Genomic DNA, 72089 nt, shown 5'->3' with positions numbered 1-72089 from the left:
ACATTTTATGAATTTTTCATAATTTTTCATATTAGCTCTTATACATTTGCTGACTATACTTTAGCCTTTTACTCTCTATTTTCAATTTATACACTACAAAAGAAAAAAAAAACAAAAAACACCCCACACCTTATTTATTTCTCAGAAAGACAAAACATCTGAAAAAATATTTAGTTTTAGCAAAAAGCGTAACTGTTTTTTTAAAAATATTGCAGTGTTACTTTCCACTCCATTTTCCACTCCACTCCAACCGCCTGAAATACAGGTGAAGCACTAGAAAGAACAAAAGGCAGTGTCTGAAATAATCCATCCATTAAAAAGAGAAGAATGTATCTTGCTTTGCTACTGAGAGCTGCAACAGCTTGTGGAGATCACTGGTATATGCATTTCAGCACTTGAAAAGAGAGAGAGAACAGGTTCTGAAATCAATGCTGTTCTGCCTCCCATGTGAAGAGTCTGTAGCTCTGCTTCTTGACCCCGTGTCCAAAAAAGAGTGTAGTCCATCCACAAGGGTGTCATGAAAAATTGAAATCACCTCATTGTTGTAGCAATGTTAACCACTACAAGATGACCCACATTTTCCAAGCAGATTAAAGTATTAAACAAGAACAAAGAACTTAGCATGTTTCCTCTGTTGTCTGAACAAAAACTGAAAGACTACAGGAGCAGCTTGCAGAAATCTAAAAATTTCAATTGTTCCTGGGGTGAGAGGTGAATTTCCTCATGCTGCAAAGAGAGATGCCCTGCAGGGATCATTTCTACATTCTGACAGGAGATTTGACACCAGGATGGAACTGGCCCATGTCACAATCCATTGATGAGAGTCTGGCAGTGCTTCTGACAGGAAAAGCTTTGCTGCCATAATTCAGACAGGCCATCAACAGACATTTCTTCTGGAGTAACCCACTGTGCTGAATTATTAAAGGTCTCTGTCATGCATAGGCTGAGACCTGCTACTTGTAGGTACAGCAAGGAACCTCATCCCCCAGCAGCTCTTATATGCTGACACCTAATCCCACAGAAAGTTACAAAAATCGCTCTGAGCACCCAACTTCTACCAATTTTGTGCATGTGAAATTTATCATGTTATCACTCATCATATATCCTGTAGAGAATTCCTTAATTTAGATTAGAAAAACCTGAGACATTCTGACAAACTGTTATCAACTGAAGAGAACGTGACCATTTTCAGCATTTTCTAGCCCAAAAAAGTACAATAGTACCTACAGAGTTCCTGAATTAATGCTTGAGGACACTAGTTTTGTATTTTATTATGTATATAGCAAAGTGTGGTAGCTTCATCATGATCCCAAAGACATCTTACATAAAGAAAGAACTCTGCCTTCAAGGAGTCTCAGTAAGTCTACATTAGAATGCTGGAGCTTTTAATCCTGTCCTTATTATAGAATCTAAAAATGAACTTTTAGTATATAGAGGTAGTACTTTAAATATTTGGGGACCTCTTTAATGGTCTATTTTAGTAGCCCCCAGAGCAACCTGACACTTGCATTCTCTTAACCACTGTATCTCTCTATATAATTAGTAAATGTAACTGTTTAAAATACATCTGTGTCCCACATGCTGCCCCTAGATTTTTGATGCTGTGGGAAGAAGAGGTACACAAAAGGACTCTCTAATTTCAGTAATTATTTCCACTTGAACTCTAATACTGGTAGTCATGTGTTGGTATCATTGAAACCTTTTCTTGTCCTGTAATGCATTTTCTACCAGCACAATTTGGATATGTAATCACTCGGGTAAATGGGGATACACACAAATGAAAATGCTCAGAAGAGCTGCAGGAAGAATGTAATTAATTTTCTGTAATATTGTACATAGAGTATTAGGGAATAATGCAAAATTAACTAAAACAATGCAGCATTATTTGTCTTAACTATATCCTTCTCTGTGACATACATTTATGGGTACTACTGCATTAGGTGTAGACCAAATCCTTTGTAGTAGATATTATTCCAGTTACAACACTGGTACAATAATCCATACTGCTATAGTCCAAAATCAAATAAAATGTAATATTTTATGGTAAATAAAGTAGATAATAAAAGTAGATAATAAATCTATTTTCCCCAATCATCAATATTGAATACATGTTATCTAAAACTGTGTCTCTAATAAGGGCCTCCACAGGGTATTTCACAGTAAGGGGTAAAAGAAACAAAACCCATGTAGTAGACAGAACATAATTATGAAAAATCTTCCCTTGCAGATTTCTTTTCTGACACTCACTGAATTACACTCCAAATTCTAAGAATTTTTGGTTCATTTCAAATGAAGATTTTTGTCTAGAGCTTTGGATTCTTTCCCAATATTTTCATTCTTATTTATCATGTATAAATGTTATTGAAGTCAATAGGATTTTATCTGTTTTATATGTTTTAAGATCAGTTTCTAAACTTAGAGTTTAGAATAAAGTAATTTCAACAAGAAATTTAAGGAAAAATTGTGCTTAAATCAGCCAGACTTTAACATTGTAACTCTACTGGAGACTGCACATCTCAGAATACTCATTTGTTTCTTGGACTAAATGTTAAATTAATTTAATGTATTTCTCCAGTCTTCTGGTAATGCAATTTTGCACATTCATCTTTACTTCAAGGCCTTTAATTAAAGGTTGTAGGTAGTAATCCTATGGTCACATTTTCTTTGCTCTGCAGTCTGGTATCTTCCCCCGATAGAATCCTCTTCCAGAATTAGTGAAGATATATTTGCTTTTTAGAAATTAGAGGACTTGAAATGGCTTGTGGAAGCTGCCAAGAAAGAAATGTAATCTCAGTATGGTATTCCTTGAATATCTGCAAAGAATCCTTTGCATGTGTCAGGCAGATTTTTAGCTACTGCATCTAAAAAACACAGGTATAGGACATGGACTCAAATGCTACTTACCCAGCATAACACTGATTAAGCCACTGAGCTATTAAACCACACTGTAACTTCTCCAGCTTCTTAAGATCTATATATAAGCCTTCTTTAGGACTGAGATATATATAAAATGGTTTTAGTAGTGTTCACTGAGGTCATTTTGGCTTTCCTGTTCTACACAAAATGTGGCTCCCCACAGGTAAATAAACTACTTGAGTTTTTCATGTAATTCACACCTGCCAATACCCAATTTGTAAATTGCAGATGGATGCAATTAAAGTGTAAAATTAATAAATAAAACTGGTTCTGCAACTACTTATAAAAGCATGAAAAATCTACTTGATACATCAAGTCACAGACAATACAACTAAATTATAAAGTTATGTATACAAAAATGCAGAACCCTGTATAAATATGTATGTATAATCACAAATTAAAACCATATAGAGAGACTAGAAATATCCTTTGGGGATGGAAAAATATTACATTGTTGCAGAAGAGCATCTTGCCAGCACACTTAGGTTATACACTTGCTATTTTTTATGTGTTATATTTCATAAAATAAACTCCAGCAGATAGCTAATATTCTGAATCCATTCACCATCTCTCTTCTTAGTAATTGTAATTGTTTAAAATACATTTGTGTCCCACATGCTGGGACTATCAGAGTGCTACTGCAGTGGCAGTGAAATAAAATCATGGCTATTGTTACTGCCTCAAGTCAGTACAAAGATGTTGTTTGTCTTGGGTGCTGTTGGAGCACAGCAAAGCCAGCCCAAGATGAGGCAGCCACCACTCCATTCCATCCAGGCTCTTCCTGATTCACCTCCTCCTCCTCACTGGAGCTGGTACAGTTGTTTCTGTCACTGCTGCAGGGAAACAATCTGGGAGCAAAGTGCAAACTCACAAACAAACAAACCAACCAACCAACCAACCAGGCAGCAATACCAGTTCACAGTATTCACACTACTCCTTTCACAGCCTTTTTTTGTTGTTGTTGTTGTTGTTCCAGTGTGATTGATACAGCTTAGAAAAATTATTAAATCAGACCATCTGTGTGATGCTGTTTGCTCTGGAGGTGTTCCTACAACCTCATGCTGGCAAGAGGGATGAACTCAAACCAGGGTTACAAGAAATAACAGGGATGTCAGCTGTCTCAACTACTATTGCAGCTGAGAAGAGAACAGGGGGTACTGAACCCTATGAGTAAAAATGAAGGAAAAAGGCATGTGTAACTGATGAAATTCATTTATTCCAGCACCAGGCTGCCTCATTCCCAAATATGCTGGCTCCTACTGTGCATTTCCAAGTCAAAATAACCTGCTAATTGAGAAACAAAAATCAGACAGGAAAAAGATGGAAGATGATGTCAGGTATATCAAGCCACAGTCCATCAGGAGAATTTAAATGCAATGTCTTTGGAATTAGTATTATCTGACAAGGAGCTAGTGATCTGTCTGGGCTGGTGTGTGAGTCTGGAACACTGAGCTTGCTGCACTTGCCATAAACTTCATCCACATAAGGGCTTGATAAAAACTCCTTTAAATAAAGCACTGCAGCCACCTAGCCTTGAAAATATGCAAGTGTTCAGGAACACTTTGATCACAGACTGGAATTAAGCAAAACCTTCAGTGTAGATCCTTCTGTAGATACTTCAGAAGCCAGTAAAAGATGGATCAGTTGAAACCAGTAACAGAGAAATAATCTGAATTATGTAACAGAACAACCAAAAAAATCACTGAAAGGTGAAAGTGATCCATCAGTAAATCCATCTCTCTTGAGTTCATCTTTACAAAGTGCAGGACAGTCATTTTTACTTGGCTCATAATCAATTCTTGCTAATGCTGTGTTCTCTGGTTCTGCCTAACACTGATGAGATAAGGAACAAAAGGATCAATGCTTTCTTTGTGTTTACTGGTAAACCAGTAATCAGGACAGAGGACTCAATTCCCTGAATCCTAATGATACATGAATTTGCTCAAGTATCCATTTAGACTGACATCAATTATGAACAAACAACAACAGAAAGACAAGAATAGGAAAACAGTTTCAGAGGTAGAAAATGTGGAGAGCATCAAACACAAACCTGTGCTGCTGTATGAGGGCATTCCTCACTTCCCTCTGTGGTCAACTGCTGTGCCATTCCCACACCTCAAATCACAAAGCAAACCTCACCTGCCTCCTCTCCAAAATTCTCCAGCTGGGCACCTTTTACCAAAAAAGACTCTTATTTCACTGAGATTACCTGCCCATCTGGACTCATATTCTGATTCCTGATCTTCTGTGTAATAAAGACAGCAAAGAAACTTTAGTAGTACCACACAGTAACACAAGTTAGCAACAGACATTCCTTTTCTCCCTTCTCTAAAGGGAATTTTCAATAGGTCAATTAGACTTTTGATGCTAGTTAAATACAAAAGTTAATTTTTAATTTTTCACTCAGCTACAGAACTAGCTGAGAAAAAAAAATACACACAACATATAATTAAAACTGAGATGGAAAACAAAAAAGATTAAATGAACAAATGTACTTCTTACTTCCCAGGTACCCAGTAGCTTCAGAAATTTCTCTCTTAAAAGGTATGGAAGGATTACAAGGAGATCTAGTGTGGAAGCCTACAGCATGCATAGATCATGAGAGTTACAGTATTTTTCTCTGATGTGTTTGGTGCTGTCCAGTGTTGAGAACAGGCTGCTATTAGAACCTGTTGAGAACAGGTGTGTATGAATCCAGCTGGATAGTCTCTGTTCTTCTCATGGGCTATTTTGTTATTTTTGAATTCCCTGGAAAAATTCAGACTCCTCGTTCAAGAAAAATGCATCCCATTTGAAACTCTATCTAAGCTGAGTACACATACATTCATTTTTTAATCATCTCACTTGCAGATGTTCTATATGGAAAAAAAATCCATCCTCTTGATTACTGACATTTAATATCAACATGGTCAAATTGGTAAAATACTAAATTGGTAAAATATCAAATTGTATTAAAAATATTGTTTTCAATTTCAGTTATTCTGCTTGCTGCAGTCTAAGAAAGATTCTTCAGAATAAAAACCTTGGACTTTTGATACATCTTTATACATGAAAAGAACAGCCTTGTGCCACCCTCAGTTGTAGGAAGTGACAGGCAGAGCATGACATCACTTTTATTTTTAACTGACTGCTTTCTGGTGAATTTGTTTTGCTGTCAGTACATATTGCAGCAGTGTTAATCACATTCAGGCTTTACGAAGACAGAAGCCCTGTGCTGAGTTTGATTCCACAAGCTGGGAGTTCTCAGCTTTTGAAGGAGAAACTTTATTTCAAATTTGCCACAATAGCTGATCTGCACTGCAGATGGATCAGAAGAATTTGTAAGAATACAAATCTAAAGTACCTATGAAAGGTCTACAACCACCAAATGCATCCATGTGGATTTCTCCATTATAGCCACACCACACAGACTCACCACTTACAAAAGCATCAAATCCCGGACTCAGGAACACAGGTTTAGGCAACAAGTAATTGACTATAGATATTGAATTAAACTTACCTATAGATATTTAATTAAACTTATCACCAGTCTGACTTCAGCACATTTTAACAGCTTCCTATTATCACTGTATCACTGGTCTCCTTAATTCACTCACATGCGATGTCTAAAATAAGACAGGGTCAGTAAGCTTATTACCAGAGAACAAAAACATGTTTCTATTCTCCTACAGACTGTGAGAGTCTGTAAAATAAACACGTGGAGAAACTGCATCTTCCTGATTCCCAAAGAGAGCAGAAATCCAGCACACACCATGTTTATGCTGCCTTGTCTCCACTGCCTTTCAAAATCCATTTGGCTTCTCTCTAAGGAAAACACAGCCATTCATTAATCCAGCCTTAAAGCACACTGTAGCCTTGACAACTATCATATCATAATTATTATTACTAAATTATGCCACTAGTAGGAGACCAAGTTCTGAAACCCCAGGTTCCCAGGTTTAAACAAAAAAACATACAAACAAAAAAAAAAAAAAAACAAAAAAAAAAAAAAAAACCCACAAAAAACAAAAGGCACAAGAAGTCTGGTCTTTTCTCTGTCCTTCATTAACACTCCCACTCCAGGTGACTTTATTACTTGATTCAGGTAACTAGTACCATGAACTAGCTACTGGCCCAGAAGGCACTAAGACTCTGCAAACAGCACACACAATTTAAAGCCATAAGGGAATTACTTATTGGCTAATTCACACAGCAGCTGGAATGAACGAGTTCATTAATCTCTGTTGGCCAGACACCTTATCAGTCGTGGCTGAATAAAGTCAGGCTTTAATGCTTTTTGCATCAGGCCAGTAGCTCTTACTTCTTCTGCCTTCCTTTCTCCGAGGATTCTGTATCTTTTCACACTTGAATCTATAAACTGCTGACTTCATCCCAACAATTTTGATTCTGTTGACAAATTTACCTTTCATGGCTTATGGCCTTCTCAATATTTTCTCACAAGTAGTTTTCACGATTTTTGCGAAGTCAGAAGAAAGGTTATTTGGCTGAGCTGAAAAGAGGGTCTGTGCCCTGAATGCATTATGTAGCCTACAAATTCTCAGCAGTACTAGGGAATTGCCCCTCGCCGCTTATTTTTCGACCCGCCGATAAATAAGCGGCCCCAGTCGCGACATGACGTGTCCGGGGGCTCAGCAGGCGCCGGCCGCCACGGCTGAGAAGGAAACTCCGGGGCAGCCCGCGGCTCTGGGAGCATTCCGGGAGGCACCTCCCGGCCCGGGGCTCCCCTCACGGACGCCTCTAGAAAAGCCACGGCAGCACCGTCCGAGGCAGCGCCAAGGGCAAGGAGAGAGCGCCGCCGGGGCGCCGCGAAGCGCAAAGCGAACCGCGCTGTCTGTGTTATCGCTCACTCGTTTATTTGTTCTTTTATTTGTTTGTTTGTTTGCCCGCGGTGCTCGGTTCATTTCCTTCCGGTGCATCTCCGGCACGGCACACCGCCCCTCCCCGGCGTGCCCCGTGCGCAGGCGCGGCCGGCGGCGGCGATGGGCGGGCGGGTGACCCGCGTGTTCCGGAATTTCAATGTGGAGAACCGAGCCAGCCGCGAGATCAGCAAGGAGAAGCCCACGCCCGCGCCGCGGCACCGCACGGCCCGGCTGGACGCCATGGCCGGTGAGTGAGCGCCGGCCTCGCCCGCCCGCCAGCTCCCGGTGCGGGACCGGTGACATTGAGAGCGGCGCGGGGCATGCCGGGAGCCGCGGCGGCAGTGGCGGTGGGGCGGCTGTGGGGGGGTTGTGGGGCGGCTGTGGGGGACCGGGGCGGTCGCAGCGGGCAGCGGCGTGAGGGAGGCTGGTGCAGCTGGCCTACTGGGCTGGGAGATGGGGGCGGCTGCCGGGACGGCTGCGGGGGGCGGGGCGGTCGGTGGAGGTGGCTGGTGGGGACAGGACCTGGGGACAGTTGATGGCGCGGGTGGTTCCGGGGACAGCTGCTGGAGGCGGTGGTGTCGGTGGTGGCAGGGATGGTGGCACGGAGCGGTGGCTGAGCAGCACCGAGCGTGTGGGCACTGTGTCCCGCCGTGCTGTGACGGGTGACAGGCCCAGCCCCAGTTGTGAAACCGTATCGCTGAGATCCGGGCTGTGGGAGAGGAATGACACCTTTCCCAGAGGGCAGGTGTATTTGCGGGAGCCGTGCCGCTGGGGAAGAACTAAAGGAAACGATTTGAGTCAGATCAATCTTTTCTTTCTTTTTTTTTTCTCCCTTCCCTTCTTCTTCTCACTGCCTTTAGATAGCCCAGAGATAAAAGAAGAAGTTTTCAGAAAGGACGATAGGTTCCTCACCTTGCTCAAAGACGTTTATGTCGAGTCCAGAGACCCACCGGTGCGGGTGAGTGCAGCTTTGTGGTCTTCAAACTCAGCACAAAGCCTGTGTCAAGAAAAATGCTCTTTGTGCATAAAAGTTACCTTTTTCAGTAGATCAAAGTGGTGTTTTTATTACTCTTCTATACATCAATAACACTGAGTGTGTCTGACCCCAGGTTTTGAATGTGTGACAAATCGTAATTATGCAAGTTCGAAATGCTGACACAGTCTTCCTTTTTAACATTGCGTTGTTCTTATATTGTTTTTCACCTAAATTCCTATTTCTGCTTCCTATGAGGCAGGATACCTCTTGAGGCTTTTGCAAAGATAAAGTAGTTTGCCAGAGGTCATTTGTGGAGTTGTTGGAAAAGACTGGGGCTGCTGGGGGAGCAGGGATGTGGTAGAGGACAAATATGATTACTCTTCAACTCCATTAAATGTTATACAATGCAGAGACTGTTTTTATCCAGCTCATGGAAGTGCCTTAGGTTTTTTCTACATAATCTTGTGGGTTGTGTGGTCATCATTTCCTTATTGCCACTGGCTGCAATCTTTTACTTGACAGGCTAAGCATATTCCTTTGTAAAATGCAGACTGGGGTTCAGTGTCCTCTTTTCTATCATATTGTGCTGTGGCTTGTGTGTTTTACCTGTTTCATTATAGGACCACTTTATTCCAGCTGCTTTATTCAGCAATAAAAATTTTATAGTCAGCTAGCAAAATCCCTAAGTCTCTCTAATTTGCCATTTATATGGTATTCAAGTCTAAAAATATTTAAAATTCAAATAGATTTCTGTAGTTTCTACCTGAAATTTTCAAGAAATCTCTATCCTTAATTTCCACCACAGAGGTTAGGACTCTAATCTTGAAGTGCTGAAGGCCTAAATTCAGTATCTTTGAATATTCATGTATAAAGCTGTCAAGAGAGATTTGAGAAAAAGCCAAAGTGGAACAGATCTTTGCTTGATTCCATGCCTACTCTGAGTTTGCTGCCACAGACTTGCCCTTGTGTCTGCTTGCAGCTGTTAGAGCACAATTGAAGTGTAATCACAGAGACTTGTGGGCAAAGCAATAGAGAAGCTTTCTCCCATTCCTGATGTTGTCCTGATGACTTTGTGCATTGTGTACATGATGTGCACACACCTCTCTGTATGTTTGGGGTGTCTGCCTGTGGTAAGTGGAAAAGCACCAGCTTGGGAGCCCTCAAGTGGCAGAGTCCCAGAGACAGATGATCTAATTAAGAGTTGAAAAATCATTCATTATCCAAGCACAGTTTTAGCAAACAGCAGAAGACATGGAGGACAGGCCAGACATTCCTTGTAGCTGAGAAACAGACACACAGGTGCTGTAGGATCGACATCAGTTTTCTCAGCATCTGAGTCAATACTGAGTGTCTGTGTAATAATCAGTGGTTCTGGGCTCTGATTACTATATAACCACTTCTAAATTTAAGATAAGATTAATTGTGTCTTTTTTTTTTTTTTTCAGTGTGATTCACTGATTAAATGTTAAAAAAAGGAAATATGAGGAAGTGAAAGCTATTTTGGAAATTACTTGGAAATATGAAGGGACTCTAGAGAAGAGGCTTTGTTGCAGTAATCATGGCAATTAAACTCCATATGATGCTGCAAAATAGCAGGAAAGCTTGTTCTCTAGACAGAGCAAAAGAAGGGATTTATTTTAGTAGGAAAACCAAAATTTGAAAACAAAAGGAAGGGGAGAGAGACTACATGAAAAAGTTTTCCAGTGGTATCAGAAGGATACCAATTTGTTGTATGATTTTTTGTTTCTTCCAATGAATCAGTGCCAAATATTAGGTTATCTGGATTTACATTTGCCTACCACAATCTGTAGTTTGCCTTGTGTGAAGGGCTGCCAAGCCAGTACAACACTTAAGAGTGCAGTGAATGGGAGCTTTTCAGCATTTGGCTGGGAGCTGATACTCTGTGTAGAATAGCTGTGGAAGAAGCTAGGCTTGCTAAGCTTTTTTTAAAAAAATGGGGAAAGCTAACAGGAAAAGCTAAACAGAAAAAATATTTAGGAAAGCAGCTTAGCTGCTATGGTATACATAGTAAACAGAACTGCTGTTGAGCTCTTTTTGTTTTCCTTCCCTCAATTAGGTAAAAGATGGAGGTGGTGAACATCTTCCAAGTAAACAGGAGGAAAAGAGACTTACAAAATTAGGCCACCTGGAAGGTCTAGATGTTAAAAAAGTTCCCAAAGGCAAAATATCCATTGTGGAGGCTCTGACACTTCTTAATAATCATAAACTTCAACCTCAAGTATGGACTGCAGAGAAAATAGCAGCAGAATACAGTCTGGAACTGAAGGAGGTCAACTCTCTTCTGGAATTCTTCATTCCTTTCGCTGTGCAGGAATTTCCTAAAGAAACCAAAAAAGCTATAACAAGCCATAAACCAAAACAGTTAACATAAAAATATTTGCCAAAACCATTTTGTGATCTCACTCGTGTCTTCATTTTACTCTCAAGTATATTCCATGTCTGAAAATTCAGTTGATAAGGTGTCATCCAGCAAGGCTACTTCCTTATGCCAGTGAATGTATTCAAGCAATTCCATTCTCCATTGGATGGCTTCATTGAAATGCAGCAACTACAGTTTGTAAACCAGAATATGACTAATTCATGGAATGACAGCATGTCACACAGTTCTGACTACCCCATTCAAATGTTATGAACTCAGTTAAAGCATTTTACTGTAAGAATTTTACTTTAAGAGATTGCCTTTCTCAGCAGAGACTTCTTGGCCTGCAGCTAAAGAGGTGCTCTGTGGGCGTTGGCTCTGTAATTTCATGTTGCACTGCTTTTTCAAGGAATTGCTGTCAAGGTGTGTGTATATAACAAACAGCTGTGTTTCTTTTGTGTAAGAATGGAATGGTATTTATACTTTGTAAAGAAGGTTAACCACAAGGAAAATTCAACTGTGTCAAACATAAAATAAAAAGAAAGTGAATAGCAAGAAGGCCTCTTTCTGGTGCTGGAACAGCAGTGGTTCATATATAACTCCTCTTATACTCTTTTCTCATTTAGCTTAAGTACCTGCACCTCTCCAGGTGCTGTTTGTCAGGGAATTTGTAGTGACAATCTTCTGGCATAAGTCTCTTGCAGCAGCCCATGGCATCTGCTGTATGAGGAACAATGCTTCATATTAATAGGTAGCAAGGACATAAAACTGGATCTACTAAAGGGACCCACTGGTAGGTCTTCTGTGAATGTTTGCCCTTCCTGTTACAACAGTCCTTTTTCCCTGTGGAAGCCTTGTCTGATCCAAGTGTGGGCTAGATCAGGTGATGTTTACTCACAGCATGCATCTATACAGATGCCACGAGGGTAACACACGCTGAGGCAGTGGTGGGTTTAAACCCCAATGCTGTGACTAGTCATGTCTGTAGGTAAGACGTTTTGCAGTGATGGTTAATCCTGTAGCAAAATGCGGTCTGATAAACTGGGGAGATGGGGCAGCAGATAATCAGAATTGATATTTAAAAATGCATTGTGGTTGCCTTCCTTTAAAAAACAAACCCAGAATCATTAATTTTATGCCTGTCACCAAAGAAGGTGAATTTAAAGGGTGTAAGTCTGTGCCAGGCTTACAATGTAACTTTCAAGAACCTTTCTGCCAAGTCTTTGATTTGGAATCTGGTAAACGTCTTAGCAAGAAGATGATCAACTTTGTTATTTCACAGCAAGATTCCTTCACCTTCTTTGAGTTGGAACTCGGTATCTCCAGTACAGTTTGCCACAGTGTATTTAAAGGTTATGTTTGATTCATTTCTGAAGTACATAACGCTGTACAATAGTGGGAGATGTCACTATGTGCATTGTATAAAAATTCAAAATTGTTAGTCTTAGGATGTGTGGCTTGTCATTTGTCCTCTAATACAATGGGATACAGAGCTGCACTCTGAAGGTAATACACCTGAGTTATGTACCACATTAAGATTGCTTTGCACAAAATACTGTTTTATAAAATGTTATAACAGAAATACTTAATTGTTTGAGTACTGTTCATCCTAATGTAATATTTAAGGTAACATTCAGAAAACAGCTGTGGAATGCATTTGGTACAGATACTGTTGATATTGAAGATGCTGCAATTTCCTGTAAAATGAATTTTATTATGGATTGAAGTTGATTAAAAACACACTACAACCAGCACCAGACACCAGTTTAACCATGCCCTTTGACTACCTTGATATGTATTTTGGCATCTTTTGTCTGCCTTCATGAAAGTCTTGTGATGTGGCCGCACCATGACAGTGCTCTGTTTCACTTCATGGTACACTACTGTGTTGCTTATGCCCTCCAGGAGCAGGCTTGTGCTTTGGGATGTTTGCTGTCATCCCTTTCAGTGCCCCAGCCTACCTTCAGGACAAAATCCTATCCACAACTGTGATGATTGCAAAGCTGTTCCCTGTTTTGTGGAGCCAGGATCTCTTCCTCAGAATATATTATCCACAGTGGGAAAGCAGATGTCCCACAGCAGAGTTGGTGTAGGGATCCCAGCTCCCTGCATGCAGGTGAACTTGTGGCCCAGAAGGCCCCAGGAAAATTGGATGCAATGCAATTTGTCAGCAAGGATTCTTCTGCTGGTCACCTGCCCCACCTGCTGGGCAGTGTCAAACCAGTATTACAAGGGTATTGCCAATGGTACAGGATCATGTAAAAATTTGTACCATTATCTATCCAAATCATCTGAGGTCTGAATGTTTAACTTTCACTGTATCTTACAACATGGAGCATGTCAGTTCCCCAAAGCTCACAGGAACCTGGAGCATGGATCTTTCCTTAACTCTGCTGAGAAAGCCTGTCCCTGATCAAGCTCTCCAACACTACTATCTTGTACAATTCTGACCACAGCATGTGTGTGTGCCTACAGTGTTCCAGTATGTGTTTGAAGGTAATGCTGTCTTTTAGGCTTGATGTATGGAACAACTATTCTCACTGTTGCATCTTTTCTAGAAGTACTTACATCCTTTCTTCCAGTTTCAAGGGACATTTTACTCATCAGTTATCTTGCCTGGTTACTAGTTTCTAATTGGAAGAACAATGGTATTTTCTTTACACTTGAACCATGGTTGTGTCTGTGTCCCTTTATGTCTCTATCCCTTTCCTGTTTGGCTGTCAGCTTAAGAAATTCTTCATGCAACTGTTTTGAAGAGGTAATTATGGGGAATTTGTGGGAACCTGCAGTTCTGTTTTCAGGTACTTCTATGTGAAGAATTTTTCATGTCTCATTGCCATGCATATGGTGAAATTTAGCTCAGGTGGTTTTGTCCACCATGCAGAAACATTACATTTGGTAGGGAACAGCCTGTCTCACTCAGACTGCTTTGTTATTATGGAATTAATGCAATGTGTTGCAAGTACTTTGTGATCCTGCAAGGGATTTGTTTCATTTCTAGTGTGGCACATGGTTGACAAACTTCTTACATGTGACATTATTCTACCAGAGTTTCAAACATCACAGAATAAACCCCAGACCACTTTGAGCACCAATGCAGAGTGAATACACAGGAGCAGGCTGAGCCTCATTTGATAATGAGGGTTACATTCCTGGTGAGTCATAAAATTGACTGTCTTCAAGGGAGTTCCAGCAGGTATACTGGAATTCCTGGCTTGAATTTTTTTAAAGAAAATTTCTTTAGGGGTAGTCAAATACCTAATTTACCTGGGTTTTTTTGGACATACTCCTCTTTCTCTAGTCTTGTTCTATCATTAAGTCTATTCCCAGCCTTCTGCAGCCAGTCTTTGCTGCTATGAAAACTTCATGCAGTTGCATTCTTTCTCTGTTCTAGATCACATGCAAATGTTGGTTGTATTGCCCTTTCAGTAACAACTGTTTTATTTCTGCAGAGCTCTCTTGCCTTCTGAGAGTAGCACATCTGCTGAGATAAAGATGAAAAGACTGAGCACATTTTGCGCTGCAGAACTTATGAACAGGACAGGTTTTCAAAAGGAATTTAGCTTTGACATCTTCAAAAGCTACTCTTTAGGGATATGTGAACCTAGTAAGTAATTTGTCTCACCATATATGTATTGTAGCTTGTTTTTGCAGAGTGATGGCAAGATAGCAAGGTTGGAGCTGTGAGGCAGGAGTGAGTTTTAACTGTGCTCCCCATGCAGTTTAGTAAGAGGGACCTTCTGTACAAAATATGAATTTTCTGTAGCCTCCCAGCACAGGAAACTTGTCTTTTAAGCTGCCTTTTTTGCTCAAGGAGAGAAGAAAAGTATATGTGTGACATGTGTATTAAACTTACAAAATGGAAGGTCTTATTTCTGTATTGGAAAAACAAATCAAAGCTCAAGTGCAGCTCAAGTACAGCACATACAACAGGATCAAAATGCAAAAGTTAAAAAAGGGTGGCTGTCTCACTTTGTTACATGTAAGCATCATGCTTGCATGTTTGAGATTGCATGAAGCTTCACATTTCACAGCTCTTTCTGAAGCCCCTTTATACAGGAGTTTCCTGGCTCTTAATCAGGTGGTGCCACTGTTGAACTGACAGGGCAGGCATGACCAGAGCAGGGGAGCTTTAGGTGCAAACAGATTTTGGTACTTGAGACTGTAGCAAGTTGAACCCCAACTGAGGTGGTACTTGCAAGCAAAACACCCTGTTGGTGCTTGTTATTAAATCTCTTTCCAGCAATCTACAAGTCTGATGAATTGTGTTAACCTTTCACAATTTAGGTACTGCTGTGTTGTTACCAGAGCTAAGTTTTTTCTCCTGAAAAAAGCCACAAATCCCATGGATTAAATTCTCTTAGAAAGTAAACATTGGTTTTCTTGGTCTGAAACAGAGACTCAGATGTACACAGCAGCAGTGGTAAGTAACAGCAGCACATCTCCTGTATCGTGCTGGAGGGAGAAGAACACTGTGCTGCTCTTGTGCCTCTGCAAGGTGGAGTGGGGTTTGATATGCCTGCCACCAGGAAAAGAATTTAAAAAATAAGTCTGCCAAGGTGGTTCTTTTGTGACTTGTGCAAAATCTCCTTTCAGTGTGGGTTACTTAACTGCAGAAGCTGTTTTTAGGTGAGGTGTTTTGGCCTCCTGAGAGGAGTAGTGCTGCATTGCCCTGGAGGGAAGCAAGTGGGGCCAGACAGACCACACAGGTATCTCCTATCAGGATTTCTCACATGGGAATAGAAAATGCATGAGCGGCATGAGGCCACTGTTTTTAGTAAGCTGAGGGAAATGATGGTGTGGTTGCATCAATCTCTACTTTTTCAAAAGTCATTCAGTGGCACCCTTGTCTGGAAGCTGGGATCACACAGGGACTGAGGAATCCCACTGCTGAGTGGGATGAGCTGCATGTGGTGCTGGTGAAAGCTGGAATCAGTCCTGCCAGGGCTGCTGGAACTGGAAGCCTGAGTGTAAAGTCACAGCTGGAAGCTCTACTTACACAGAGCTTGGGGTCTGGAGATAGGACAACAGACAGCACGGGTAACTTGGGTTCACTGCGAGTGCAGAGCTGGTTATAATTGCCTGTTTTGGCAGAGTGAAAAGAGAAAAGTGGAGTCTCTTTGAGACATTTTCTCTGACCAAAAGTGTGCCCTTTTGTTAACTGCACAGGGCTTTGCTCCAAAAAAAATCAATACAGTTCATGTTCAGCAATGTGTGGAGTGTGAAATAGAGGCAGAGTAATGAAGCAGGGGCAGAGCACAGTATGCCTGGACAGTCAGATCCTTGTTCAGCTGCCATATGTACAGGAGTTGTGCACTGCATGTCACCCTTCACTGCCCTCTGTCCCAGCCTCTGGGGTTCACAGCACGACACTGTGGCCTAAAGGATGGCTAGGTGTCCCCTGGTAAAGTGGGGTTGTGGATTTCCATGTCTCTTAAGGCCAAGCAGAAATGGAATGTTAGACAGAGCCTATCTTAGCAGTCTCCATGCCCCCTAAAAGCTGGAACCTGTGTGTCTCAGTTGCATAATTCCTCCACACCATGAATTTCCTTCATGAAAACCAAGCATAGCAGGGCTCAAGTCCCTCTTGGTGGGGCTCAGGTGGGGCAGTGGTAGGGGCTACAGCCTGGTGGGCAGGGGAAGGGGCTCACTGCTGCTCAGGGAGGGAAGCCTTCTTTGTTCCTTACCACCCCACCCCTTTCCTAGTGCTACAGCCCACTACAGCCCACCTCCTCTCTTTTTGCTAGCTCAGGCAATTGTCAGGCCACTTGATGAACCACTTTAATTCACTAACATGGCAGAAAACAAAGCAAAAGAGATAATTTTATAACTGAGAAGAATAAAGTCTTCACCATTCTCAGCATCTTTGGCTGGAGCCACCATATATTCAGCTTACTTGTATTATTGGACATATCTACATGGAGAAACAAGTTATTAAAATTGGGTATGTTTTTCTTGCACAAAATTTAGGGACAAAAAGCTGAACATGCAGATGTACCAAAATGCTGCTACGAATGCATTGTTCCTAGGTTATTTTTAAATGCATTTTCCCTAGGTTATTTATTTGAAAAGTATACTGTTAAAAGCTTTTTTTCTTTTTAAATTTTAAAAGCATATTTAAGTGTGGTGGTATAAGATGACATTTATTTCTAAGAACAGTTCAAACTGAAGACAAAATATTTTGTTCAGACACCTGTTTTGTTCTTTTTACATGAGGCTTTTTTTTTTCTTTTTTTGTTCTTTTTACATGAGGCTTTTTTTTTTCCTTTGGTCAGTCTCCAAAATAAATGCTAAGACTTGTGTTAAACAAAGTTTGTCACATTCTGGTTATTACCATTCCTACCCTTACCTAGATCCAGTCCTCCTCATACCGCTCTACTTTGCTGACAAGTGAAGATGTAGGTTTCTAGTCCTGTTTCATAGATAGGCAATTGTGTACATTGAGTGAGGCTGATTTACTGTCTACCTAAAGCTATAGTGAAACTGGAATAAATAGAAAGCAAGTGCACTGAATAGCAATGAATCAGTGTAAAACAGGCTACTGAAGATGTCTTCAGGAAGAAATAATGCCAGACTCTTGGCTTTGCTTCTCTGCAGAGAAGGAAAGTGGAAATAAATTTCATACTATGTTCTGCCTTTCTCAATTAGCTGTCACCAGTTAAAGATTTCCTTTGTGGGAACAAATTCACAGCTGTCATCACTTAACAAAGATAAATTCTATCAGCTCACTTCAGCACATGCAATTCTTCAAGATTAAACACTTTTTATATTGCAAAGTTGTCATTAATGTAGCAATTTGAGAAATGGAGCCATTTTTCTTGTGTCTCTCTTAATAGGCTGACATTTAATCATGACTTCTTAACCCTTTGAAATAAATGTACTGCTGAGTACATTTTGAATAAAATTATTTGAATTTTACCATGGACACATAGCTATGATTAAAAGCTGAGAAGATGCTACTAAAAGCAAGTTTGTTCTTTCAACAGATAGCACAAATACCTGCTTGTGATGCATACAGTCCATGACTCTGTACATACATACATAATTTTCTCTGGCCTTCAGAAAGCAGCAAAATTGCAATGTTTGGGAGAAAGGCTAAGGAAACAGGCAGTTTTACTGACAGAGCAGTATGAGAAACCCTTGTTGGACTTCTAGGCTCAGGAATTTGTGCTATCATTCTGCTGCTGTGGAACTTGTCACAGAATTCAGCCCTTGCTACAACATTGCACTCTAGTATAACATGTTTAATGTTGCCAGAAAAGCGTAATTAATTCTCAATCAAGAGCAAAAACTGAACTGAGTGTAAGCCATGCTTACTCAAATCCTCTTGAGATTCTGCAACTTAAAACACACTGTGAAAAATGAACTGCTTCTTCTGTCTTAGCTGCTCAATACTTCTGAAAATAAAAGATGAAAACCTAAATGAAGTCAAAATGCAGGACATACTGATATAAATTACACAGAGCTCTTGATGTGCTACTACTCCTTTCTGTCTTGAATTTAACACAGGCTCTGTGACATTTCCCCTTGTTTTTAGTTTCTAACAACATGAAATGCCTTTTCTAAACGCATCTTTTGTCTTTGGTGAAATGGTAGCATCTCCTTTGCTTTCTCCTGCACAGATTATCTTGGCATCCTCAAGAGAAGAGAGAGGGAAATGGTAGATAAATATTCAAATGTCAGGTTGAAAATGTGTTATGAGGGATTTTCAAATGTTATGTCCTTTCTACACCTGGTGCTAGACATGGATACGCTGTATTTTTCCAGTCTTCATCAAAGGTTTGTTTCAAATGGAAGACAGCTTGAATCTGAACTACCTTCACATTCTATTGGTTTTCAAGCTATTTTCATGATAAGAAAAAATGGTTACTTAAGAGATAAAAATCCAGTATGCATTCCAATTGGTCAAACTGTCTCTGGAGTTGCAGAATGGTTATCTAAAGATGCAGCTGAAAAAATGTGGCTTAAAGATGAGAAAACAGCTTATCTGTTGTGTCCCTTCACTAGATACACTAGACAAAAATAGAGTTTCAGGCTGTGGAGGAGATGCAGGCAGATGGTTTTGTTGCTGAATCCTTGCAAATAACCCCTCTCTGCAAATCAAACTTTTCCCCAAAGCCCTGGCAAATCTATATATGCTGCAGGTGGCCAGAGATTTTTATAAGAACATCATTAAATTTATGCAGGGACATCTCAATGGACCTGTCTGGATCATTTGGGAAGGTAACTTAGCAGGATCAACTACTAAATATAAGCTATGATAACAAGAATAACATTTGTTTTCTCTCTTTTCTGCAAGGACACTTCACTCCATAGCTCTGGGATAAGTTATTACACAAAACATTAGTTGATTTACTGCTATGTTTTTCTCTGTTTTGCTATCAGGAATAGTTTTACCTATTTTTTTCCTGAGGTCTGCTAGTGGCAGAGTAGGAAAAAAAATTACAGGTATAAGAAATCAATATAGACTTTTCGTAGGCATGTTTTTTTACATATGCATCTCTTGCCATGCTACCAAAATATTTCTATTTCACTTTTTAATTTTGCTCATAAAGTTGCAGATCATCAACATCATCTATAAGGTCTGTAATACTTTCAAAGCTTGTCCTTATTGCATCAAGGTTATACAAAGGCAACAGGAATAAGGAGCACTGGGGTCTTACTGACCTGCAGGACCCAGGTGACAGCTTTAACCGTGGCTGGGCAGCTTCCAAGTCAACTGCAGGACACCATCTAGAGATGTGGGATCTAATGGCAGGAGGAATGATCTTGGAAAAAGAACTGAGCATTTCATTTGGGAATGAGGCAGACCCCTTGCTACCCTAAAGCACTGTGCACTCTGTTGTAAACATTTTTGAATTCATAGAATCACAGAGTAATTTAGATTTTAATAACTGGAATAATTTATCTTGTCAGTCAAGCTTTGAATACTTCCAAACCTGTAGATTCTACAACACAGGCAACCCAGTCCAGTGCTTAACTGTCTTTGTGGGAAAAGGAATTTCTGTACAGCTGGGCAAAATTTCCTGTTGCAACTTGTGACTGTTGCCCGTTGTTGTTCTGCTAGAAGACTGGAAGATGGAAGAGTTTCTCCATATTGCTTATACCTGGCCAAATATCTTTCAGCATCACCAGAATATTAAAAATTATCCGAAAGAAACTTGGTTCCATCCATCTGTGCTTTACTCCTTTGCTGGGAAAGTCATCTTTCCAATTCCTGTTTCTACTGGGAGCTAACTCTACCACCTCATCTATAAAACATGAATAGATGGAAAAGGCACTATAATGCAGCTTAAAAGACAAAGAAATCATTCAACAGAATATAAACATACAATTCAAGGATTATTCCTGCAATAGTAACACCATCACTCTTCCTGTCAGCTTGCATGTTTTCTCTACATATACTTAGGACCAGGCAAAGCATTTGTCTCTGGAAAGGAGCAGCCAGGGCTGTGGGTGGGTGAACAAGGAAACGAGCAAAAATCCAGGCAAAACTTATTCCTGTTTTTTCTCTGTGGTTTACCAATGGAAATAATATTGCTTTATTTTATTTAATGAACAGTAATGTAGAAAAATTATACATAAGCTCACAACTGCTCCTCTTCTCTTAGCAACTCCTCTGTAGTAACATTTTCTGGTAATAAGGTTACAGGATCCACATTACAGTCTGAACACTTTCTGAAAATTGTTTCCATTTATTACATGCTTAAAAGATCCACAGTTGTTATTCATTTTCTAAGGCATCAAACTTAATGAAATATTTGGAAACAAATCAGTTACAGACTGTTAAAATACCTTGATTCTATGTTTTAATGGTACTGAAAGGCATAAGTGAGGTGACATTTTACTTTCAAGTTCTCCCACATTTTCTTAGTGACACAACACAAAAAAATCCACAATTTCTTAATGCCTCAGGTCTACATCAGACACATGAAGAAATGTGGCTGCTATTTTTTTGATCAATGCTTTAGGAGCATACACCAAATTGTTATCATGTCACTTAAATCACTCCAGGAAGACTCTCTGATAGTCCTGTGACATATACACATTTGTCTTTCTGGCAGGTGTTTGAGTGCAAACTAAAGGTAAAAGAAAGCCAAAAAATTCTGACCAGCCACAAAAAGGCTGTGGGAGAAAAGGTGAAGTCCAGGGGTGCACCATTATCCTTGCTAAGTGAATGGAATGACCTGGACTCTCAACTCCTGATTGTGCAGCTTAGATATGAGTCTTTATTTACATAAATGCTCAGGTTTCCACCAAAAGAAATTATGCATGTGATCAAAAGTATGTTCAATTAGGTCTTCAGACTAACACTAAGGTGTCTATGAATTTCTCAGAGATAAGACTAGTTCAGATTTTGTTGTTCAGGGATTTTTCTGGCTGACAGACAAAAACATTGAAATATGCTCTTCTGTGAAAGTCTGAAGTGGTACCCTGTGAAGGCTTCTGAGCAGTAAAAGGCAAAATAATGTTTAAATCATGTGCTATTGTTCTGACCATGTGAAAACACTCTTAAATTACAAACGATGTTAATAAAGCCAGTCTAACACCCTAGAGCCTTCCTTTTACACATGGTGATATAGCATTATGGTTGTGAAATACTGTACATCCTGAGTCAGTAAATGTCAGTGAACTTTAAAAAGAGAAAAAAAGATATGTTGCTTACAGACAAGCATGATTCATTTCTGCACAACAGAGAAAGACATACACAAAAAACCACATGGTTTTATCATTGTTGTATTAGATTTTGAGAGCAGTCAAGCTTACTCAAGTATGCTAAGCCACATTTGGAAAGACATAATAGTCCTGGTTTTTTTTTACAATCTCCCAAGAGAGAGATTGTAAAATCTCTGGATCATCAATTTGTGCTGTGTCATATGCTGGCACTGGTGTGTGGGTTGGTTAGATACCAGCTAAGTATAAAGACATTTCACCTGCCTATACTGAGGAAAATATGTGTATGTGAAATGAAAAAGAAATGAGGCAGCAAGTCAAGGGAGGACTCCTCTACTCCAATCTAGTGAGACCCCACATGGAGTTCTGCATCCAGCCTGGGCTCCTCAGCAGAGGAAGAACATGGACCTGTTAGAATGGGTCCAGAGAAGGACCATGAAGATGATCAGAGGGCTGGAGCTCCTCTCCTAATGAGTAAACACTGAGAGAGTTGGGGCTGGAGAGGACTCTGGGCAAACCTTACAGATGCCTTTTGGTACTTAGGGAGGGCCTGTAAGAAAGAAAGGGACAGACTCTTTACACAGCCAGACAGTGATAAAACAAGAGGGAATGGCTTTAAATTAAAAGAGGGTCAATGTAGACTAGCTATAAGGAATATTTTCCTTTTACAACATGGGTTATGAAAACCTGGAACTAGTTACTCAGAGAGGTGGTGGCTGCCACACCCCTGGAAACACTGAAGGTCAGGTTGGATGGGGCTCTGAGCAACTGGATCTAGTTGAAGATGTCCCTGCTCATTGCAGAGGGGTTGGACTAAATGACCTTTAAAGGTCCCTTCCAAACCAAACTACTCTGTGATTCTATTTCTCATGTACCATCACCAACAAGAAAGTAGCAATACTTTATCTCTTCACTCATTATTATAAATAAACTGGATCTCCATCCAGATTTACCACATAGGTAGATATCTAAGATTTGTGTAACAATATTTAGTGTTTATAAAATATTTAAGCATCATTGTAGAATAAAATTTGCATTATTCCAATTTTTCATGCCAACATGATTTGTAAGGCAGTCAACATATGCTAATTAGAGAATATTCCTAATTAATTTCTGAAAGTGTGCTGCCCTAACATGACTTAAAATGTACAGCTTTATGTATTAAATGTATTAGTATTGCTTATACTTCCCATTGTAGAAGAGGGAGTAATATGCTATTAACAGCAAGTGTTTACAACAATCTTTAGATGCACATATCTAATTAAAGTGAACATCCAACATGTTGGGCAAGGATGAGTCATACCTCACAACAGCTCTACAGGGAAGAGATCTGAGTTTTGTATTCTTCTAAAGCAATAGCCAAAAAAATTAAATTACTTTCTTTTGTGTGAAATGTATTTTCTGCTGCTTATTGAATGCCTAAAGGCTTAATGAACATGAAAGAATGAAGCTTGGGATACATACTGCGTAGGACAAGGGTGGCAGCTGAAATGGAGGGCTAGAAGGAGCTGTTTGAAAACCCAACCTTTTTGTTGCTAAGCCCAAAACCTACTCTACGTGCATTTTTATCACCCAGGAGCAAGGTACCAGCATTATGCCACCCTGGTTACCATGGCTTCCCCTCAGCCACAGCACCCTCTTGGAAAAGAAACAACTTTAGGTTTATATTCATTACATATAATTCCTAGGTATTTTAAAACCAAAATAACAACTCTAATTATCTTAAAACCAGAATTACAACTTGACCTATCTATGGACAGATCAACATGATTTTGTATTTGAACACAATATACTTTCCCAGACCCAAAGCATCTCCTCTCACTACAGCAAGGTTTGAAAATAACCCTTTTTTTCAAAGAGTGCCAAACCTTCTGAGCATCACAGATTCTGATGAACCCTGAGAGCCAATGTGTTTCCCAATCCATCTGGCACCACCCACACCACAGTACCCTCATGTCCCCAGTGGGCAGTGATGGACCTGAGAGCTGGAGGAGGCTGCTGGGAACCTCCGGCAGCGCCGGTGCTGCTGCTGCTCCTGCCCCTGCCAGGAGGGAATGCTCTGCTGCTCTGATGATCTGCAGTGTGAGAGCAGAGCCCTCTCAAAGCGAGCAGTTGCTTGGTGTCTCATAAAGGATTGAAGGTGTTTTGAACACAGTATTTGATGTGAAGGTGTTAGATCAAGAGCTTCTGCACTTTTCTGATCTCTGCACTTTTCAACAGCTCCAGAAAGTGCAATGTGCACTGACCTGCTCTCTAGCAAGGTGCCTTGCTGTCTCTAGGTATATTTAAATCACACAGCTTTAATTGTGATACTTCCCTAGGAGGATCTACAGTAATTTAGTTTGGGTGATACAGCATACATGCAAAAAGCAAATTATAAAAGGGATTAATGCTATCAGAACAATAGATTATGTTGTCATTTTATTCTGTTGTCACCTGTTCTATGCAGCTGTGGTATTCTGAGATATGACGAACAAAGTAGCAGAAGCTGGTCTAAGCAGCAAACTGCATGCCAATGACACCTGAAGTATGCTAAAACAGATGGGATAATCTCATTTTTAAATGTGACTGTAGAAATAACCAAGAATGAAATAATTATTCAAACAAAAACCAATTTCAGTAGGCTTCAGAGTCAGATCACCATCAGTCTTTGTGATTTTCTGACCCATTACCATTTTGACTCCTACAGATCCTAAAATACTTGTATCATGAGGATCCACTTGTTACTAGAAAACTGCAAGGAAAGGCACTTCCTACCCCAATTGTCCTTCATTCTCCTGCCTCTGTAGCTGATTAGAGCTGTGGTAAATCTGTAGTAAATAACAATTGGAAAATGTTGACAAGTTAACTGGGCTCATAACTGCGAAGGCAATGAGACATTTCTGCAACTGTTTAGATCAGCTTTGTCAGATGTAAGTCAGTTACAAAGGCGACACATTTAATTGTAAAAAGAACACATGGAGAATAAATCAACTTTCAGGCTTGAATTACAGTGCAGGAGGGATAATTACCAGAGCAGAACATGTACTTAGAAACAAAATCTTTTGTAAAACACAAACACCTGGAAGAGAATTACACTGAAAATTAATGTTGAGTATAAAAAAAAAGAAAAAAAAAGGAATAGGAATATTGGATAAAACCATTTTACTATTTTTAACTATGTGAATTCTCAGTGGGGGTGAAGGGCAGCTTTGACCAGAGTTCCAGAACTCATCGTGGTGATGCTTAAGGTTCACTAGGCATCCATTTTTCCTCCAAGTCAATGCACAGTTGTGGAGCTCCTTGTATCTTATTTGTTCCATAGTCCCCATATGCCTGGTAGGTGGATTTCATGGGTGTGCAGTCTGGAAGGCTTGCTTCAGTTAGAAATGTATATAAATCAGAGCCACTTATAATGGTTAAAAGTATATAAAAAGCCTGTGATGAGCTTTGAGATCTGGGTTGATAGAATTGAGTTCTTTTAAGTTATTGCCCTGTACCAAATTTTGCCAATTTTGTGTTCAGCTAACTACAAACTGGCAATTTATTCTTCTAGCTACATGTATTATCAGATATTAAAAACCTGAACCTAGTTTGAAACCTAGCAATAGTATATTGTGTGCTAATTAAAATGTGTATGACATTTCTATCTAGGTAAAATAAACTCAGGCAGGTGATGTGATGAATTACCGAGTTTTTCAAAATTTTATCTGTTACAAAAGTTTTTTGTCTTTGTTCAGCATACCACTGAATGTTCCCATTAATTGAGAGCATTTTGGAACAAAGGATATATATCTGAAAATAAGCAACATCTTCACTTTGGAGTCACTTAATCTGTATGAGTTTGTGGGAATGCAAAGTAAGGCTATAAAACCATCTAAGTAAATTCTCATTACAACAAATGGCTAAAAAGAGGTAGGAATTACAATATTGTTCAGTTCCAAGCATGGTAAAGTCTTTTGTCCCAGTTGTCAAGAATTGTATTACTATCCTCAAGCATCAAAGAATTTTAAAAGAAGTATGGGATCCTAGGGTTTATTTAGTTTACAATTACTGAATCTTTGCTGCAGGTTTATATTTTCTCTACAATCATAAGGCTTAGAAACTTCAATTTAAAAAAGGATGGAAATAAAACTTTTCATCCAATAACAGAACTGAAGGATTTAAAACTTCCTGAGTAAAAAACCCATAATACAATTTTCCTCTTTGAGAAAAAAAAAAAAAATCTATGTTAATGCAAAATCTAAGATATAATCAAATACTGAGGATTGATTTGGAGGAAGGTTTTTAGCATATAGTTAGGCATTTTCTTCAACATTTGTTTCCTATTATTTTCTGAGGAGGAAAATGGACAGCAGCTCATATATTTTGCCTACATATGGAATTATCCAGATACTCAGAAATCACAGAAATCAGAATACAGTGTATTATTGTTGATAATTACAATTTTTCTACTCAATAAGAGATTTTTTTAGAGATGTATGAAGTAGTCCCATACATCATCTGTATACAACTTTGGACGGCACTAAATTGATGTATTACATAAATCTGCAGTGTTGATGTTGTTATTTATTAGGAAAAACTCTCAGTAGGTTACTGAAGGAGTTTTTGTTTAAACTAGCTGATCTTTATTAATTCTGAATTGTTCCAGAGGAAATTGTGTTTTTCAATCATTCATGGTTATTCTGAGTTCTTTTGTTTTTATTTCATAATTTATATAATCTTAGACATGACCACTGTGATACTCTAATGTGATCTAAAATAGTGATGTAATGCTTCCTTAATTTCCCATTTCTTGAAAAATACAGAAGAAACTCAGGGAAAAAATAGGAAACCCACTATTGATCAAGTAATTTCCAGTGAGAAACAATCCTGCATAGTCCTTAGAAAATTGCTACAGTGAGTTACTACTTTTTTTGTTTCAAGACTGAGATCTACTTCCAGACTGACAGTTTGTGGTAAACTGTCACCAATTTGTTGCCTCTTCTTTAACCAATGTTTATGGTATGGAAAACTAACTGTATTCCCCATGAAGATACTTACAATCTGTGGTTCATTAATACAATAATGTAATTTCTGTACTACCTATACAAGGAAATGCACACAGTGTTAGTCTAGCAACTGTTGAAGAAGGACAGGAAATATCTTTAGAACTACAGTGGTGAGGAAAATGACAAGCCTACTCAAAAATATCAATTATTCCAATAGAGATGTTCACAGCAGCTCTAGCCCTGTTGAATGAATCCTGCCCTGTTCATTCTGTTGAGGAAAAACACCCTGGGGGCTGTAGAAGTCTTTGTTTTCACACCCTGCAGACTGTTCTGAGACCTGCTGTATCTTTTAAGTACATTGATGTTATCATGTCAAGCTGTGACTGAAACATTTTCTATTAAAGCTGGAGCTAACACTGTGATACAACAGATTTTCTCCATTTCGAGTTTGTCTGTGTGTCCCTGTAGGCTGGAACTCTGCAACAAGGGCACTAAAATGGCAAACAGGCTTTGAGAAATGTGTAGCTACAGTGCATTGCAAGTCCTGCAAAACAGTCCTTCTTTTAATGTGTAATTAAATTGTGGAACTCATTGCCATGAGATGTTACAGAGGTCAAAGGCATAAGTAGGTTTAAAACAAAGTAGAAAAATATCCCAAAAAATCAACACTGAAGTAGAAGTTCATATGTTAATAAACACAGCAGTTGGGATGTAACTCCTAGGAAGAACAAGTGGTCTAGGAAGTTCATAAATCACTCACTGCTGGAAAGCAGATGTTCTCATTTGGCACATATTTCTTACCTCTTGCTCCTGTAAAGATCTACTGACTTTCATTGGTCATGGTGTCAAGCACCCCTTCAGCAGTGTTTCAGCACTTGCAAGGACCAGCAGTGTGGCGCAGATCCATCCAAACAGGCCCAGAAGAAATGGGCATCAGGGCAGCATGGAAGCAAGCACAAGTCTGCATCGCCCATTGATTTTTCCTTCCATCTATCAGGCATTTCTCAGTGCACCACAGGAAAGCATCTCAGAATGCATATATCTGGAAGCACAGCGTTGTCAACCTGTCCAGAAATGTTACAAGCCTAATATTTCCGTGGCCTCTCTGCAAGGAGACTGTAATTCGGATTGAAGCAGAAATAACTGGTTGCATGGATACAGCTACTGAGCTGTGTCAGTCACCACAGAAATGGCAGAAGCTGTCCTTTCCTTCTGAGTTCACTTGCCTCTGGAGCTCAGCTGTGGAATGGCCTTTGTGGGCACTCCTAATCTACTTCTGCACAAAGTCAGCTGGCATAGTTTAACCTACTGTTTAATGTATTTTGGTCTAATCTTGGCTGACCTTTTGCTGAAGAAAAGAAGAAGCTCTTGTATGAGAGCTTCTGCCAGCTCTACTCTGATGGCAGTGCCCTCCAGCAGAAAAACAATCGTGTCTAAAACTTCCACCGATGCTTTCACAAAAGTTATGCTAAATAATCCACAGCTCAGGAAGAGCTCACAGGCAAGGTGTAGTGGACAAGAATGTGGATTTTTTTTCCTTTCAACCCCTAAATTAGAAATGCAGCTATGTCCCACACAGACAGTAGGATGATTAGGCTGTGGAATTCAGGATTGGGGTTTTTATTTTTTGGTTCTGCACAAGAAATAAAGACTGCAGGCTGTGTTACAGTCTTGTGATTAAGTTGGCAGAGCTAGAAAACACACATGTCATCTTTGTACTGAAAGATCATCCCACCAAGACTTCTGCTGAAAAACTATTCCAGAACCTGATTCTTCTGATTATTAGAAACGTTCTAAATTTATTCATAGCTCTTCTCCCTCTTTGGTGATTGCCATCTCACTGCCTGAGTACTTACAGGCATCAATCATAATACTAGAGAGGACACTATGTAGAGCAATCCAGAGAAATATGCTTCAGTAGACATGATCTGAAATTGACAAAAGGATGGTTTTATCAAGTTTTTTAGTTAAAACACAACTTTGTTGTAATCATTGCCTCACTGCATTAAAAAAAAAAAAAAAAAAAAAAAAGATCTGGTGTCAGCTGGTCTATTTGAAGACAAAAATGGAGAGGGTAGGCTGATCATTAGTAAAAGGTTCATTCTTCAAACTTGTTTACTTTTAATAACAGATTTGCTTTAAAAGGACACAGGGCTTTCACATTACCAATCCTTTCCTCTCCAGTAATCAGCATTCATAAGAATAGAGCAGTGTGAAAATATTAATTTTTAAATAGGTATTTTATGTATTCTTTGGATATCTTACAATATGCCCTAAAAACCCCCAAAAGACAGTACCTTCTTTTATTTGTTATAAAATGGGATTTAAAATGTCTGGATTTTTAAAATACAAAACTAAAACAGCAAAGAACCTTATAAAGGAATAGTCTGCTGTTTGTGCAATTGCCTTTACAGGTGCCCTACATTGCTGTTTTATATGAATAGTGAATTGACAAGAGCTAATGTGCCAAGAAAAATGTAATATGCAAAATGTCTCATTTCTGAAAAGCAATTACTTTAAGGAAATAGATTTTTTAAAAAAATTCTTTTACCTCTGTTTGAGCTCTACTGCAGGGCCTTCAAGTCAAAGAGTGCATCATATGAGGGATATCTCCACACATACACATACAAACAGCTCAATATCATAAAGTCTGTGATAAAAACCTCTCCTAGTTGTTCACTTTTGGCACTTCTGCATCTAAAAATTGGAAAAGAAATTAAGAAATAAACCCAGAATCTATGAAGACTTCAATGATGCTTAAGGAACATCCCTTCCTCTCCTCTTTCCATACTCAGCATGGACATAACCAGCCCCAAAATAAGCAGCTGGCTTATCAATCTTAGGTCTCAGGTACTGATCCAAATTTGCTCTCTCTACTGTCTTCCTAGCTAGGACCTAATGTTTTGTCACCTCATCTACCTTATAACAAAGATATGTTTGAACTTATTTAAATAAAAATTTCACTTCATTCCAAGTAGAGCTGTTCCTTTGGAAGACTTATAGCACTGGGATAAATAGACATGTTCATGCATTATACAAAAAATGGTAAAAGTTCACAGGACCTAAAAAGAAAGTGGTCTCAATATCTGGAATAGGACATGAAAAAGGTAGGGAAGGTACACAGAAGAAAACTGAAATTATTAAAGGGATTAAAGGGAGAGGCTGTCTTAGGAGATCAGACTCAAAAATTTTCAGCTAGGAGAAGGCAGTGGTTGAAACTTCTTCAAGCTTTATGAAATCATGAAGGTGACTAAAAGGATGAATATTTTGCATCCTTTAATTCATAAATTTCAGAGTTAGGCTCATTCAGTGGAATTAAATTAAAACAGCTAAAAAGAACACATTGCTTTACAGTGGTTAGTGTATTTCTGGACTTGCTACCAGAAGATATTGTGGAAGCAGATCCCAGCAATAAATTCAGATAGGAATTGGATAAGTTCATGTACAAGTCCAAAAAAGGACAGTGAAAGGACTAGGCAAGGATTTACCTTTGTAAGAGCCAGAGAAGCTAGGGGAGTACAAAGAAAAGAGTTTGAAGATGGTGGCCAAACTTGTGTGCACTCTGTAAATAGTTTCTCCTACTGCTGCTATTTCTATTTACTTTTCTGTTTAGAAAAACAGAATTTTGTATAAGCAAAACCTTGAAGACCCCCCAAGGGAGGGAGAGGGCTATAGGTAATGAAAACAAGGACAAAAATAGACAACAACAAACAACAAGTGATAGAAAGGGAAGAGTTACAGAGCTAGGAACTGGAGGAGGGCATGAAGCAGAGAAACCCAGACATCACTCATCACTTCTTGAAGGTTGACCAAGGAGCAGGTGGATGCTGCCCAGGGCTGCTCTGCCTGGAGACGTGGGAGAATGATGACATGAACATACACAGGTTCCACTGCCACCAGGATCCCTCCATCCAGCTTCCCTCCTCTGGTGACACGAACAACCAACAGGACCTGGAAGCTGTTGATGAGGAGATTCTGCAGCTTGAAAGGGCCTTGGTTAGGGAGTGTATAAATAAAAAGTGCAGAGGGAAAAGCACAGCAGGAACTTCAATGAGCATATCTGGAGGAGAGATGGCATTTGATGTACACTCAAAACACCTGATGTGTGCTAGAGTCTCTTGCCACTCTCTGAGAAAAAAAGAACCACAGTCCAACTCAGTAGGGCATTTTCCCCACTCATGGATGTTCTTAGGCCTTTTTTTTTCTCTCTGAGGGGTGTGAATTGTAAAGGCCTCCACAGGTGAAAGTCACTCTTGAGTTACTAGTGCTGTTCAAAAAATGGTATGTCATATTTACGACAAAGAGGACTTACAAAGAATTTGACAACTTAGATAATCCCAGGTGCAATTAAAATAGGGTAGCAACTATTTTAAAGAGAGAACTAAAAATTATGTGCAACATCTCAGTAAAATTATTATATTTTCATTAGACTGACTGAACATAAAATTTTGTTTAAAAGTACTATTTCATGTTCATTCTTTGCTGAAGTTACTTACCAGTTCAGAGAAGGGGATTCCAACACAGGTATTTTCCAGTGGTAAATAAGAATAACATCTTATTTAATGCAATGCTCTTTTCAATGATAAATGAGTTTTTCACCATTATTTTTATTTAACTGGAGGATCTGTGAAGAATTTGTCATTGGCTTTCAGTTCAGAAACCTCTTTTATTATAAAGATAACTTCATAAGATGAAGTTCATGAGACATTGCTTTTGGTTCTGAATAAAAAGAAAAGAAAATGTTTCTAATAAACATCATCTATACTGTCCATCTTCACTTCTAGGATCTTCTAAAAGTCAAATTTGCTGAAGAATGAATGGCAACAATTCTAACATGATGCACAGAATTAGATAACCAAATCTATGCCATCACAAAAGAAAGGTGCTTGTGGCAGAAGTTCAACTACACTCTTTTGTTCAACTATACTCTTTTCTTACAGTGTAGTTGAACAAAAAACTGGACATGCTCAGACACTACACTGTAGATGCTTTCCTTCACAAAGACATTGGAAAATCATTCCAGCCAGTTTCACTAGACTGTAATGTAAGGATCCCAAAGGATTTGCTGAAAACTAACATTGCTAATTTTAATTCCTACGTTATCAGTTAAAAAAAAACTGTTTTGAAACAGAGATACCAATATGTATGATAGAGATCCTACTGAAAATTATATCAAGTAACTGAAGTAGATATAAATCTAGGCTGAAAGTGGCACAACAGCAAATTTCCAAGCCCAGGCACAGATGCAATTGGAATGGGAAAAAGACTACACTTCTTTTATTACACCCTAACCATGGAAGCATGAGAAACACTGAACTGGGAGGAGGGGAGGGCAGAGAGGGGGAAAGAAGTTGATAGTTTCTCTCTAGAAAATCCAGAAAATATTATTTGCCCCTAGGTCCTGGATGACAGAATAAAAGGAAACAAATTAAAAAGAGTTTATCAGTTTCAGTAATACTGGATGTAGCCTCCCTGTCCAGCATATTAACTGCAAGAAGAAGTTTGCTGGTTCTATTATGGGAGAGTTCAAATGAAGAGAAGTGTTGTGAGTCTCATTCCTTTCTTAAAACTAGGATATGGGATGAATATACATGGTTCTCAGAATTGAGCAAAAAATATAAGAGCAAAATATCACATTGGAGACTATTCTGTGCTATGTCCTCTACTCCTCCAAGCTCCTTAAATTATTATAATTACTGAAGGATTTGAGTTACTTAAGTTACAGCCCAAACATTAGAGGGTCTTGTAGATTGGAAACTGAAAGCTGAATTTTCTCAAAACATTCTTTTTGTGCTGATGTGGATGGTGCACAGATGCAATAGAGCTTTGGTTTATCTTGCTTCAAAGGCAAACAGTAGCAGCTGAAACAGCAAATGGCCTTTGAGAGGCAGGTGAATTTGTGAGGTTTGTTGACCATCTCTTCATCTTTGTTATAAGAAATAAAAGAAGAATTACTTCAATAGCAGTCAGATGGCCAAAAGAGGACAAGAGACTCTGAATGTATGGCAATACCTGAAATTGTATACTAAACTATCTCAATATTTGCTTTGCAACGAGAAAAAAATTTGTTGGCATGCTTTCTCTTCCTCTCAGAGTGAAAACAGGATAGAAAACAAAGTAACGAAGCTGTGAGGAAATGATTAGTTGACATGTGCTCCATTGCAAACACAGCTCTAGAGGATTTAATTTTTCTAGACAAAAGGTGTGAAAGCATTTTCGTGCTACATTTCAAACTCAGCTCCAATTCGCCAGCCTTCTGCACCAATGCTCAGGTCAATGTCATAAATTTCCATTTCAAAATAGCAGCCCTTTTTTTCCACTATAATCCTTAGTCACCCAGTCTTTCTCCCCTTGCTCCAGTTACTGTGGTAAGCAGAACAAAATACCTGTGTAACTTCAAGCACATGAATAATCCACCGAGGTCAGACCTCAGTACTGTCTCTCCCTTGTTACACTATACTGTGTTTTTTCATGTCTTCAAATTCATTCCATTACAAAGAAAAAAGCAGGCAAAAAGGATGATAAGGGGTTTTTTTATGTTGCATATAGCAGAAACTACATTTTGAAATCTCTTCTCTCTTGGGCATAGAGTTCAGAGGCAGTTTTGAAACTCAAGACTCTATTGGGATTGTGTACAACTCTCTGCTTAATCAAATAACTGCAAATATAAATTTGCTTAACATCTGACTTTTGTTCTGTTCTTCTGCACGTTTTCTTGCTACTGTTGGAAATACCCCCAAACTTAACTTCATTGTTTTGTCATCCCTGTTGAATGCTTTGAAAAAGTAGACTTCATTTTGGGGAAATCTTCCCTGTTACCCCTGCCCCAACATTACTCTTGGCCTGTTCTGTAAGAAAAAATGAATCTGTGAGGCTGAACTGGAGTAGATGCTCAAGAGCAGTAATGTCCTGATTTCCCCTCACACAATACTAGTGGTTTCACAAATAGGTCTGGTTCTTTGCTCCATGTTTTTACCTACAATATTGAAAAGTATAATCTGAAAGAGTCTAAATAATGCCAAAATGCTTGTGTAGGTTTCTTTCAACTGAGGACTGTTACAAGAATTCTGGCAGTTGCGCACAAAGTGAATTAACATAAACATTATGTTACTTTCATTGCAATAATAACAACAATTTAATGTAATCGGTGCAGTGATGGAGTAGTGAGTCATTGCTTTAGGAAAATGACCAAGGAGTCTGGAAAAAGCTAACAAGCATTATAGTCAATGAAGATTGCCTGCCTTCAGTATACATCAGGGATTAATGAGACCTGTCTCCACTATTAGAATAGTAGACAGAGACACTCCACCTTCAAGGCCTTGTTTGCACTGAGGCATTAGTTAGATCAATTCAACCTTACTAGACAGCTCAGTCTGGAGCAGCAAAGCACACCAGCCTTCAGCAAGTTGATGTTCAACCCCCTCCCTGGTAAATGATACAGGAAAGGCCAGTGCTTCATTGCTGCTTCTGCAAGAAATTGGGAGAGTTATGGGGGAGAAAAAAAGAAAAAGAAAACGAAAAGCATAGTTCATGGCTGCTAATTAAATTCAGTCTCCTTGTGGAACCTACTTCTGGGTTGAGGTAATTCAGAGGATCCTCATTTGTACAATAGAATTTTCTCCTAAATCCTTCCCATGCAAGACCTGTTTTTCCCTGCTTCTTTGGGTCTGAATGACTAAGCTTTTCTACAGTCTTTTTTCAATAAAACCTTTTTGCTTCCGCCCCAGGAACAGTTAGAATAACTAGCCCTTTGTATTTTAAGTTATTCATTAAAGTTAAATGGCTTTATCTTCAAGCTTGTCCTAGGGCAACTATTATAAGGTTAACCTTTTTATAGCAGTGAATTCAGATAAGTTTCTCAATTTTCTCTGAATCTGGTCAGACACAGGTATGTATGACTATGCCCCTGCTATGGTTCACAGTTGTTGCCTCAATACCTATTTTGATTTCCCAAAGCAGCACTAGACATCAAGGGGAGAAAGGTCACAAGCCATGAAAGGCAGTTTCAGAAATACATGAGTGAATCTCATCACTTCTTTTTTTTTTTTGGTAAGACAGTGATCCTCAAAACAGTGTCCAGATACAACTGGATTATTGTCCTTAATACAGGGGTAACAAAAGCCCACCAAAAACCACACAGACCAAAACCCCAAACCCAGCAAGTTCCTTACAGAGCAATCTTGCTAAGCAGTCTTCACCCCAGTCACATATTCCCAACAGATCACCATCCCCAAATCTCTCCCAGACCTGGAGTGCTCCTTGGCAGCCTCACCTAGAAAGCAGAGTCTTTTCTTCTTTAGTTCTGCTTTTCAAATTAGGCTGTTCGAATGCTTTCCTAAAGCTCCTTTCCAAAACAGAGAATATGTGAAGCTCATATCTAAAAGCAAGGGACATTTACAGAAATCCACTGGGTACAATTAGGCTAATTAAGACTTAAGCAACTTCTCATATCCATTGCTATATGTAGTTCTCTGCTTTGGCAGTACGAACCAAACACTGTTACGTTTAATTACTCAAACCACTACAGAATCATTTAAAAACATGTTGTTGTCTCTTCCACAAGATGGAGTGCAGTGATAATATCTGAGGATTTTCAAATTGAATCACTATATCATGTCTCCCCTATGCTAGAAAAACCCTTTAAAAAACTTTATCCAACCACAGCAAGACAAATCAGGTTAGTTGTGTCTATTTCAGATGAGAGGAGTTCAGAGTGCATCCCAAAACTCAAACCCCACAGGTTCCTTTAGGTCTTTTCTTTTGCATTCAAAATGAACAGCAGAATTTAACAGTGATGAGAACTGAACTTGACTCTGAGGGAAATTGCAACTGAAAAATAGTGCTCACACACATTTGTAAAAGAAAATTTAAGAATAAAGAAATAATTTTACTCAGACAGAAAGAATCACTTTTTCTCTGCCTTACAGTTCCCAGCCAAAGCCTTGTGGGTGCAGGGCTGCTGAACTCAATCAAGAGCTGAACTCCTCAAAAATCAAACAGTATCAGTGCTTTGATTAGATGTAGCTGCTAGCATTCTGCTGACATCCCATCAGCTGTGAGCTTAAGAGATCCGTTTGGGAGAACGAGAAGCTTCCTTGTTCTCTTCTTTAATGGTCTGAGTCTACTTTCTGCAGTTGTGATCTAATGTAGAGAGAAGGGTGTTTGCTGGCAATCAGGTAAATGCACTTTGAATAGGAATAGGGATTGTGAAAGATTCTTCCTTCAGACAGCAGGCTTTGTAAGAAAAGATAGCTTTCGCATCAGTTTGCATCCTTCTATAGACATTTAATATGATATAGTGATTCTTGGCACTAATACATACTAATATATTAAAACAATTACTAAAAATTACATTAGCTACCCTAAGCCATGTAGCCTTTGGCTCGAAATGACCATCTGTGGCCTTGCCCTTCTCAGAATCAGGAGTCACCCTAACCCAGTTTGGAAGTGACATGGCTACCAGTGCCACATACTATGCAACCTTAGCAATGTAACTACATCCTATTTGGAAGATCCTCCTTACCAAGTTAGCTGTGTGGACAATGAGGAGACACAACGCCTTCTGTTGGTCCTTAAAAATCAGCTGGAACAACTCTGTGTAGTAAAGCCATGCTTAGAAATAAATTAATTTTCCCTTTATGTACAGCATGACTGCAGTACCACTAAGCGCATACCGTATTGATGTCCCTGCCCGGCAGGAGGCTTGGCGCTCCTCTGCATTTGCTAATGCTGCTCCTCAGCATCTTTTACCGGGATTTTTAAGGAGACGCCTTCAACTTTACAGAGCAGCCTGCTCGGCGCTGGGCGATGAGGAGCGGCACACGGAGCGGGTGGGGGGGGCTGCGGATGTGCCGAGTGCCGCCCGCGGCCGCGGGGCACGGGGCGGGCACGGGGGAGGCGCGGCCGCCCCGCCGGGAAGCGCCCACGGCCCCGGGGGCGGCGGGAGCCGCTGGGCCGGAGCGTGCGCGCGTCCCCGGGAGGCGGAGCCGCGGCGCGGGCGGGGCTCTGCGGCGGCGGCGGGCGGGACGGGGCGTGCTGCCGGCGGGCGGGCAGGGACGGACGGAGGCAAGCGGGGGAGGCGCTGGCTCGCCCGCCTGCTCCTCGGTCCGCCGGTTCCGCGGCGCTGCCCGGGCAGCAGAGCCGCCGCCGAAGCGAATGGGGAGGCAGCGCTGAGCGGGCTGCCCTCCGCGGGAGTCGGCAGCCGAGGGCAGCGGCGCGGCGGGCGAGCTATGCCCCTCACTTCCCTGCTTGCGCTGCCTTTCCTCCTTCTCCTCCCGCTCCCGGCTCTGAAGCTTTTGTTTTCCGCGGCCGCTGTGATGGCAGGAAACTTCCCGGAGGGATGGGCTCAGGCCGGGCTTGTGCTGCGCCGGGCTCCGCAGGGCTCCGGCCACACCGTGAGGTGAGGCGAGGCGAGCGGCGGCGTCGCGCCGCGGCCGCGGCAGTTCCGCGGGACCGGCTGCTGCTCCGCCCGGCCGAGGGCGGCGGGACGGGCGGCGGGAGCGCGGAGAGAGTTGCGCCGGGGACCGCGGGGAGCGCCCGCGGCTGTGCCGCTTCCCCCGGCCGCGGTCCCACCACCGGGACGGCGTCCTAGCCCCGGGGATCCGTGCCCGTGGGCCAGGACTGCTCGGGGGTCGGCGCCCCGAGGAGGCTGCGTGGGCACCGGGCGTCTCTTCTCCCGCCGGAGCCGTCGGCGGGCAGCGGGGGCAGGAGCGCTGCCGGAGCCGGGTGGGCGCGCTCGGCCGCGTCCGGGGCCCGTGGTGCCGCCTGTGGGGGGCTGCTCCTCCCCCGGCGGCGGCGGGGGCCGCGCTTCCGGCCGGGCTCCGTCCCGGGAGGTGGCCGGGCTCCCTCCGCTCCCGGGACACTGCCCAGCGGCACGGGGAACTGACTGCTGGCTGTCACCTGCTCGTCTGGCTGCTGCTTCTGCCCAACTCCTGAGCCCGCCGCTGTCGGTACGGTGTGTGTGCGTGTCGCTCCTGCAGAAAAGAAATAGAAACGCCTCGCTTGGTTTTGATTGTTTTTCATCTACTTAAAAGCGTATTTAGTTTTTGTTTGGGTGTGCAACGTGGTGTTCCAAACTTGTTTTGTAAAAGTCGAATGATACAGTACAGCCTAGTATAGATATATATAGATATGTATAGATATGTATATATTCATATATATGTATATAACAAAGTGTACCATAAACTTTTTCTTGTAAATTAACAAAAACACTTTTCGAAGGATACAGTTGATTTACAGGAAGATACAGATAACATAGGAGTTTTCAATAGTCAGAGCTAGACATGCCTGGAAAGTTAGATCCATGCCCAAGAAGCTTGCTAAACAAAATTGTCCTCACTGAAATGGATACTGAATGCTTAAGCAGTGGCAAATGGGTTTTACATAATGCATTTTCTGTGGGACATATTGCACATTCTAACATGAGAGCAAAGGTGTCAGAGGCATCAGATTATGAGAAGGGCAGTTTTAAATAGACCATCTCAAGTTAACTGAAAATGTAAAGAAATGTCAAAGAGATCTGTTTCAAGATTGGTAACATAGAATACGTGCGTATTGTCGGGTGTCAAAAATGGGGTTTTTTGTAATCTGTTATGAAAATGTATTTACCAATGTTACTGTAGCTCCAGCGTAACAGTATAGACCCACGAGTAATTACATTCTTAGTCTACAGAAGCAAATTTAGTAATGACTAGTAATTAGAACTAGAGTAATTTCTAAATAATTTCCCTTTGAAATATCTACTGACAAATGATCAGCACTCTAAAGTACATTCTCTTAGCTGTTCTACTTTACTCCTGTATTAGAAGCAGCCTTACTGTAAGAATATATTCTAAATGTATAAAACTTTTTTTTTTAAAGTGAGAAAATAAATGAGACTCTGGAAATTAGTAGTTCATGTGCAGTGTCTGCCTACTCAGAGGAAACAGGAAGAAGGCAAGATGAGCTCTCCAAGTTTCTAATTTTCTTAGTGTGCACTACAATGCGTAGGTGACTTTTGTCAGGTGCTGCTGATCAGGCATTGCTTGTGTGCTTCATCATTGCATCTGCCACTTCTAAAATACTCCTCTAGGAACAGTAGCACATAAAGCTTGGAGAGGCTGTGATTGCTTCTCTGCAGTTAATGAAATGCACCCAAGACCATTTGCTGCTTCTGAAGCTAAGTGCTGTGGGTTAGCCCTTGTCAATGCTGTTTAACTCTCTTGCCTTCCAGAACAAGAAATTTGCATGAGAGACCTGTAGCAGCCCTGTGTTAGAAGGATGCTGTGCTGGTGTGTGGCAGCTCAGCAGTCTGTGTGACAGTGAATTCCATTTCCAGGGAAGTATTTCTGGCATTGCTTGCTTTACTGGTGTGGCCATAGTCCATCTGTAACGTTGTCTATCTGCAGGTAGCCTCCCTTAACTCTGTACTCAGTGGTAGAGATTTAATTTCCCTGCATTGAGGATCTCTGGCACTATAAAATGCTGCTTTTCATAGTCAGCTGCTGAGAAGTGCCAGGACTGCTTTCTTCCTGTTTTCTCTGCTTGTGCATGTGGTTGAAGACGGAGTAGGTGAAGGCTTGGTGGTTTTCCCACTTGTCCATAAGAGGCTTTTGTGACTTGTTCTGGTTGTCTGGAAATGTTCTCCTAGGGCAATCCATGTCCATAAGCAGTCCTGATGGCTGGATGTGAAGCTCCTTGGCCCGCAGTCACATGGAGCTTCCATAATTATTTTGCTACAAGTAGCAAGTTGGGCAGAGCAACTTGGGTTTGTTCTTTTTTTTTTTTTTTTTTTTTTTTTTTTTTTTTTTTTTAATGCTTCAGAGAATGTCAGATTTAGTTGTTAAAGATGAGGTGAGGCAAGAGAAAGTGTATCATCCAAGAAATCCTACTTGTCGTATCCAGAATTCAGGTCAAAAATTGTCAGATCATTCCACCTCTCATAGACATATAAAATACTTTAATAGAATGGTGAACTTTTTATCTCTGTAATGTGTTGTTAATCTTTATTTTGCTAACCTAGACAGTAGTTCAAACTACACAGTTTGAACTTGAGTAGTGAAATTGTTTAACCATCTCATTTCCAGCTGAGGGTAATACTTAGATACTTATGTAAGCCTGAAGTATGTGATGGGACTGGGTTAATGCTCTAAAGTACTTTCCCAAACAGGCAGCTTGGCACAGTCAAATTCTTGTTGATTTCATTAGAATGAAACCTCATAAAATACAATTCTTAATATTGAGCTATTTCTGTGTGTAGTTTAGGAGAAAGGTGAGCTATCTTTTTTTTTTTTTCTCCTTGCCTGTGTAAAAACACTGTTTCAGTAAGGTGTATTGCACTTAAATAATGTTGGAGGTATCTGAGGAGTCCCACTGGCTTGAATGGCACTTTGAGAAATCTCTTGCATAACTGTAACCTAATTTACCTCAATCTAGATGTTTATTATACACAAGCTGTGTTTAAAAGAATATTACCAAGACCACATAAGCACAGAAGGGTTTGGAAATTTAAAGCTTTGAAGTAGTGAAGATGTGGCCTGTGGGAACTGTGCCTTAGAACTATCTGGGACCCAGATTTTTTCAGAATGCTTTGCATCTCGAGTAAGGCAACCAAAATTAGTGACTGGTTATCACTTTTGCATCTCTCCTGGATTTTCTCCTCCTTGTAGTTACTAAAGCAAGGCTTGAATCATGTTGATTAAATGTAACATGGTGACATACAATAATTGTGGAGAAAGCAAGGGTTTGAACTCTTGTTTGTCTTAGTGACCTTCTGAAAGAAGATGGATTCTGTGTGGATAAGCAGAATTTAGTCACATAGTTAAAGCCTATGTCACAGGGTTTAATTGAAGTCACAGGGTTTGACTGCTACTTCTCAAGTCTTCAGAGCTTGACTTTTGAAGACTAACTTTTTAACAATTTTTGGATGTAGTTTTGGGTGTAATTTTCTCAGTGCTTTTTTTTTTATCCCTAAAAGAAATAGAATCAAAAGTTGTATTTTTTTTCCTGGGGTATCTTTGATAGTTTCTGATATCATTAGCAAAGTGAGAACCTCTAAATGCCAGCTCAGGCTGTAACTGTCTAAAATGTAGTGGTAGGTCATGATCCATAGGTGGATTGACAATTAAGAGAGATGGCAGCCTTTATACATTTGTTATGAAATAACCCTCCTACTCTTTATGTGATATAACTGATTTGAAGCTTTGATGCCCAGTTCCAATTCTGTTGGCCACCCATTGTGTGGGCAGGTCTGTCTGGTGACTTTACTGTTGTTTTCCCTGCAATATTCTACTTACCTTTTTCTTCCTGGACTATCTTATTGTCCTGCTGCTTTCTACATTTTTCTGCCACATCCTTTTCTTTATTGGTTTAATTAATTGTAGTTGCTAGTCACTTCATTTGTCCAGTGTGACTATTTTGTCCTAATCTAGCTTGCAGCCCTGTGGTTGCATGGGTCAGGTCAGCTGGCCAAGCAGATCAGGTCTAGAAAGCAAAGAGGAAACTGGCTTTCAGACCCAGTGCTTGGCTTTTGCAGGCTGTAGTGAGGAAATTATAAACTAGGTGAACTGAGGCTGGGGCACAGAACTACAGAATAACTGAGGTTGGAAGAGACCTCTGGAGGTCATGTAGGCCACCTCTCTGCTGAGAGATGAGTCTGGTTGAAAGTTAGATGAGGTTGCTCAGGGTCCACTTGAGTGTTGAAAAATCACAAAGGGTGGAAATTGTACAGCCTGTACTGTGTGAGTAACCTGTTCCAGTGTTTGACCACTGTCACTGTGAAGTTTTTTCCCTAAGGCCTAATTGAAGTTACCATACTGTAGCTTGTGTCAGTTGTCCTGGTCCTTTGCTATGAGCCTCCAAGAATAATGAGGTTCTTGTGCTCTTAAAAGCAACAGATACTTTTCTAATGCTTAATAGCTCACTTTCTGTTTGGAATATAGATAACTTTTGCCAAGTACATAAAAAACAATTCTGTTCCAGCCATGGTTGCACACCTTATTCAGTAACAGGCTAATCAAATCAGTTGGATTACTTTTTTTTTAATGGGGGCAAAATAAAAGTCTTTTGCCAGCCTTGCTCTTTGAATCAGAGGAGATGTTTGAAATTTCTCCTTTCTCACATGTGACCATGCATTGTATTTTCCATCAGGTGACTACCTCATTGTGTGTAGTGAATAGATGCCAGTGGTTTAGGAGGTATATTTAAGTCTTCAAGCTGGGCTTCTGAAAGACAGCTTTGTCATCCTGTGATTTTTTTTTTTTTCACCTTATTGGACCCCCTGCATAGCAAATTTAAACCCACTGACTACTTTTGAGGGCTCTGTTAGAAATGATCTACAGAGTACTACATTGACACTGAAGTAGTCTCAACTAGCCTTTCAGGCACAATCAGTGGGGAGAAAATGAGCCTGTTCAGAAAGTAGTTTATTCTCCCTATTTGCTCAGTGTCTCTCTGCTTTGTATCATTAGAGTCTCTATGGCTCTTAGCCTTTCTATCCAGCTACGTTAAGGCAAGGTTAATCCTTAGTGAGCACCTTTCCAGTCCTTTATTTTCTTGTCATTGCTCAATATATGATCACATGTCTTACTTGCAGCCAATTCTGAATGCTTAATAATTACATTCAATGTGTATTTCTTTTGTGGTGATGTTCATCTCTGTATCTAGTTCTTCAGGAAAAGTTAAATTATCTTCATTACCCTACTGTCTTGTGCAAGTTATCCTGCCTCTTAAAAAGGCAAAAAGTGATGGGATGAGGGCAGAAAGTTTCACAAACAAGAGGTTTTGATTGCTTTGAGCACAAGGGGAAGACTGTGCAACAAAGCAGAAGAAAAAACATGTGTTTTTAATGCAAATTGAGAAATAATAATCCTGTCTTTCTAAACTGTCTTAGAACTTCAAAACTTGCTACTACTTAGAAGCGGTTATTGCTACTAGTTTTCCATATCAGTGTAGTTCATAAAATTATCCCTTTCAAAGAATTGTACAAGGTTCATTTTGTATAATGATAGAAAGAGACTGATACCTTGTGAAAAATAGAGATTACTTTCTTTTTGTCAAAGACTTGAAATGTAATTTGGAAACACATTATATATCTTGATTAAGTTCTTATTTTCAGTCGATGTTCCAACAAGCCTTTTATTATGTGATCATTTTGATTTTGACTCTTTTGTCAGTTGTCAGTTCTAAATTTTCTCTAGACCATTTTCTTGAGTCTTATGTGAGACTTGTGGGTGTGTTTAAAAGCACTGTACATCATATACACATGATATTTTGATATTGCTAATTATATGTTCATATGCTTTTGCATATATAAACTTCAAATAATGATTTAAAATTCATACCCAAATTTCCTGCGCTTCATCCTATTACCAAAATGACTTTAAGAACCAAAGAAAATCTCCAAACAAAAATCCAAACTTCCCACATCTAGCCCAAGACATGTTATGAAATGTAGAAGAAATGAATGTGTTGTATTTGTGCTTCCATTCTCCCAGCAGTGCCCACATGCCCACTAGTACCCCAGACCTTCATATGCTTGAGTACTCTGGGAAAATCATGTGGCCTCTTTATTTTTGAAGCAAAATCAACTGAATTGCAGTAGGGCCTCCCACCACATGCCTTATTTCTGGTTTGAAGGGTTTGTGAGTTGGTAGAGCTGAGAAAAGCTAATTCTATCCTTTACACAACTGAATTCATTCAGCATGTCTGCTCAAGTTCCAAGTGTGTCAGTTGTGATAAGGAGGTGACATTTAAAAGAAATTTGGCAAGATTTAATAATGACTCATAAGGCATGTTGAGAGTATTTATAACAGGGAGAAGTTGTACTATGCATTACTGATATTGGGACATCTGCATCTGCTGTCAGAAATTTCCTTTGCATTTATTATGGCAATAGGGATGGGGTTGAGTGCATTTGCTGACTGAAGTTAGGAGTGTTTTCCCTCTCCTTTCCATTCATTTTGATAAGAAGGCAATTTCTGACTGCATTCATCTTTTCTGGAGATATCAAATCAAAGCATGAAATCTCAGGTAATAGCACTTATGCTGTTAAACTGTTAGATCCAAATGAACTGGATTAAATGTGTTTTCAAGGCTGCCACAAATGATAGACTTGAAAAAGCATCTTCATGGTACACTGCCAATATGGTGAATACGCTTCAAGCTATTTTCAGCAAGGCTGAAAATAAAATAGCCCTGGAATATTCTCTTTTTTTTCTGCACTGTTTGCAAAGTCTATCTCTGTTCTTGGATATGTAGCTATTTGAATAAACAATCAGATTCTTTGTTTATTGGTGCCAGTATAAAAGAGTGTGAATTAGGCATTGGTCCAGAGACTTACCTGTCTCTTTGGTGGTCTTCCAAGACTTCACACGTGTGAAATGATGGGAAAGATGGGTTATCTTGATTCAGTTACAGTGTTTGTGGGATCCTGGCAAGCTCCAGAGCACACTGAGGATCTCAGCATCTTAACTTCAGGGAGCAGGGCCTGGTGAATCACTCCTTGGGGAGGCTGGTGTCAGCTGTTGACAGGGCAATTTCTGCAGTTTGCTGAAACTACAGAATTGCAGAATGCACCTATTAAGTGTTATGTTACTCTTATATGGAATCCTGAGTCAGATTTTCAGTCAGATGTGTGCAGACCATTATAGGTACCAGAGGTGTTCATATACAGTACTGTTACAAAACAAGAGAAATAAAATAGGTACATGAAATGATTTAGGTGAATTCACTTTCCAGAAATACATGTTCTGTCTGACTGCTGAGTAAGCTTATGTGGTTACCTGAAAGCTGTGTTGAATTAGGTGGGATCAGTCTCAGCCCTAGTAGGAAGAAAAGGAGGAGGGGGATGGTGTGTGTAAAACCAGATGCTGGTAAGGAAATGGAATTCCCTAAGGTCTGAGGTTGGGGATTCATATTGATAAACACTTCCCAGTTTTGTCATGCATTCCCTAAATGGCTACCCAGTTCAATCCTCAGCCTGCTCAAATCTCTATTGCTGTCAGCAGGTCAAGCAATGAGGACTTGTGTGCCACCACTGTACAGCTGAGTCACACAAAGCTGTGCAGAACTGAAATGGCTCACTGCATGCCAGAGGTATTCTGTGGATTAAAGACTGGCTTGCTGTTGATGAGTCTTTGAGATAGAGGCGGTGGTGGTTCTATTGTACAGAACTCTCCAAGGTTGAAGTTGTCAAATTCATGCAAAATGGTGTATGTTTAAGATACATTCTGTGATTTTAAGTTGTATCAATTCATCTGTGATAGAAGGTCTGATGTTATCCAGTTTCACTGGGAAATTGCTAGTTACCATCCAGTTCTTCGCCTGGATATCCTGAATAGTTTGACCCTGTTATTTATACCCCATTACTGTTGTGGACTGGATTTTTAGTTTAGTTTGTATAGATGATGCTTATAGTTTTAGATGCAAAAAGTTGAAGAGTAAGTACTTCTAAGACAAGTGGCTCTACTTTGTAATGTGATCAATTTTCATCAGGGTTTTTCTGGCTGTCATTCTTGGCATTGCATTCTAGGTCTTGCAAATTACTTCTCTTTGAAAAGTCTTAAGAGAACTGATTGACCAGGTGCAGTTCTAAAGACCTCTTCAGCTGGACATGGTGAAACAAAGAGGAAGTATTTCATTTCTGAAACTCTTGGTGGAAGATATTCGCAGTATGGGAACCAGCTTTTCAAACTAGAGCAGTGAGAATTTGTGTGTGTGTTTTAAGGACATTACTGCCTTTTCAGATTCATTTACATGCTCAGTAATCACGATGACTGTTTAAAATATAAATGGTTTTGAGCCTATTTCCGGTGTACGGGAGGATATGGTTTGAGAATTTAGCTTTCTGCAGCCAGATGGATTATAGTGTTGCTAAGGAAACAGACTATAAATGAAGTGGCAACTGGGTGTCCCTAGAATATCAGACTGCTTGAAGCTGGTATTTTAAACTCGTTTGGGTGGGTAGCTAGATGATGTGATGAGAAGTTAATTTCCTGTATTTTATGGTTCATTAATTTTCATTGCTTTATTAGTATTTAGAAAAGGTACCTTAACTTCCCACTCCCACTCCCTGGCGTGTGGGTCACTGAACCAAAAATTGCTATGGGAATTAGAAAATGGACAGAAGCTGTACAGAGACACAGGTTCTAAAATAATCATTCAAACTACTGATTAGTGGATAGGTAACAGTGTATAAAGACCTGGCAGCAGTATGGTCTGACTGAAAAACTGATATAAGGAAGGGAGCTGAGTTGTTTCAGAGTACTTGGGAAAGAGCAGAGCTTCTACAGACCTGGTGAAGTTACAGATTTTGAACTTCATGTATAAACATATATATTATAGCTATTTGATACACATACATGAAGTTGCTCAGAGTAGGAGAATGATACTTGCTCTGCCCAAGAAAATACCTGGCTCTTTTTTTCCTAGTGCTTTTGCTGAAAATGTATCATATTCCCAGACCAGAGTTAATGACTGATACATCAGAGGTGGTGGTTTTGGTTTTTTTTTCCTTACCAGTGAAAAGGGCAAGCATACCTGAGCCATTCTAGCTAAGCATGCAGCTAATAGATGAAGACTTAAGTAAGCTGAGCCTGCAGGACAGACAGCAACCTCTCCTGTTGATAAAATGGACTGAGAGGAGGACAGATGATGGTTCAGTCTATGGAGCTTCAGAAACTTGCCTTAGCTACTTCTGTAACAAAAAGGTCTGGAGAGCTCTTGGTAAGACCGAAAATGGTAAGAACTTGCCAAGCAAAGATAGTTTGTAAGCTAAATATGAAGTGGAAGGCTAAGGAAGGTTTTCAAGTATGTACAGGTGGTTGGTAGAATTTCCATTCTATGCGTTGTGAATTGAAATTAAACTGTTTCCAATAAAACCCATTCTTGAAAATGTGTCTTTGTTCCAGCAATGTTAAACCTTCTCAACATGCAGCATTTGAACTTTTATTTAGAGTGCATTTGAGAGAACTGTTTCTGGTCTTTTCTGCCAGGTAGGCAACAGAGGTCTTTGTGGATATGGCATTAAAGCACTATAACTTTTCCCTCTGTCATTGTCAAATGACTGGATTTACTGGATTTATATGAGTGCTGTCAGTTTGCACACAGATCAGGATCTGCCACTGTCTTTTCACGGAACAGTAGCTAGGCACAGGCTAGAACTTCATTGCATGTAAAACATGACCTTTCCTCTAAAATCACTCCTTTGCTGAGGGGCTTTGGAGCTGAGCAGGTTCAATTGTCCTGGTGGCTGGTTGCTCCTGATGCCTTGAATCTTTCTGTGTCACTCTCTCTGTGGAGGAAGGAGCGGTAGGACCCATGAGGAAGGTGTCAATAAAGAGGTTTTTTTCTTTTTTTCTCCTGAGCTGGAAATACAAGAGACTCATCACTTCTGATTTTATGTGAGCTGGTTTTTGATGTCTTAGGCTGAATAATGTTAATTTCAGCAGTATCATTACGGTCTGTAAAGAGGTTTACAGAGAGCATAGAGACAAGGGTTTAGTTTTCTGGTCTCATGGCAGATGTCATTGCACTTGTTTTCCTATAAATCATGCCTGTAACTTTGAGTTATTTCTAACTTTTGTGTGTTTTAAAAGGTTGGTACAACTCCCTTGGTCTGAATTTTTCAGCTGCTACTGAGTAACTGTAATTGAATTAGAAATTATATGTTATAATTATATGTTACATTTATGCTATTCAGAGTCATTCTGGTTGCAGGATGATAAATTCCATACAGTATTTTCTCAGGTTCAATTTCATGTCTAAAGACAGACTGAAATAACTTCTCTGTAACAGAAGAAACATTGTTATTATTTGCAAAATTCATTAGTTGAGCATATTTAAACAGCCTTTGGTTGAGTAGGGAAATAGGATCTTTAGCTACCAAAGTGGAAGACAACAGGAATTAATGGATTACACCTTTCTGGTAAGGTAATACTTTGTAGGTCGGAGGGATTTGGGATGTTTTAATTTTTCAGTGTTTTTTTGTTGGGTTATTTTTTGATGTTGTTGGGGTTTTTTGGGGTTTTTTTTTTGTTGGTTTGTTGTTCTTTTTGGAGGTATGTGTTTTTTCAGATATTTGGTTTTCTATTTTTCTATGTTTTAAAAGTAGTGTGAAAATTCCTAACTTACTGCTGAAGGAGTTTTTCCATGGAAAGAAACCTTTCTTAAATATGAAGTTTGTGAACTCAGAACTGCTGTAACTATCTGTGGAAGACATTTGATTTGGTCTTCTGTTTGCCTAAAAGGTACCAAGTAGCACAGAACCAATTGGTAGTACAGAGTCCATTTGATTAACTTAATTTATTTGTAACAAGGAATTATAAGTTACTTTAAAAAATCATTCCTGAAAAGGATTTGAATTATTCAGTTGATATTTGTTTATGTTGCATTTTTATGATTAAAAAGCCTGGAAAAAATTGAAGTACTGATCTCTTGTATTGCATGAAAAAAAAAGTGTGCTTTAAAAATCATTAGACTAGCTCATTTAAATGTTTTTGGCTTGCAAATGTAATCAATTTTTTATCTCTTTGGGATGTATGTTACAAGCCCTGCTTGTTGGTCTGAACAGAAATTGCTAGTGCCTGTATTGCATAGGGTCTGAATGTCTGCAATATGTCATCTCACCCTGAGAGTGTCCAGATGGGAACTCTTGATTTAACTGTCTTTTAATTCCTAGTGTGAATAGATTTCTGACTATGATTGAATCTCCAAAATAGCTGCTGTCTTAAAGTTTTATTCCAGTTGGCTGACATGACCCAAAAATAATTCTGAAGCTATCATATGAGATGACACAGATAACTATCAAAAATTTGATTGTTTATTTATTCTCCGTTTCTGTATTAGGGAAAAGAAGTTACTATTGTAACATGCAGCTGATTTTTAATAGACTAATTTGGACTAAAAGCTAAGTACAGGGTAAATCAGGGGAAAGAATCAAAGGAACCTTATGACTTAGATGATTTTTTTGTATGAAACATTTTATGTTTGTCTTTGGTTGAATAGAGGTGATAATAACTATTGGAAATATATGCACATGTGTGTATATGTATGAGAAAAAAGGTTATATAAATAGGCATATAAAGTAAATCTTTGCTTAGTTCTCAGCTGAATCTTGCCATTGCAGCCTTTGAGCACTCTCCGAGCAGAATGCTGTGAGTGGGAGTCGCCTCATTTAACTCGCTACCAGCATCTCTTCCGTGGGAGCCAAGAAGTGAGATCCACAACACCTGTACTGCAGCAGCAGCACTCCTGGGCAGGCACAGAGCTTGGCTCCAGCATGGCCTGAATCCCTGAGGGAAAAGCAGGAGCAGGGCTGAGGGCTTTGCTCTGGGAGCTAAATCAAATCCCAGGAATCTGTGAGCAGCACACTGTGTGAAGAGTGTACACATCTGGCCATTCTAATCGCTTTTTCATTAGCATCCCTGCATCTTTTCATAAAGAGATGAATTTTTGTTAAAATAAATTTCGTTTCAAGAAGCAGATATGCTTCTGTGGGAGATACAGCTTAAATTCCAGCAGTGTAGAGTGCTGCTGCTGGCATTACCATTTTTATAGGCTGAGTTTTCTAAGCCCTTGCTTACAAAAGAAGACAGTGTGCTAACAGCTGTTGTCCAAACTATGAACAGAAAAATTCATCTTCCCCTGATTTTAGCAGTAGGCAATGCAATAGTGTATTTTGGATATGCTGGGGCACTACAGAGGAAGTAAGAATGATGTAATGCAAGGAGCCTTAAGGTCTTTACCTTAAGGTATGTGAAGGTGGAACATTTTCACAGAGCTCAGAGAATATAGTGGAGAAGTTTCTGTAGTTGAAAAGCCAAAATAGCCTTAGGACAACTCTCTCAAAGCTTTCTGACTTGAAGCAGACTTTTTTCCTTGCTTATTGTCTTCTGATGGACTGACTCTTGTGAAGGAAGTAAGCTTTCAGTATTTCATTTCATTGCTGCCTGTGGTTTGACTTAGTATCCTAAGAAAATGTTAGAAAAACTTGATAAAATATGGCTATAGACTAGGCATTAAGAGACAGAGAGAATTGTCAGTAAAGTATGTAACAAAATTACAGCTCACTTGAAAAGCAATTTCATAATATTTCTGATCTTCTCTAGGCTCTTGCTAAGTCTTTAATGTAATCTGGGTATTTGTGGGTAACTCCTTAAAGTTTAATTATGTGTAAGATCTTTGTGATTTTAGTTCCACTATTTCAGTTTTTTGTAAATGTCAGCTCCTGATTTGGGGAATCAAAGGTGCAGATTTTTCTGTGATCACCTCTAAGTACAGGTTTTGCACCGTTCTTGCTTGTGGCACAGGACTGACTGTTAAATTAAAATGTCTCTTAGTATGTAAATCTAAGAGATTTTTTTTTAAGCCTTGATCTGTGTTCCCCAGCATCTCACAGCTTCAGGCCAGAAATGTGAAGCTTTTAAATTTGCTTGCCAGGGTCAGTTTTAGTTCAGTTTATTCCTTCTGCTTTGGGACTGGGGAGCTGGGTTCAAGAATGAGTGAATGAAGAAGGAAAAGGTCAGGACTACCCTTTCAGTAGCTCTGCCAGGTCTAAATGCTGATATCATCAATGTTGTAATTCCACAGGTAGAGCTCCTTGCAGGGTCAGGAATCCTTGCACTCAAATTTCATGAAGGGTTACGAAGCTTTTCCCCTCTGTTCTTAGAAAAAAGCCTGACTAATAATTTATAATGGAGTGGGGGAAAAAGGAATTTCATTATGAAACACTTTTAACCCCTAAATGGCAACAGAAAACGACCCAAAGCAATCTTGCCCAGCAAGCTCCGCAATGTACTCCAATTTATTAAAATTTTCCAGATTTACTTTGCAAAAGTACTTGTGTTTTTTTTTCTTCTTGGAAATTAGAAGTGAAAGAATTTCCTAGTTCATCACAGTGTTTCAGATGCTTGTCTGAATTGATTTTAAAGATACTTTTATTTTAGTGAGAGTTAGGAATATTTTCTATGATCATGTAAGTAGAGATTGGAAATGGCTCTTGTGACAGAGGATGTGCTTGTCTGGTGGGAAGGTCTTACAGGTTATTGAGGTATTTAATCTTGTCCTGGCTCCCAGTAGTTTTCTGCCTCCTTGCAGACCTATTCACTGTTTTGCCACTTCAAAAAGCAGAAGAGGGAAGATTACCAGTTTATATTGCTTATCTCACGAAAGAGGGGACAAACCAAATGGAGAAAGTCTATAATAATCCAATGGCTACATTTTATCTCTTTATACATAGGTATATCTGAGAATTGTTTTCCTTCCCCCTTTGTTTTTTGGCATAAATGCAAAGACCAAATTTTGTGCTCATGGAAAACAACTTGTATTAATAGATTATCAGAAAAATCTTTCAGACACCAGCTTCCCTTGTGGCTAGATAATGTGTTCTGCAGAAGGCAGATGTCTCAGCAGACTCCAGTCTGGCAAATCAACCCTTATGTTTTGGGTCTTTGAAGTCCATGTTGGGTTGGCTGCAGATACAGAAACTCAGCACTGAGTGATTGCAGGGGTCAGTACATTATGGGAGGTCTTAGAGTGCAGCTTGTTACTGCTTCCCTTGCTGAAGGCCATTGTAAACTCTTTGGCTGGCTTGTCCTTCAGCCCCTGTGTGCATCATTTATTTAGAAATCTGTTCCTGAAGGATCCTGATATCTTTTGTCCCAGTGTGGAGGTGACTTGGAGATGTTCCTAAAGCTTATTCTTGCAGAAATTAAAAGTTGGATAGCCTTTTAAAACCAAGCATACAAAGTGTCTCATATATTTGTCCTTTTTGTATATAAAAAGATGTAGATAGATATAGATTTCAATATATAGATATTTATAAATTAATTAGGTCACTTAAAACTATTAGTGTGACATAAACTCAGTTTTCAAGGCTCACTGAATTTTTATGGCTTTCTTCTAAGAGTATAAGGAAAAGCTACCTCAAAAATTGACATTCTCAGATAAGAACTGATATCTGATAATAACTGATTCTGTCATGAACTCGTGATAGAATATGCAGCTTTTTAGCTGTGTTATGTCCAGTTTGCAGAAATAATTTAGCTATCTGAGGTATATTAGCAGTGTGATGATGATTGATTGGTACAGTCATGCATAAAGGAAGTGCTGAGATTCTTCATTGAAACTTTAATGATTTATTCTTCTCTCTAGACCTGTTTTCTTGTCTTTTGTCCAATGTTGTTATCTTTACTGTTTGTGGGAAATTTATTTGGCTTCTTTATGATGCTCAATAGTAGATTTATATGTTGCTGTTTTGAGCTCCTTTAGGGGTTTAAAGATCAGAATCCTGATGGTTAAGGGTAAGAATTTATTTTGATAGCTGCAGTAAGACTTACAACAGCTGGCAGCTGTATGCTTGTCTACAAGTGAAATAAACATAGCTGGATGAGACCTGAAACAATGTGTTACTCCAGCCCTGACAGATCCTAGTATGAAATGGTGAGATTGTTACCATCCATAGATGACATAGCTGAGGATTTCTTTGGTTTGATGAAACTTTGATGCCTTAGTCCTTTCTATACCTTCTGCCAGAAAGCAGGCATGCAGTCTGCCTTCTGTCAGGAGACACAGAATATTCTACTTCTCCCAATAAAAATAAAGTTTTGTTAAAGGAAAAAGTTTGCTATTCTGCTCTTGTCCTGCCTTGAATGTGAATGTCACTTTTTTCTTTTTCTTTTTCTTTTTTTTTTCCTAGGTTATTTGGGAAGAGAATAATTAGCTGAACAAAACAGCACAAGATGACTTATGATTGCTGTTCTTCATGGGAGCCTGTTTGGATTGGTATGCTTTGAGTTTTTTGTGTGGAGTTGTTTTGGGGTTGTAGTTTTTTTTTGCTACACTGACATACAGTTACATGTATAATTCAAAGATTCACTTAGAATTTAGGAATTTAGGAAGCTTTCAACTTGTTAGTTGCATGTTAATAACTAGATGGAGACTATGAATGTTTTCAAAAATGTTCAATGTTTACTCAAGGTACTACAGTATTCGCTCAGCTCTTCATCATGATGATGGTTAATGTGACCATTGAACTGGTGTAAAAGTTAGGAGTCAGGGGAAATATGACAGAACTAGAAATGAACCTAGAACTGCCCAAGTCCTTTCACATGATCTGCAAATTGAGAACATGATTTTTGCCAAGAGCTAAGAAAATAGAATTTTGAGTATTTGTGGTTTACAGTAGTGATAATGATTACCATGACTAACATTTCTTGACAGTTAATGGCTCTCTGAATGAAGGTCATAAGGAAATATCATCGAGAGACCAATTAATTGTACTAAATGACCCAAGGCAGAGGTGACTGTTTCCCACAGTACTTTCATATGAAAATTGCCACAGCGGTGTTTATAGAGTGGAAAAAAGAACAATTTCCTAAATTAAAGTAATGCCTCTTGTGAATAGTTTTATGGGTCATCTGCTCATGCAGTGTAGTTGATTAGTTTCAATTTAGGTTATATGTAAATAGGTATTAAAACTGAAAACTGCTGGTTTCTTTTAGGTGAGTAAGAACATTGTCCCTGCTGCTTTGTGCTTTGACTCATTCTTTTCACTGGTGTTAGCAGAAAAGATTCCATTGTGACATGTTCCTGCCTCTGCTTAATTGCAAGGGAAGCAATGCTTGATTCGTATTTAGAGGGGTGTGTCCTGGGCTTATTTGTACAATAACGTGGTGTCAGAGAGCACATACTTGAGTATTTTCTCATGGCACATAAAATCTTTTGAAAATAAAATAAGCCCATGTGCTTCATGCTTCTTTTTATTGTTTTTCCCCTAAGAATATTTTGCTTTTTAAATGTTTTTTATGTTGTAAAAGTTTTTTTTTTGCCGAAGTTTGCCTGTAAAATAAAACCATTGATAGTAGCTATAAAGCATGCAAAAGCTTCTGGGACCACTTAAAATATCCCAACGAAACAGGATCACTATACCAGGCAGTGCTGCCTTCAGGTTTCTGAATTATTTTTGTGTGCTGGATGAAATCGTGGTGGTGGTCAGTATTGCCAAAATATGCTTGATTTTAGCTGACAAATTTATGAAGTCATTGAACATTTTGGCAGCTATTCATAGTGTGTTCTGATTTGTGTTAAACTTAACTGTTATTGTGACACTGTTCTGTTCCCTTTTTTGTTTTTTTTTTGGAGTTCCTGGCTTTGACTGATGTCAGTTCTGCATATAACATTTAATCTTTTATTTCCAGTTGAGCATGCTATCCAGATTTTGAACAGGAACCTTTTAGCTTCTGAAGCTATTATAAATAGATGCCATAGTTCTAGCAATAATTATATTTGATGAATGGAATTTGTGTGTTATTTAGCTTTAAGTATGTACTTCATTGAAATAATGGTGTCTATTATGTTCCATAAAAAGAAAGTAGTATATGAGTGAGAACCTTGCTTGAGAGAAAATGTGCATACACAGTAAATTTCAGCACTGAAATTGAAAAAAGTGATTGTATGAAGCTTTTTTGCATCTGAAAAGAATCTGTGAGAGTACATGTTCCAAAAGTGAGAATGCTGGGACAAAAAGGTACCTATCTGCCTCTTGCTTGAGTACCTGACCATCAGTAGACTTGCCCATTTAAACTATCAAAGCATGGTTGTCTTTTACAAGCTGTGTGATTACCATTCAGCAAGGACTGGGCCTTGAAATTACAGGATCTGCCTTTCTCAAAGAGCGAGTGAGGACTGAAATGCTGTTGCTTGAAATTGTCTTATTGGTTTCTTTCATCTTATATTTCTATCTTTACATAACTTTGGAAAAGTTGGAAGGGTAGGAAGAAGGGTGGAGGCACATGTTTAATAATCATGTACATGCTCATGGAAGAAGGCCTTTAAGTAGGAAGAAAAAAAAGGAGAAAAATTTATGTGTGCTGGCAATAGAAGGGAACACCTCTTGAGTTTATTGTCTGAATTGGTCAGTCACTTCCATGAAGGATGATAGCCAAGAAAGAGCATTGCCTGCAGGTTAAATAAGTGTAAATCCAAACCAATATCTGAGCATGGTGATTCTGTGTGCACTGCACAGAGATATTTCACACTCAGAGTGATAAACAGAGCCTGGAGAATGGTGCTGCTGGAAGCCATCAGGAAGTAAGGAACACAGGAGCAACACAGGATCCAAAGCCTGCAGTTCTCTTACTAGGTTAGGTGTCTTCTTTGCAACAGCTGATCACTGCTCACTCTCTCATTCTTCTTGAAAAGATAGGGCTGATGACTTATGCAGCAGCCAAATGGCTTGTGCTCTTTCCACTGTGAGCGTTAGGCTGGGTCCAGGCAGCAGCTTGGATGAGATCATTCTCCTCCTCTTCTCTTAATGCTGCATGGAGAAACATGCAGACATCAGAGGGGACAAAGCACAAAAGGAAATGTAGCTTCTTGCATAGAGAGCTGGGATGGTGAGAGAACAACTGTGGGATTATTTTTCTTTCTTTTTCTGTGTTTGTTAGGAATAAACTATAGACACTTGTGGGTCCTTTGTCCTTTGCTTTATACTGTGTGCTACTGACTTGAGAAATGCAGGGTAGCACAATCTTTTAAGCTGAATTAAGGTTGCAGAACACTTTTACTCCTTCTCCCCTTATCTGGCACCTTCTGTTAAGAAGGAAAATTTAGGATGTAGCAGTATTTTCTGAAGCTTTGATTGTTTACTATAAAACATTAGCAGTTGTTTCTCTAGTTTTTGTTTGATTTGTTTTCCTCTTTAAAGCTTTTATGATACAGGTTATCATCTAAGCCTCTGCTGAACTTCTTACTTCAGAGTGTGGGGTTGTGTGGCATAATGATGTAAACTTAACCTGAGTGAGCAAATTCTATTATGGGTATTTAAAGCTAGTCAAGTAACTCCATGTATGTGCTCAGATGTCTGTATTCAAATCAGTCAGCAGAGAGAGATGGGTGATTCACCTCTTTCTACATGGACATCTGTATAATGATATGAAATATGTCCCAAATGCTGTCTGAATTCACAGAAGCTCTATGATATCCACAATATCCTGTAACAAGTGTTTTCATAATTACTTGTGAAATAATAATTTCCAAATGTGGGCTCCTCAGTTTGAGAGAGACATGGATATACTGAAGAGAGTAAAGGGTTACAAAGATGATGAAGAGGCTGGACCATCCCTTCTGTGAGGAAAGACTGAGAGAAGTGGGGCTATTCAGCCTGAAGTAGAGAAGGCTCAAGGGGATCTCATCAATGTTTATAAATACTTGAAGAGAGGGTACAAAGAGGACAGAGCCAGGATCTTTTCAGTGGTGCTTCAGTGGTGATAGAGGCAGTGGGCAGAAACTGAAACAGGAAATTCCCCTGAACATCAGGAGACAATTTTTCTCTACTGTGGCCTTTTAGTAGGTGGCCCTGCTTGAGCAGAGAGGTTGGAGAAGATGATCTCTAGAGGTGTTTTGTGATTTCTTTGACTTTTCCTGTTCTTATGCTTTGAGAGACAGCAATCATTCACTTTCCCTAAAGTGTCACTAAAAACATAGACCTCTATGATAGCTTTTTTCAGTTGCTTTTTACTAGAGATCAAGTGATGCAGAACTGAACATAGATGTGTATTGTAGCAGGTGGTGTATCTAAATATACAGTGTATATAGCCAGCTCCTGGTTTTCTTCTCAGTTCCTTTGCTAACAATTCTGAGCACATAGCTGATGTTTTCATGAGCAGACTATGAAAATTTGAAGATCTGTTTTTCTTCTGGATTGTAATTATTGGTTTAGCATCTGTTACTGTGTAGATAACTGTTTTCAGTACAGGCATAGCTTTATATCTAGCACTGAATTTTATGGGGTAAATTGTTGGTTTGCCACTAGCTCTTGAGAGATCCCTCTGTACCTTTTTATAGTTGACCTTTTTTTTTATTAAATTGACCTAAAAAGCAGTTCATGTTCATCATCAGCAAATGTCATGGTTTTGCATTTCCCTCTTCTCCTCTATAGATTAAAGAGCTTGAACCCCAGTAAAGGTTTTATTTTTTAGGGTCATTCTGGTGACCAAACTAAACACTCTCTTTTTTTGTTTCCTATTTGAAACTTATTATTGTCTGTAGAAGGGTTTTACATTTATGTAAGGGCAGATTAGTTTCTTTTAGAGCTGTGTTAGAAAGACCTGTATAAAGCCAATCAGAAATACAGAAGTTACTTTTGCTGACTTATTGCTTACACTGCTCTAAAAGATACTACCCTGGGGATCTAATTTTCTTGCTCCAAGATTTTAAATCCAGAATTATTTGTTGAATTTATGTTCTTTTGCAGTTCCTGCAGAATGCTACAGCTTCCTTTCCTTCATAGTGTTCTCAGCTTGTGGAGTCATAAACCTCAGTGGAACTTTGGGTGAGATTTTCTTGTTCATTGTTAAACTATTTATTGTTTATTCTGGAAAGTTCTGTTAACGTTTCTCCTGTTGGTTACATACTTTATTCTAAAAAGTTAAAGAAGACTAGTAGAGGGAAAGTTTATATAGATCAAAGAAAGAAGAGCTTTGGCTAGTATATATGCTTTAGCCTGTAATTAACATTGAGGTTTTCTCTAAAGGAGTTAGTGTAAAAATAAAATATAAAGAGAGAGAATGGAGGGAAAGAAAAATCTAGGATTAAGTTAATGGAATTGGTCATTTTTGCAAAATATCAATGTACATAGCTTTATGTAACTCTGATGAGTTATATAATCTTTGAAATATAATAGGACAGAATATAAAATTACAACTTTCATTCAAGCAATAAGACCTCTAGAAAGTGGAACTTGTGTGACTCTATTGGGTTTGTGTAATGAGGTTTTGGTAGCAGGAGAGGCTTCTGTGAGAAGCTGCCAGAAGCTTCTTCTATGACCCATAGAGCAAATGTCAGTGGAAGGGACCCACATGTGAGTGTTCAAGAAAAACTGCAGCCTGTGGGAAGGACTGTATTGGAGAAGTTCATGGAGGACTGTCCCCCATGGGAGGAATCCACACTGGAGGAGGGCAAGAGTTTGAGTCTTGCCCCGATGGGCAAAGGGCAGCAATCAACGTGTGATGAGCTGGCTGCAGTCCCTGTTCCCTGTCCCACTGTGTTGCTGGTGGGGAGGAGATAATTAGGCAGAAGCTTAAACTCAGGAAGAAGGGAAGGGAGGGATGAGGTGAAGCTGTTTTTATGATTTAGCTCTATTTTCTCATTACCCTACTGTGATTTAATTGGTAATAATTTAATCTAATTTCCCCAAGTTGAGGTTTTGCCTGTCATAGTAACAGGTGAGTGATCTTTCCCTGTTCTTACTTCAACGTACAAGCCTTTTGCAATACTTCTTCTCCCCTGGCCAGTTGAAGAGGGAGTGAAAGGGCAGCTCTTGTGGGCATGTGACGTCCAGCCAGGATCAGCCCACTACAAGAGTAAATTAAATTAGGATGTTTATAGCAATATCTTTTGTGATACCATTGAAAGTTAAAGGACACAGAAAGGTTAATCATTTATCTGAAATAAAAATGCTGATGGTAGTCTGGTCCTGGAAATCATCTAGTGATAGGGCTTACATAGTCAGGGGATGAAAGGAACAGGTCATAGTGCTGATTTTATTTGATAAATTCCTGACAGCAGCCTGAGAAGGCTTGCTTTCAGACTGCTAGAAGTCCAAACTGGGGGTGTAGATCAGATTTTGTTGTCTTACAGTTAATTTGTTTGTTGGTGAAGAATTATCCAGCAAAAGGTAAACTTTTTATCCTACACAAAACATGTGGTTCTTGTGTAAATTCATAAAAAATATTCCTTTCTCCCTTTATTTTTGACTGATATTGATACTAAACAGAACCTGCATAAATACTGTGGGCAGGGTTTGTGTTACCCTAAGATGCTTGTGTTAGTAGAACAAGCTTGTCATCATGTGCAGAAATGGAGGAGGGAGATTGCCCTCTGAAGATGCCTTTATCCCTTTTCTAATGATAAACATGAAAACAGCCAGAAGGGACTATTGCAGTCATCCAGAATGAATGAGGTGAAGCCCACTTTGTTTCTGGGTGTAGTGATTGTTTTTGAAAAGGGCATTGAATCCTCCTGGTTTCCAGCTTGATCAAATGTCAGTGTGCTCTGAGAGTGTTTAATTTAGTAGTCCAAGACAAAGGGGAGAAGCTGGCACTGAAAAGCTGAGGGAGCTCTCAACTCCTTTGCATTTTCTTTGTTAAGAATATGTACATACAAATATATGTAACAATACAATACTAGTAGTAATAGTGCAACAAGACAGTGCTTGGAACTAAGGAAATGTTGGATTGTGTCAATACCTATAGGGGCCTGCAGGAGGGCTGGGGAGGGGCCTTCCACCAGGCCATGTCCATGGTTTTAAGCTGAAGGATGAGAGATTCACACTAGATATTAGGAAGAAATTCTCTACTGTGATGAGGCACTGGTACAGGTTGCCTATGGATGTTGGGGATGTCCTATCCCTGGAAGTGTTCAAGGCCAGGTTGGATGGGCCTCTGAGCAACATGGTCTGGTGGAAAGTGTTGCTGCTAGAGCACAGGGTCAAAACTAGAAAATCTTTACAGACCCTTCCAGTCCAAACCATTCTGTGGCTATAATCACAAGGGAGGGAATTCAGCAGGATGTGTGCGGATTAGATTTACAAGGAAAAAGGGAGTGCACATGGTTAAGTTATATGGGATACCAAGATGAATTAACAAAAACATGCCCAGAGCAGCGGAAGCAAGAAAGTTTACTGCTAGTGGAAGAGTTGTGGTAACCAAAGAAGTGATGGTTTCCTGTACCTGAATGTGAGTCAGCCCCTAAGTGAAACAAATTGAAAAATTCTTTTATCCTGTGGACAAGTTATTTCATAATTACAGGTTAGGATATTTTGCATGTTTTTCCTGAGGTGTCTGATGTGGATGACTAACATGGAACTAAGAATTCTGTATTATGTGCAATAACTTGGATAAATAGGCTTTGAGTACTTACCAAGCAGGTAAATAGGCAATATACTGATACCATTTAAGCTATTTGGAAATGTTATTAAAGTTTTTATCTGTAGGCAATTTCAAAACAAAATAAAGTTAGTTCAAAAATTACAAGATTCAAATAAAAATGCTTTTTTTGATTTATTAATTCTTAATCAGTAAAGTTTCAAGCACAAAAGCTCTCCAGCCTCGGTTATGGTAGAAAAAAGCATGATGAGTTGAGAGTATTGTGCAGTATCAGCAGGACTGCAGGAGTAGGACCTATGAGAGAAAGGCCAACTGTTACAAGACTCCTATATTTGGTGCTTAAGTAAACTGTGTCTGCCTGAAATGTAAACATATATTAAGGATACTATTCTTATTAAGGAAAGCTGAACAATCATTAGGTTACCACTGGTTTCAGAGAGTTTTATATTGTGTACTTACATTTTTTTCTTCTTTTTCAGATGGAAATACTGACGTGAACTTAAGAACTTTGATGCTTTCAAACCTTGAATTTTGATTGTTAAATGTCCAGTTCAAAATACTGCCTGAACAAGATGAAATGCCTTGAAGACCTTTGGTTCTGCTTTCATTTTTCTTGAAGCAATGGTTTTCTCAGCAATGTTGACGCTGGCCCACTCTGGGACCTCAAATGCTACTTTCATTGTTTATGAAAATGCCTATACGAATTTTACCACTCCCCAGTTCTTGCTTCGTAGTGGCACAACGCAGCCATTGAGATATGGTTCAGGTGCTGTGCTCACCACTGAGAGAACTACTTTCCTAGTAAACACCACAGCTACCCTGCCGTCACAAGAAGTTTTCAGGAGCTTGAGTTTGCCACTCCAGATCGTTCTTTCTGCTGCTATGATATTTATCCTATTGGTTTCTTTCCTTGGAAACTTTGTTGTCTGCCTGATGGTCTACCAGAAGGCAGCTATGAGATCTGCAATTAATATCCTCTTAGCAAGCCTGGCTTTTGCAGACCTGCTGCTGGCAGTGCTGAACATGCCATTTGCTCTGATAACAATCATTACCACTCAGTGGATTTTTGGGGATATATTTTGCAGAGTTTCTGCCATGTTCTTCTGGCTTTTTGTCGTAGAGGGGGTAGCCATTCTTCTTATTATTAGTATTGACCGATTTCTTATCATAGTTCAGAGGCAAGATAAACTGAACCCCTACCGTGCAAAGATTCTTATTGTGATTTCCTGGGCAGCATCCTTTGTTGTTGCTTTTCCGTTATCAGTAGGGAATCCTAATCTGCAGATACCCTCGAGAGCACCTCAGTGTGTTTTTGGCTACTCTACAAGCCCAGGTTACCGAGCCTATGTGATAGTTATCTTGCTAATTGCTTTTTTTATTCCATTCCTGGTAATGCTGTATTCTTTTATGGGCATACTCAACACTGTCCGCCACAACGCAGTTCGTATCCATAGCCACCCTGATAGCATATGTCTCAGCCAGGCCAGCAAACTTGGTCTCATGAGCTTACAGAGACCTTTCCAGATGAATATTGATATGAGCTTTAAAACTCGTGCCTTCACAACCATCCTGATTTTGTTCCTTGTCTTCATAGTCTGTTGGGCACCATTCACCACTTACAGCCTTATTGCCACGTTCAACAGCCACTTCTACTACAAGCACAACTTTTTTGAGATAAGCACTTGGCTCCTTTGGCTCTGCTACCTCAAGTCTGCACTGAACCCACTGATTTACTACTGGAGGATTAAGAAGTTTCATGATGCATGCTTGGACTTGATGCCCAGGTTCTTCAAGTTCTTGCCACAGCTCCCTGGCCACACGCGGCGGCGCATCCGGCCCAGCGCCATCTACGTGTGCGGGGAGCATCGCTCGGTGGTTTGAAACTGCAGTTGTTTGACAATGATTGTTGTTTGCTGGGGTAATTTGCTTTTAGGCTTTGGGTTGGGTTTTGTTTTGTTTCATATGGCTTTTTCAGTGTGGCCATATCTTATAACTTGATTAAATTTTTAGTACTTTGTGCAATTTTGGGAAGATAGAGGGAGGGAATGTGATTGGTTATAGTTGGGTTTACTACCAGAATACAATGTAAGCAGAATAACAAATGTTACCTCTAGGATTCCATGGAAATCCATTCTTTTAATGAAAACTATATTTGGAACATCTTGTCAGGTTTATGCTTACTAGGCCTGCAATTTTACCTAATTGTAGGAACTTTTTTTATGCTGCTAAGATACAGTGTATTTAGTTGGTGTAATTTTTTGGAAAATTGTTGCTGCTGTCTGCCAGTATATTAGAGCCAAAAAGTCTCATTAGATTATTTCTATCTAATTTAATGATATTTTAGAAGTTTTCATGGTAACATTAAAATCCTGTTTTTTTAATATTTCCATTAATATTTTTGTGCACTTTACAAAATTTACTATATAGTTTGTTCATTTGAATATTTTGTTCTGTATTGAAGATGTATTATTATTGCTTATTATTATTTGTTAAGTTGGTGAATTTCAATGAAAGACCCATGTAAGCTCTAGGATGGTGATTTATGTTGGTACAGCTATGTGTACAGTCGTAGATTTTCTCGTTTCCTAGCAATTGATCAAAATTACCTGCTCAGTTATCAGGAGACTTAGAAGGAGAAATCAGAGGAATGAAAGAGAAAGAAAAATACTATAACCTGAGATTTAGGCTCACATATGGTTTAGAAGAGTAGTGTTTGTGTTAAAATTGTTACAGGGTAAAGGGTGACTGCAGTTGTTACTTGAGGCTATTACAAGTCATCCAAACCTCATGATGTGCCTGAAAACCTATCTGAAATAGTGATTTTTGGGCCTGCAATTTATACTGTGTTGGTGTAAGGTTGTTTCTGCTTGGAGCTCATATAAGGCTAGGTGTGCTCTACACAGCTGAAATCATGCTGTCAGGCATTTGTTGGAGTAGGAATAGAAATAGTAGGGTAAACCAGCACACAGATAGCAAATGAACCATAGTTGAGGTTAGCATTTGGTCTACATAGTAATTGCAGGGAGAAAAAGAGTTCTTGATGTGTTTTGCAGTTTAAGTATTGGATCAAGACCATAAACAGTCACATAATCATAAAATGGCTTGGTTTGGAAGGAACCATAAATATCATCCTGCTCCAATACCCCTGCCATGGGCAGGAACACCTTTCACTAGACCAGGCTACTCGGAGCCCCATTCAGTTTGCCCTTGAACTCTTCCAAGGATGGAACATCCACAGCTTTTTTGGAAAACCTGTTCCAGTGCTTCACCACCCTCACATGGAAGAATTTCTTCCTCTATCTTTTCTAAATCTACACTCTTTCAGCCATTACCTCTTATAACAGTCAGCCAGCAGAGTTTGCTGGGGATGTAAGTTAAATTCCCCTTTTCCCTCTGATACTACTCCACATTGATTTTTTCATTACCTCTTTGTCTCTGTAGTGGCTGCTGCCTCAAGGATTTACTCACTGTTCTCATCTATTGGGCATCAGCTTCTCTCCCTAAAATGCCAAACTACCTTTCTGATTAATATCAGACTGTGTTGGTATCCTCCTGGAAAGCAGAAAAACAAGGATTTTCCTTGATGATAGCAAACCAAACTCAGATACTTTTTTTTTTTTTTCAATCAGCTAAATAAATATTTATTGTGAGACAAGTAGAGTTAAGACTTAGGTTTGTGCTTTGGAGCCAGATCCCCAGTTGCTCTGGGGCTGGGAAGAATACCTGCAGAATCAGCTTTTTGGGGCTGTGACCGAGAGCAGAGGGATTGATGAAGAACCAGAGCTAGGGTTTGGGCTTCTTTTGCTTCCATCTGTCTTTCAGTGCCCCAAAGCATGGGGAGCTCTCTGTTGTTCGTGTACCAGAGGAGCAAAAATAATAGCAGTTTTATCTGCTTCTGTGTGTCTGCACAGTACATGTGTGTATGAAGGAAATGTCCTATGTGGGTGTCCAGGGACTCCTTGCTTCCTGACAGCAGCAAAGCATTCACTCCCAGATTTTTTTTTAAAGGTCTTCAATAAAGAACTAATTTAAGCTAAGTTAGCTCTGTTCTTCTCATTGATAGCTATTGGTAAAGCTGTTGTTGTTAAATTTTAGGAGTATAAAAGGAAAATTTTTGAATTCTGTAATTTCATTTTAAAAAAACTAACAAACTGCCAGCTGAGACTGTGGATTACATGTAAAGGCATCTGGCAGTGGTGGTGTTATTGATGGCCATGCTTTCCCTTTCTTGTCAGTTTTACTGATGATGGTATAGATTTTTCTGATCTAAAGGAGTTCCACTATAAAGCAGAATGTTTTAGTATGTCTTTGCAGTAAAGCTTTTATTTTTCAATTACATTTACATTGATAGCACAAGTTTACGACCTGGTTAGTATGAATTTTCTGTTTCAAAGCTGTCATACCTGTTTATCTCTGAAAGCAGCAAAATTCTGCTTAGAGTTAATGTAACAGAGTGAGAGTGTACATTTTCTAAATGGCAGGAACAGGTATTTTTGCTGTCTTCCAGCTCTATGAGGCAAGAGATTTGAATGTTGTAAAACACAGTAATTCAAGAAGGAAAGAAGATGAGCAATACAGGAAAATTAATGAAATTACATTCCTGAAGGAAGAGGGAAAAACATTTTGTGGGATTTTTGTGATCTCTGATATGTACTGGCTGTGAAGTATAAATTGCAAACACCAGACAGTTAATTTGTCTTGGTAATTAAGCACTTGTTTACACTGACTGTAACAAGGTTTCTGGTCAAAGCTGCATCTGCTGATCCTTGGAGAAAAGAAACCCACATTGTGTGGCCCAAATTCAGAGGTGATTTCTATAGAGATACAGTATTCACACTTGCCAGGTTTTTTGAGGCAATCAAAGCATATAGTGAACAAAAGTGTGTTCAAAAAAAGAAACAAGGTGTGGTGTAGAAGTATCCCCAGGGTAATTATGTGTTTACAGAATCATTTGAGCTATTGTGTCTATGTACTGTCTCGAGAGCAGTGCCTTGATAATTACAGCTGAAGTCCTAGGACCAAGTTGAAGACCTCTGAACTGCTCAGTCTTGCTGTCTGTGATCCTGCCAAGAATCCTGCATAACCTCACTGAGATTTGTAATGTTAAAACACATCCATATTGGCAGAAGTGGGTCTCCTGAGGCAATTTAATGGTCTTGACCAAGACCAAGCAGTTTAAAAACTCAGACTGATCCTTCTTGACTTTAAAGGGAAATTATTATTTTCTTCCTCTCCAGAGATGATAGTCATTACTAATCTGTATTCCCTCATGTTCTATTTTCAGACATCTTTAGTATGGAGGATTTAAATGAATGTATTTTGAAGTATGTTGCAGTTTAATTCATTCAGTCAAAGCATGCTGCTTACACAGGTCTCAATTGTACAAATCTATTGCTGAAATGATTCTTTTGTACTCAAAATTGTGTATTTTTGACATTTCTTGTTACTTATGTAAAAATATTTCTGTATATAGAGAAGAAAACTGTTTTGCCTCTTACTGCTTTCTGTCCCTATTTTTTCACTTGTATGCTTAATGCTTTTATATTTTATTTTGGGCATATGCATAAATAACTGTGAGATTTCAGTGATCTTTCTGAACTCATTTGAGATTTTTAATTCCTAAATCATTCAACAATGCCTTCCTTGAAAGAGATTTTTATTTATTTTAGTGTGAAAACAAAAAATTCAGAGCACAAGTTTGTTGTGGTTGGAATGGTGAGAAATATCTTAAGTCTGGTTTTCCAGGAGCCACTACTTTGCCACTACTTTGGTTTCATTTATTTTTTTTTTTTTTTTTGGCTAGTCATTTTCTGATGTGGAGAAACCTTGAATTATTGTTTTAAAAAAAGTTGTTAAGTAGAATTGCATTGTCTTTTCTGTATATAATACACCCATGAAAATACCTGAGAAACAACAAAAAAGAGAAAATAAACATAAACATTCTCAAAAATGTGGCAAAAGACTTTAGAATTGACTGTCTTGTTAGTACATGAACTTGTTTCTTGTATTTAATGCCTACCTGCATAATTTCAAACACTTCTTTTATCTGTCTATGAAATAACCAGGATTTCCTGATATAGGGGGTTTTGTTTAAGCCAAAATGTTTCTTGTATAAAGCATTTGCAAAATGCTCTTTTGTGAGACACTGTCGAGATATCTAGAATAATTGGAATAGTGTCCAGCCAGCAGAGAGAGGGCCTAATAAGGAAGTAACTTTCCTAAAATACTACCTGAACTGGGTGTCCCACCTTTTAGCTTGCACTAAGTAATTAAGATCATCTTGCTGTGCAATAAATAAAGCAGACAGTAGTACTGCAGGGCATGATTCATATCAACACAAGACAGTGACCTTTATGATTCAAGTGCTGCATGTCTGTATGTGATGGATTATTCCTCATATTAATAGAGCGAAAAAAGCTCTCAGCTGTTTTGGGGAAAACTTTCAGCTTGACGATGACTTAGCAGAAATGCTGCTGGAGTAATTTCTCTAAATGAAAAAAGACATGTCCCCAAAGAGTGCCTGAGAGGGGATAGATATTTCTGGTTGTTTGAAAATGGCTGTGCTCAGCTGCTGAAGTGCTTCATTCTGATACTCCATACCTCTGCAACAGCCACTTTTTCCTCCCTCATCCTCTCCTGGTGCCCCCCCATCCCCCCAAGGTGGCTATTTCTGCACCACTCTTGCAGCAGGTGGGTACAGTGGTGGCAGGAGGAAGGGGAGGTCCCTGGGCAAGCTGTGGAGGTAGCAAAACTCTCACCCTGTGCCAGTCTTTCCTATCTCTGAGTTCAGGTTGGACCATCAATGACAGGCTGAGGATGAGTTTTACCCCCTCTGGTTTTAACATCGTGCCAGGATAGAAGAGGTGTTACAGGAGCACATAGGCTTGCCTCCAATGCTAGTGCAGGATCCTTATTTTATCCCCAGTAGTGTTAGAAATTTTATTCTACCTCATCTTTCAGCAACTGAGCTTCATCCATCTTCAGCCAGTTCCTTGAGCTGACCTGTGTCTCTGTGAGTGTTCTGGGCACAGGATCCACCAGTGAGCTTCCAGCTTAACAAAAGTTCCTGCAGCTTGCTCCCAAAATAAAATGGCATACATGGAGACAGCCACAACTCTGCTCAGGTGTAAGTGGTAAAACAGTCCTAAGTCAGTGGCTGCACTGTATGGTGGAAGAAAATGTGAGTTGTGATGGGAGTTTTTAAGTGCCCTTTACAGACACGGTGTTTGTTTTTAAAGTTGATGCATGGATCTTTATGCACTGACTCTTGGGTTGTGTTGTTCTGCCTCATTGTGTGACAGTGAATGCAGCTTGATACCAAATCATTACAGTACTGCTGGTAGGTAACATAGTGTTCATAAATACCAAAGTAGAACTTGTTCCTGGCTTATATTATTATCCTGACTGCATGACCAGCTTTGGCAATGTGCGGGCACAGAACATACCAGTAATGAGATATTCTCCTTTAGTCTCTTTATTTAATCAGTGCTCTGCCTTCAATAGGTTACTGCACTCCAAACCTCTGTGGTTGACCTGAAATAAAATTAAGCCTTTTTGCCATCATGAGTAGAAATTTCACTAACATTTCCCTGTCTTTTGAAAGAGAAGGTCTTGTGAAATAAATGACAGTTCCTCCAAGAGTCAGTCTGAACTCCAGAGGGGATGTAATCACAGCTGTAATAAATTTAACAATGTCTTTCTTTGATTTATTTGGCTTAGGCTCTGTGTCAAAGAGAGAGGGAAGTTTTTGGTGGCTGAGGGTATTGCCTGAACACCCAGGATGGCAAGAGGGAGCCACTGAAGCCTATGTTAAAATCTCACTGCTACAGTTTGAGCCCTGCTGTTCTTTTGGGTGTCAGTGCTGCTTTTTTCTGTAAAAGTAATTCCTTTCAAAGGAAGAGAGATGAAATGGCATCTCACATAATTTCTTGCTTCTTTATTGACACTTTAACTGTGAGAATAGTAATTTTGAATTTGGTTTCCTGGACTTGGGTTTCTTTCCCTTCCTCACTGAAGGGGAATTGAAGCTGTCATTTATCAGGCTGTGTTCTGCATCTCATCTAGAGGAGAGGATTGGTACCATCAGCCCCTCCTGCGAACTCCTTCACATTTAACACTCCTTGGGCTGGAGAGAAAGGGTGAGTGTGGGAGGAGAGTGGGAGGATGTGCTGCAGCCACTCTTTGGTACCAGATGAAGTAGAGTTTCACAGTTTGGCTGTTGGGAGAGCAGCAGTGGAAGCCAGGCTCTCTCCATCAGTGCAGGAACTACCCCAGCCCAGGTGTCTCCCTTCTGCTGAATGTTTAAGCAATCTTTAAAACTGAAACAGCTTTTACAGAGGTGAGGGAGGGTGCCCATTCAGTTCCTAACTGAGATTAGGTAATAGGATTATCACTGATTCAAGAGGTGAGGAGAGACTGTTGAAAATCCCCTGTGATCCTGAGAACAACTGAAACCACATCCTCTTCCTAATATTTTCACTGCTGAATTATTAGGTTAAGGGAGTGGTCTACCAAGACTTATTGTTTAATTTATGTGCTTTTTTTTGCAGCCTAAGCTGTTGGTTGAGCTCTGAAAATGCCTATGGCTGGATCTTCTCTGTGGCATAGATAACGTAAAGCCTGTTTTGTAAATTCTAGTTTGGGATGGGCATGGCTTACTGCCATCAGTCCTGCAGCACTTCAGGACATAGGCAGAAGCAGGTGTACATGAGAAGATACATCTCTCATATTTCAGCTATCTATAGCATAGATAGCTCCACCAATCACTTGAGGCTCTTTTGCAGCCAGTGGAGATGAGTGGATGCTGTGAAGGTTTAAGCAGCTCCTCTTTAAGGCTGCCTTCCAAAAGGAGTGAGAGAAAGAGCATGAAAAAGCCCTAAACAATTTTTTTTTTTCTGGTGATAACTCCACTGGAAAAAAAATTGGGCACTTCCTCTACTGCTTCTTTGTAGATGAGATGCAAATTCCTGTACTTCTAACCACGACGTGGTTTTTCATCTCAAAAATTAAATTTGGTTCGGTTTGGTCCAATTTTTCAGAAGGAATTAGAGCCCTTTGTTTCTATGTGAGAACCCCTACAATGAGAGTTAGTATTGTTAAACTAGGAATGCATTGCCCCTGTACCTTTAATTACTTGGTCTTTGATTTCTTGTGTTTCAGTGTAGACAAGATTTTATAAAGTCACTTCTAAAATTACCCAGCCTTCTAGCATGAGTTTTAAAATTATACCATTTCTGTTATGTCAAATTTAGAAATCCAGAAGACATCACTGCATGGGCTGAGTTGCTCTCATAACTATTTTGTTAGACTAGATAGAGGGAGCAATGGAAGATTTGTAAAACTAAATTTAAGTAAGAATGAAGCCAAGGGACTCTCTTGAGGGGACTTGACTTTGCAGCCTACTAATTTGGGCAAGTCAGAATCCTTGAAGACAGTCTTAACAGCCCGTTTGATGTCAGATTTTGTTTGGGTATTACCTGATGTGAACTGCAGGAGCAATCCTGTAAATGTCAGTGGGAGCTGAAGCTTTCCATGTCCTGATCTCCAGGCACCAGCATCTCATTTATTCCTGCTCCCCTCATTCTGTCCCCATGAAGTTTTGTGGCCTCCTGCAGTGTGCTGTGCCTCCCAGGTAAGCGGTGGGAGAGGCGCCTGGATCTCGCTTTGCCTCCTCAGCAGCACGTGCTGTGCCATCCTGCTGAGAGATAAGTCCTTTTCCATGTGTCTGTGTTTTAAAGGAGATGAGTTTTTTATCATTAGATCCCTGCCTTCCTCCACATGAGCTGGAAATGTATTGTTTCAGGTAGGTGCTGTGGGTGATGGAAACCAGGACTTTAGCAGGAAGGTGTCAGTCCTGCCAAGTATTTCTGCTGGACAGCTGCTGTTCTGTCTCCTGGAGGACCTGAGACAGCCTGCAGGGGTGGCTGACTTCACTCACAGGGCAGCAGGTGAGGGTCCCTACCTCTGACCCTCTCAACAGGAGGCTGCAGCAATTCTGGTGCCCTTCTGCTCCTTAATGCCTCATCTTTATCACACAACAGGAGACTTTTTAAATACTAAAGCAGGTCGTCAAGAAAAAAGAAAATTTCTAAAAGTATTTTATATTGAGATAATTTGAGAGGTGCTTTCGTTAGCACAATAATTAATTCATGTGATTCATATTACACAGGAGGCCAGACTACATGACTGTAGTAACTTTTTCTGGCTGTATTCTATATAAGAGCCTGATTCCACTTACAGGAAACTTAGTTTTATTAGAGCCATTGTCAAGGTAAGCCTGACTATTGATAGAAAGAATTTCAAACATAATTTAAAGAGGACAAAGAAATTGCACTTTCGAGAGGCTAATTCAGCCTAGGTCAACATTGGTGGCACTTGATTCTGGAAAGTTTGCTTTTCTAATCAACTTTCTCAGAGGAATTCATTAACTGAAAACCTGTGACTAATGAAAGATGTTTTGTTCTTTTGAAGTTCAAGTTAATTTCCATGAAGGTTACTATTACTAAGCAACAGATTCTGCAGAATGTCTCCTGGGGGGCTGAAACTGTAATATGTACAAAGAGTAAAGCAAAACACAGCACAAAAAATGATGAAATACTATCCCCAGACACAGAGGCCACATACAGCACCATGGCCAGGGCCTGTTTTGGAGTATCCTTCCTTGAAAGCTGTTTTTTGACCAACGGGAAAGCTCCTGCAATAGCAAAATATCAGCATAAACCATATCACCATCTGTGGTGAATGTAATGCAAGGTTCAGCCTGTACTCAAATGCAGAGGTACACCAGAGCATGACCTAGGGGAAAAAAGAACGAGTCTCAAATATATTTCAGCATCCATTATTCTTTGGAGAAAAGCAATCACCTGTAATATACTTTAGTGATATTAAAAGAAGAATGATTATTCCAGCTGTGAGAGCAGAGGGAAATGAGATACAGGAGTGATTTCTTGAGTCACAAAAGATGGTGTCATCTGCTATACAGCTTTGTGTCAGAGTAGAAATATGTATTTGCACCTTGCTTAAGTAAAAAAGCTCACCTGGATATTCAGCTTTTTGAGGATAGAAATTTCATTCTGTCCTTTTAATTTGCCTTTATCCACCAGCTTAGCTAAATACAAGGTACAAATGATAAAGAGGGGAAAACCCCAAACCCCTCGATTACTTCCAATGACCTTTTAAATGTTTGAGTGAGCTCATTTGGTCTTGTTCTTTTCTTTCTTGTGTTCAGTTTGGGTGACTCTGTAAATGGTGCAGTTTTCTGGGGCAGAATTTGTATGAGGTGAATTTCAATATTCAAAATAAGATCAATAGAATTAATGAACTTTACAATATCATGCAACTTGAACCACTAATCATGGTACACGTAGGATATGTACAATCTGGAAATAAGTAAAATATTCTAAACATTTGAGCTAAAAATGTCCCCCCAAAGGTAGGAACAGAATATACAAAGCAGTTGTTAGCAGAGAAATCCAAGTATTTTCTAACTGCTCTGATTATTATATTCACAGTTTTTTTCCAAAATATATCTTCTAACACCATGAAAGAAAGGTTTATTATTATCCAAAGTTTTATGAAGTGACCAGTGAGGCACAAGAGACATTAATTTTTAGAGAAATGAACTAAACATAACCTCTGGCTAGATGCTTCCTTGTCCCTGGAGGTACTGAGGGTCAGCAGGTGTCTACACTCCCAAGCTGTGTGAAGCAGGTTCTTTGGACGTTTCTAGGAGCAGCTGTGTCCTCATCTGGCTGTGATGGAGGTGCTTAAGTCACACCAAAGCCCTGCCAGTGTCCAGGCATTAATGCATCTCCTGCCTACAGAGGCAGTACAGTTATCTCACGCCCATTCTTTTCCTCAAGGACCCAGGACTTTAATAAAACACGTGTATTCATTACACAAGGACTTAAATCCGGGTCTCTCTCCTACCACAAAAAGTCCCTGCAGCCACCACACATTGTAGCAATAACTGGTTTTGGGCTTAATGAGCATCTCAGCACAGTTTGGTGCTGTCCCAGGAATTCTCTGCAGCTCATGTTTGGCTGGCTATTCTGGGAGATGCCCTGGCACATGAGAATGGCAATACCACCATGAAGCACTATCTCAGTACTCAAACAGGGAAATAAATTGAAAATAGAATGGGACTGACCTGAAGCTGCAGATAAGGGCTGTGCTCAACGTCAGGTCTGTTCTCATTTCAGACCTGAAATGCCTTGCACCTTTTCCAGAGCGTTCTATATCTTGTACATAACTTTTGCATGATGGATTTTTTCCAGATGACTGATTCTGAATGTTAAACCTTACTCAGTTTAAAGGGATTGAGATTTAGAAAGGGCAATCTGTTTCCCCGTGACTTCTCTGTGAGAGTACATGAAGTAAAAATAATCAGGGACAGAATGCCTGGGAATCTGAACCCATTAGATTCCTCCCACCCCAATCTATGCAGAAATTTTG

General features: G+C 39.6%; 2 protein-coding genes across 3 annotated transcripts; both read left to right on the top strand.

The window, feature by feature from the left end:
- Positions 1–7883: 7883 nt before the first annotated feature.
- Positions 7884–12890, top strand: NDUFAF4 (NADH:ubiquinone oxidoreductase complex assembly factor 4). Its single transcript, XM_063153042.1, has 3 exons — positions 7884–8022; positions 8636–8733; positions 10829–12890. The coding sequence occupies exons 1-3, from the start codon at positions 7896–7898 to the stop codon at positions 11141–11143; spliced, it is 540 nt and encodes a 179-aa protein (XP_063009112.1). The 5' UTR covers positions 7884–7895; the 3' UTR covers positions 11144–12890.
- A 24006-nt stretch (positions 12891–36896) lies between these two features.
- Positions 36897–65586, top strand: GPR63 (G protein-coupled receptor 63). Of its 2 annotated transcripts, none has more exons than XM_063153040.1 (4): positions 36897–37174; positions 52448–52533; positions 57005–57082; positions 60116–65586. In XM_063153040.1, the coding sequence occupies exon 4, from the start codon at positions 60258–60260 to the stop codon at positions 61515–61517; it is 1260 nt and encodes a 419-aa protein (XP_063009110.1). In that variant the 5' UTR covers positions 36897–37174; positions 52448–52533; positions 57005–57082; positions 60116–60257; the 3' UTR covers positions 61518–65586. The 2 variants fall into 2 exon arrangements, with proteins under 2 accessions (XP_063009110.1, XP_063009111.1); XM_063153041.1 differs by lacking the exon at positions 36897–37174 and adding an exon at positions 37593–37724.
- The last annotated feature ends 6503 nt before the right edge of the window (positions 65587–72089 follow it).

The sequence above is a fragment of the Melospiza melodia genome, chromosome 3, assembly GCF_035770615.1.
Source record: "Melospiza melodia melodia isolate bMelMel2 chromosome 3, bMelMel2.pri, whole genome shotgun sequence".
NCBI lineage: Eukaryota > Metazoa > Chordata > Aves > Passeriformes > Passerellidae > Melospiza > Melospiza melodia.
Note: the sequence above shows the minus strand (reverse complement) of the source record. Positions and strands in the feature narration are given on the sequence as shown.

Coding starts and splice junctions, on each gene's coding strand:
- GPR63 (XM_063153040.1), top strand. CDS start 60,258: ATGGTTTTCTCAGCAATGTTGACGCTGGCCCACTCTGGGACCTCAAAT.
- NDUFAF4 (XM_063153042.1), top strand. CDS start 7,896: ATGGGCGGGCGGGTGACCCGCGTGTTCCGGAATTTCAATGTGGAGAAC. Junction 8,023..8,635: donor CCGGCTGGACGCCATGGCCG/GTGAGTGAGCGC, acceptor CACTGCCTTTAG/ATAGCCCAGAGATAAAAGAA. Junction 8,734..10,828: donor CCAGAGACCCACCGGTGCGG/GTGAGTGCAGCT, acceptor TCCCTCAATTAG/GTAAAAGATGGAGGTGGTGA.